Source organism: Aedes aegypti, chromosome 3 (genome assembly GCF_002204515.2).
Source record: "Aedes aegypti strain LVP_AGWG chromosome 3, AaegL5.0 Primary Assembly, whole genome shotgun sequence".
Lineage (NCBI taxonomy): Eukaryota > Metazoa > Arthropoda > Insecta > Diptera > Culicidae > Aedes > Aedes aegypti.
Window position 1 is genome coordinate 299604446 of NC_035109.1, and position 72089 is coordinate 299676534.

Sequence of the window (72089 nt, forward strand, 5' to 3'; positions counted from 1 at the left end):
ATTTGAAAAATCAAAAAGTTTGATACCGGTTACCGGTTCCAAAGTGGCCAAATGGGTTCTGAACTGTGCAGCTCAGTCATAGAATGCAATCATTTGAAAAATCATAAGGATTGATGTGTCGCATGACAGTATTCACTGATTTTTAATAATTAACCCCGGAACCGGTTCCTCGGAACACGGATACCGATTCCAAAGTGGCCAAATGGGTTCTGAACTGTGCAGCTCAGTCATAGAATGCAATCATTTGAAAAATCATAAAGATTGATGTGTCGCATGACAGTGTTCACTGATTTTTAATAAATAACCCCGGAACCGGTTCCTCGGAACACGGATACCGGTTCCAAAGTGGCCAAATGGGTTCTGAACTGTGCAGCTCAGTCATAGAATGCAATCATTTGAAAAATCATAAGGATTGATGTGTCGCATGACAGTGTTCACTGATTTTTAATAAATAACCCCGGAACCGGTTCCTCGGCACACGGATACCGGTTCCAAAGTGGCCAAATGGATTCTGAACTGTGCAGCTCAGTCATAGAATGCAATCATTTGAAAAATCATAAAGATTGATGTGTCGCATGACAGTGTTCACTGATTTTTAATAATTAACCCCGGAACCGGTTCCTCGGAACACGGATACCGGTTCCAAAGTGGCCAAATGGGTTCTGAACTATGCAGCTCAGTAATAGAATGCAATTATTTGAAAATTCATGAAGTTTGATGTGTCGCATGATAGTATTAACTCGCTTCCAAAAATGGCCCCGAAACCGGTTCCCCGGAACATCCGGAAATTGTGATCCGCGGCATGCAATGACCATGATGGCCTTGTAGACATCCGTCCTCATCGTTATAGAGCTAATCTTTGTAAAAAATCAGCTGATTTCATATTGCAAATTCACTTTTTCGAAAGTGGCCATTTCGAAACACCCATTTTGATTCCGGAATAACTCCGGAACCAGGTGACCAATCCTTAAATTCTGTCCAAGCCCTCAAACTAGAAAGATATGCGCTTCTTGTGTCAAAATTTGGTTTAAAAATATCAAAAAACAAAAAAGTTACAGCCCAAAACGTGTTTTTTCCAACACTCGTTTAGGGGGGTTGGTAATGGAAGGGTTAACATTTTGTTGACGACGTATTACATTTCCATTTTCGTGGCAGTTCAGAAATTTTACAGTTGAAATCAATCCACCTGCATATAATAGAAAACCACGCTTTCAATTAAATTAACCTAACTTAACTAAGATATATAACGTATTTATCATGGCAATAGAAGATTGGAACGACTTTTGCCTAGAATTATTAATAATTTCATTTGATATTTGTTTCAATGTTTCAACATTGGATATTCTATGTAACTCATCAGTACTATACCAAATAGAGAGCTTCAGAATCATCTTCAAAATTGTATTTTTTTTTTTCCTGGTATTACAACAGCTAGCCCATATTGGTACAGCATACAAAATGGCTGGCCTGTAAATTTGTTTGAAGATCAAAAGCTTGTACTTACGACAAAGTTTTGATTTTCTGTTAATAAATGGAAACAGAAATTTATGTAGTATTAACACTTGGCTTGTGTGTGATTTTTTAAAGTTAAACTTTTATCTATCATGAGTCCTAGATACTTAAATTCGTCTGACCAATTTATTGGAGCCTTTCTCATCGTGACAACATGTCTACTTAAAGATTTCAAGTGAAGAGTTTTTGGATTGTGTGGGAATATTAGTTGAGTTTTGAAAGCATTTGGAGAAATCTTCCATTTCTGCAAGTATGAAGAAAAAATATCCATTTTTTTGCAATCTACTACAGATGACACGCAGGCTTCGTCCTCTGGTTGAAAGGCCTATGTCATCCGCAAACAAAGATTTTTGATATCCCTAAGGTAACTGAGATAAGTCAGATGTGAAAATATTGTATAGTTAAGCAAATGATCGTTAAGGCATGAGAATTGGAGAATTCCAGCTACGAAAAACGTTGCCGTGCATCTTCTAGCTACGGTTCTCAACGATTCGCTGGCTATCAGTGGGGCACTGAGTGGGGTTCTGGAAATTTCTTCCAGGTTTCTGGAAATGTTCTCATGTCACACGGAAATCGATCATAATTCTTGCTTTAACACTATTTAGATCACTTTTGTTGAAGTGAACTTAATAAAATTCTTGAGAAGGCCCTTTCCGAAGAATGCCAGATTGGGTTCTCTTTTTCATAATGATTAGGTACTTGGACTCTAAATCTAAGTAAATCATTGAATTTTTTTATCTCTCCACGTGACTTATAGTCACTGTGCTTCTTTCCTTCAATATTTTCGAGAAGAAGTTCGCGATCTTTAAGAGTTTCCGGCAAAACACTGCAGTCTCCTTCCTGTGCGATTTGGAAGGAAACCTTGATTACATAAATGGAGTTCAAGAGCTCCTCTTACCATTTATGAGTACAAGGTTTACTGAAGAAGAATCTCATGAATGGTAGATCCACACACACTTCGTAGTTTTCAATTTTTAAGGTGAATTGGGACAAAATTATTCTTGCTCCATGTAATCTCACAATAGCTTGCAATTTTCTTTACGGAAAATTTTGGCAAATATATTTTCTCTCATTTGTGTAGTACAATCAATATTTTTTTGTTATCTGTTTGTTCTAGATGTGTAAACAACAATAAAAATAGAGATATTTTGTAATTTTTATTTAATTTCCACGTACAACAAGAATGTTTATAAAATTATTTGAAAGTGTCTTCAATCATCAAAATCATATATGAAATTATATTCTATTTGATCTTAAAGAAACATTCGTAAATTCGAGTGAAATTGATCACCACGTCACACAATTTTATTCTTATCAATAGAGCACCAATATCAATGTAACCTGTAGTAAATGAACATTGTTTATCTTAACTATTGTTAAATTTTCTGTTGAGGAGTTTTTGATGTTAAAGGATGTTTATGTCTATGATAATAATGTAAAAATGCAGAATTATTTTTAGGGTGGTTTTGAAAGACATACATAATCTTCTATTTGTAAAAAAAATATTCACAAATGTTGTCAGCCTGGAAGTTTGTGAATGTGCTTAAAATGTAGCATTAGCGTAGTTACGGTATACATCGTAGATTGAATACTAGCAACATTCATGTTTCTCTTTGGTAATCTCATCCTGATTGCTTTCAGGAACAAGACCGGGGAATAAACATTGATCCAATCTTGAACAAGAATGCCAAAACCATGAACATCGCTATTCCCGGCCACGCCCATCTTTGCCGTAACTTGGGATAGGGGAAAGAAGTGTTGATATAGCACTTACTTAATGAGAGGCCACCGACTCAGCGTGCTACGGAGGTGGATGTTGGAATAGGTGTATGGTCAGGATTCGCCTGAAAAGCTGGCGATAGATCGAGGGCAATTGTTGTTTATGTTTTTCAATTTTAATCTTTTGAATGCCGGCAATCAAAATAGAAGATATTTTTTCTACTTACTTTGTATATTATATCGTTTCGAATAGTACTATGAACCGGAACAAAAAAAGAAAAAGTTGCGAGAATAAGTTGAGTTGAATAAGAAGTAAAGTAATTTTCTGTTATGCGATTTTCAAGCAAAACCGATCCCTCTAGGGTCATTGGAAAAAACGCCATTAGGACAACAAAAACGTGGCACTACTAAAAATTCAAAACAAAACGCGAAGCAAGGTAGTCTTTATTTTATAAAATGCGGAGTAAATTTGCATTCTTAAATTTTGTTACGCAGAGTATATGTTCTATATTTTTAAGGGGCCTTCCTTAGCCGAGTGATTAGAGTCCGCGGCTACAAAGCAAAGCCATGCTGAAGGTGTCTGGGTTTAATTCCCGGTCGGTCCAGGATCTTTTCGTAAAGAAAATTTCCTTGACTTCCCTGGGCATAGAGTATCATCGTGCCTGCCACACGATATACGAATGCGAAAATGGCAACTTTGGCAAAGAAAGCTCTCAGTTATTAGCTGTGGAAGTGATCATAAGAACACTAAGCTGAGAAGCCGGCTCTATCCCAGTAGGGACATTAATGCCAAGAAGAAGAAGAAGAAGAAGATGTTCTATGTTTTGACGAGCAAAACCTGAGCCAATCAAGAGTGGATTAGGAAGACAGAATCGGGAACATAAGGAGTGGAAATATGTCACGAAACTATGAAACACACATTTTGATAAAACTTCTATGGCAAAAACCATCTCCGCGGAAAAATAAAAGTATAACGTATACGTGAAAATAAAAAACAAACAAAAGCGGAATACTCGTTTATTTTCGAACCCGAACCGACGATAGACAAATTTCCAAGAGAAAAAACAAATCGCTATCGTAGCAGTTATTACAATTTAACTATATTGTTTAAGGAAATTCAAAGAGTATCATGGAACAAACTCACCGGATCACCAAACCAGGTATCAGTTGTTAAAGTTCCGGTTCCATTGGAGGCATTCGCAAGCGTGCCAATGCGTGGTTGCATCACTAAAAGTTGCATCGTTTGGAAAACCACAGCACATTCCTCTATGAAAATTGATCTATCACTGATCACTAACTAACCCCTTGCTCTAGATACCAAAATTCTTAACGATATTAGTTTGCAGTTAGTTCACACTCATTTATGACACTAATCTTCCGAATTTGTACTTAAATAAGATGTTCTAGCTAAATACTTTAAGTCTGCAAATTGATGCAAGCGAAAAAAAAATAATAATAATAATCTTTGTGAATGTGCTTAAAATATATCCCCAAAACTGATTTTATTATTTAATTTCGTATCTCTTCGCTCCTTTTGTAGAAATAAATGAATTTCTGTAAGATATTTTAAAAATAACTACATTTAAGGGTTTTCTGCAATATTCTTGTAATTTAGTTATTTGTGGTGGTAGGTCATTTGACATAAAGCCGTTTGGCATAAAGCCGTTTGGCATAAGGTCGTTTGGCATAAGGGTCATTTGGCATAAAGTCATTTGGCATAATGGTCGTTTGGCATAATAGTCGTTTGGCATAATGAGTGTGAAACCAAGAATTTCTAAAGATGACATTCATTTTTACGTTTCTATTGAATATTTCAGATGACATTATACTTGTTTTGGACTCAATAGATACAAAAAAAAACGCTTCATTCAACAATCATATGCTTTTGAATAAACTAAATCATATTAGGAAAGTTATTGCCAATAGTATGTATTTTATTATTTATCCAGAAATTACCCTTCTTTCAAATATTAATTCTACTTTTGAGTTTCGCTATTGGATTTTTTTTTTTGCGCTGAAGATTTTGATATATTTAGCACAAATTTACCCTTCTTTCAAACATTCTATGTTTTTTTTTCTGGATATGATGTAACCATAACTATAGGTATAAAGACTGTTGATTTAAAATTTATATAAATGTCACCTTCTTTTATACTTAGAACAGCCTATATGGAGCTATATTTTTTAGATATTTTTTTTTGTTTCCAACTGACAAAAGGGCGGCAATCGATAACATTGATTAGCTCAAGTTATTGGCGAAAAGAGATATCGATTACTGCAGTTACTTCGATGGGTTGTGATACTTTTCTCCGAACATCATTTCCCTGAACGCCAGTTCCCCGAATACCAGTTCCCTGAATAACCCATTTCCCCGATTAGCCCACTTCCCCGAAAAGTTTTTGGCACTCATAATTGTGGTAACTTTATACATTTGAGGGTGGTGAGCAAACTGGCCATCTGTTATGCACCCTTCTTTATTTAATTGGCAGTTCTTTCGAGTTTTACCGTCCTCAGCATTTTTGCTAACATGTGTACAGCCGAGAATGTCAAAATACCTCCTTCTTTTGATTGCTTATCATTCTTTCTCGTTCACTATCAAGCCACTGAAGACTATAAAGGGCACCTATTTAAACTGCACCTTTTTTCGGGGAAACCGATCATTCGGGGAACTGGCATTCGGAAACTGATATTCGGAGAAACAACATTCGGGAAAAATAGCACAATCGCTTCGATGATGCTGAATGCAACTTCTGATGTCTTTTTGTTATATTATGCCACAATAATTTTTGGCGTTCAATCTTCTTCTTATTCATAAATTTTGCCTTCTTTTAAAAATAGGCTGGTCTTTATATTTATACTGTTTTAAATTTTGTTATTTAATAAATCTAAATGTTAACCATTTTTATATTTTGCTGTTTTAGCAATTCTTGCAAGAATGATAATTACTTTAGAACCTGCCAATACACACATGATCTTCTTTCGAAATATGCTGGATTTTTTTTTTTCAATCACAAATTTTCCCTTCTTTCGATAACAGACGGTATTCTTGGCGTACATTTCCCAAATCAAAATTTATATTGAATCGTCCAAAAGTTTTGCCACACATATTTTCTTTTAAAAATATGGGATGAAGTGGGAAGATTTTTTTTTTGCAATAGAGCTTTAAACATTTTCAACGAAAAATAATCTGCTCTCGTATATAGACTATTTTTTGCATTATGCTGCAATAAAAGATCTTTAATATTTTGCAAATACATTTTCCCTTCTTTTATCAAGTAATTTTCATCAAGTGTTACGTTCATACTGGGACAGAGCTTGATCTGCAACGAAATATTTCATGAGCATTCCCTTTATTAATAACTGCGAACTTTCTTTGCTAATTTACTGTTTTCAAATATGTATATCGCAACAAGCTCAAAGATACTCTATTTTCTGGGATGTAGAGAAAATTATTATTCCGAAAAGATCTTCCACCAGACCCGTCACGAGTTTTATTTAGTTATGCTCTCTAATGACACAACAATTTTTGACATTCATAGCTTGGAAAACCTGTAAACGAACACCACATTTATTGAAAACCTACCAAAAATTTTTGGTGGTGTGGATCTCGCTAAAAACTTAAAAAATGCCAATATTCATTCTAAGTCAATCATTATGCCGAACGACTATTATGCCAAACGACTTTATGCCAAACGGCTTTATGCCAAACGACTTTATGCCAAACGGGGTACAATCGTTATTTGTTATTTCTATAAATATTGATTTTTTAATAATTCAGAAATCCTATTCGGACTTACGGAGCCTAAATTAAGGCTCGAACCTGAACGTAAACCCAAACATGTGCAAAGTGAACATCGGTTTGAAAACCGGTCCATTTGAACCTCGATTGCCACCGCGGTTCAAATGTTGGAGCAAATCATCGGTTGCTGCAAAACGGGCAGACAGAAAACGGTGAAATCCACGCTTATCAATTTCTACTTATTGTCTTGTTGTATGATATAGTAAAAAGTATAGTGGTTTTTTTCATTAAATTACCGCTAAATGTTTCCTAAAATATTGATCTTAGTTGATCTACTTAAATAAAACATTTATTTTCAAGCCTCAAGGGTCTTGCGGATTTCAATCGTTCTCTATCAAAGCATATATTGTAGCATTACTTGAAACTAAGTTTAAACCGAAGTACACATGTACCGGGTTTTGCGTGGTACACTGGTACAGAGACCAGTGATGCATTTGAACGCGTTCAGTTTGCGTTCCAGTTCAATTCGTTGAACGGAGTGATCAAGTAGGCTTGCTCATTGTTCAGCTTAGCTTTAGCTTAGACTGACTACACATATCAATGGTTGCTATTCCGTGATTGACCGAAGTCAGTGAAAATGCACAAAGAATCAACTAGAAGTTCAGCTGGGATTGGCCATAATCTTCTTCAGTGTGCATAATTCAGTGCCTCTATTTATACAAGGTCAATAACGGCGCCGGCCACGTCCTTGCAGTCAGGTGGGATTGAGGGAAGAAATGTTAGTGTGTAACCTTTGCTATTTGGAGACCGTGTTTGCCTCTGCATCTCCACAAAGGTTACTGGGAGGGTTGTTTGTTAATGGGGAGGATCGTTGGGTCAAAGGATTCACTTTGATAAGCGATTAGACCATGATAAACAATGATTTGTGAGATATATCAATGCTTATACGTAAATATAATTGTTCATATAATTTCTATGTAGATGAAAATTATGCCGACACTTGAGGTGACGAACCATTCAAAGTTTGTTGAACAAATACCTAAATGTAACATTCCTACAGCTGTCAGTACGAAAGCATGTGTTATTATATTTTACTCATTTGAAAAGAAACAAAAGACTCAATTGGTTGGGACATCATAGAACACTCTTATTCTTATGCCGACACTTACAGTGGCGAACCATCCAAAGATTGTTGAATAAAGTGAACCTTTCGCAAGTCTACACTTGTAGTGTCGAACCATTCAAAGTTTTTTTAATTACAAAAATAAAAGTATATAAGGGCTGTTCTGAAAAAAAAAATGTTAAACATAAATAAATCATGAATCAGAGTTTGTGTCGACACTCACAGTGACGAACCATCCATAGTTTGTTGAAACATCATATTTACATCCCACCATTGTAACGATTCAATGTGCAGTCATACATATTTTATAGATTAGAAATAGTAGCATGAAACGAGCTCACCAATTGATCCGTTATCCTTGACTGAGCAGCCACTTTCAGCTTCACTCGTTTGCTCGGCTAGCACTCAGAAAAAAAAAATAAAAAAATAGGCGCGCGACCCGAAAAAAAAACACGGACGACAGCTCGGGCTTTCTTGACGCACTGCCCAGGAGCAAGGGTCAAGGTCGTCGAAAGATCAAAATGAACGAACCGATCGCGGCACTTTTTAACTTACTCCAACCGAACTCCCCGATCACGCCACTTTTTCACTTACGAGATTGACGCGCGACATGTTTGATCCTGCCCTCGTCGCTCGCTCCGGCAAAAGCAAGCGTCAAGGTCGAAAGATCAAACAGAACTCCTCAAGTAGGCTTGCTCATTGTTCAGTTCAAAAATTTGAACTCTGGTGAGCAGAAAATTGAACGCAGATTGTTCTGACAGAATTCACGTCATCTTACCGTGATAAAGTTGTTTAGAAGGTGCTCAAAGTGAGACATAATATATTTATTTATAACTAAATTTAGTTTTACAATTGATTCAAGAAATATTTTCCTGATAAAATCCTAATCACTGTCAGAGACGCAGCGCGTTTGCGGTTCAACACAAGTTGCAGGTGCAAACCAACGTTTAACATCGATTCTGTTCATGGGGAGACTGCTCTAAAGATTCCCTCTGGAGCCAGAGTCAGAGTACGAACACATTTGTGTGCGATAGTTTTGAATCCGATTATAAAACTATACTTTAAACTATATAATCCTCACGCTCGTCCCCCTATAAGATCGCTGTTGGAATCCGGTATGTAGCTACATGCTTAATTTTCATTGAGTAATTTTTACCTCTTCAAAAATCCTTCCCCTAATTTCTCCCATCTAGTGTTTTTCATTCGTATCTCATCAAATAAGTTAAAGAATTAGTTCAATAATATGACGATAGCTAAAATCTCCCAATGAGCCTCTGGAGCCGGTCTTCTGATACCTGGGTATCCCAGTCATTTCGCAAAACAAAACTGTATATTACTGGGCTATTACCAGGGAAGGCAATGTATCTATGTGAAATTGCTGAATCCTTGACATGCCACTGCCAACTCAACTATTGCATTGCAAACATTCAGTGTGTGGACTCATTTGTATGTGATAGCTGTGAATTCTATTATGTAAACGCGTGTTACCTGATATTTAACTGATATTCACGACATTTTATACGTGCATATACGTATAAGCATCGCATAACGCAAAAGTTGATTCCATTATACGTCCATTCTGATTGTCAGAGGAATCGTCTAGACATTGTGTTGTTCTAAATTTTTTTTAACGATTCGAAGTTTAAAACCTAAAACCATTTTTTTGAAAGGGAACAGAACTGAAGTTTAACTCCAAAATCTCAATACAGGTATGTTCCGTTTTTACCACGTTCCGATTTTGTCACGCTCCGATGTTGTCACGTTTCGATTTCGTCAACAAATTATTCCGTTTTTATCAACACAAAAAAAATATTTTTTTTTATTTTCAAAATGTTTAGAATATAAACTAAATATTTGTCTTGAAGCAATTTAAATGCTTTTCAATAGCCTCAGAGTTGTATTTTCGACATGATGTTAATGTTGAACACCTACGATATATGGCAGGTGTCAAGTCATATACGATTCAATAAGGTTTGACTCCTTCTTATCCACTAATCAACTGGAGTTTTCAAACTTTGCATGTTCTATTGGACAAGATTGACCCATCATTCAACAATCGAGAGTTGCTTTGGCCACGTCCTAGCAACAACTGGAATTTGTGATTAGTTGAATACGTATACTTACGAGAGTTGCAGAGACCCCTCCTTTTTCTTATAAAACATGGTATCAAAGAATTTTCTTTGTAAGTTCGATGGACAGCCCCAATAATTATGTAAGTTAACAGGGTCCTAAAATATTTAAAGAAATCTTGTTTTTATTTAATGACACGAAAAAGCATGTACAGCAAGGGTTGTGACAAAAAAAACAAATGTTTTGAACTCAAACAAACGAAAAGCATAAAAAAATGAGTTAACATGTGTTTTTGTCCTAAACTTAAGCGTATGGAACTAAAATTGGGACAGGGCTTTAGGACCCTATTTTGACAGTTTTTCGACCGTATGAAAATTAAAAATAATTTATATGGCACGTAAGATATCTCAAACCTCCCTCCCCTCATAACCCCTCACGTTTAATGAATTCTTGTTTTCATTTAGTAATACGAAAGAGCATGTTCTCGCAACTACTTTAGCCATTTTTCCAGCTCAAATAACGGCTATAACATATTTAAACCTCAATTTTAAAAATGGTTCCAAATATGAACCTTGACATTTTTCATCATGTTTGACGTTCACTTTGTCGACAAAAATGTTACAGGGCTTATAAGTTTAACACTGCACGAAAAAAAAAACAATTTAGAGTTTTTTTTTAGTTGACTTTACCCAAAATTAAGTATATCGATTATTCTGGGGATTTTTTTTTTATTTCCGTACGGGTTTGGGCCGAAAGGTCTCAGATTTTCTTGAAACTTTTTCCACAGGCAGGGCTCATCAATATATGAATAAAAAAAAATTAAGAAAAATTCAGGGCTGCCTATTTTCCCGGAAAACTCAGTTTGATTTTTTTTTTGTTTTCCCCTGACACTACTTACTTTGAAAAATCATAACTCAAGAACGAAGCATCATAGAAACAAAGTTTTTTTTTATGAAAATGAAAGCAAATTTTCTCAGGAATAAAAAAAAAATTAACTGGAAAAAGTTTTCCACAAAATTTTCCACCGTTGAGAAATGAGAAAAATTCAGGGTTGCCTATTTTTCCGGAAAACTCAGTTGGAAATTTTTTGTTTTCCCCTGACACTACTTTGAAAATGGGGACGGACCTGGTGTAGTGGTTAGAACACACGCCTCTCACGTCGAAGACCTGGGATCGAATCCCATCCCCGAGATAGTCACTAAAAAAATCAGTGACGACTTCCTTCGGAAGGGAAGTAAAGCCGTTGGTCCCGAGATGAACTAGCCCAGGGCTAAAAATCTCGTTAATAAAGATAGAAAAAAAAAATACTTTGAAAAATCATAACTCAAGAACGAAGCATCATAGAAACAAAATTTTTTTTTAATGAAAATGAAAGCAAATTTTCTCAGGAATAAAAAAAATATTAACTGGAAAAAGTTTTCCACAAAATTTTCCACCGTTGAGAAAATTCGTAAAGAAAAGCCGGAAAAACTATGCTCCAACTCGTGAAAAATTTTCAAAAAAATATTTTTGAGAAGATAATTTCATAAGCTTTAATCGCTGAAATTTTTGAAATATACTTTTTTCGTTTTTGAGTTATGGCCAATTTTGTAAAAAATGGGCAATTGTGCCATTTTGAGCCTTTTCTTTGAAAAATCATAACTCAAGAAAGAAGCATCGTAGAAACAATTTTTTTTTATGAAAATGAAAGCAAATTTTCTCAGGAATAAAAAAAAAATAACTGGAAATGGAAATGGAAACTGGAAATTCTAACCGAGAAAATTTATTACAAAATCATATTGATTGATAGGAGTGTGCAATCAACTTTCGTTATGAACCTATAAGAATGGACAATCTTAATGCTCCTCACAGCTCCTAAACATCAATACTTAGCTTAGCTTAGCTTAGCTTAGACTGACTACACATATCAATGGTTGCTATTCCGTGATTGACCGAAGTCAGTGAAAATGCACAAAGAATCAACTAGAAGTTCGGCTGGGATTGGCCATAATCTTCTTCAGTGTGCATAATTCAGTGCCTCTATTTATACAGGGTCAATAACGGCGCCGGCCACGTCCTTGCAGTCAGGTGGGATTGGGGGAAGGAATGTTAGTGTGTAACCTTTGCTTTTTGGAGACCGTGTTTGCCTCTGCATCTCCACAAAGGTTACTGGGAGGGATGTTTGTTAATGGGGAGGATCGTTGGGTCATAGGATTCACTTTGATAAGCGATTAGACCATGATAAACAATGATTTGTGAGATATATACATGCTTATACGTAAATATAATATTTTCATTTGATATGAACAATTTCTATGTAGAGGAAAATTATGCCGACACTTGAGGTGACGAACCATTCAAAGTTTGTTGAACAAATACCTAAATGTAACATTCCTACAGCTGTCAGGACGAAAGCATGTGTTATTATATTTTACTCATTTGAAAAGAAACAAAAAACTCGATTGGTTGGGACATCATAGAACACTCTTATTATTATGCCGACACTTACAGTGGCGAACCATCCAAAGTTTGTTGAATAAAGTAAACCTTTCGCAACTCTACACTTGTAGTGTCGAACCATTCAAAGTTTTTTTTAATTACAAAAATAAAGGTATATAAGAGGTGTTCTGAAAAAAAAAAGTTAAACATAAATAAATCATGAATCAGAGTTTGTGTCGACACTCACAGTGACGAACCATCCATAGTTTGTTGAAAAATCATATTTACATCCCACCATTGTAACGATTGAATGTGCAGTCATACATATTTTATAGATTAGAAATAGTAGCATGAAACGAGCTCACCAATTGATCCGTTATCCTTGACTGAGCAGCCACAATCCACTTTCGGCTTCACTTGTTTGCTCGGCTATAAAAAGCACTCAGGAAAAAAAATAAGCGCGCGACCCAAAAAGAATAAAAAAAAAAACTGTTCGGGCTTTCTTGACGCACTGCCCAGGAGCAAGCGTCAAGGTCGAAGGATCAAACAGAACTAACCGATCGCGGCACTTTTTCAGTTACTCCAACCGAACTCACCGATCACGCCACTTTTTCACTTACTAGACCAACGCGCGACATGTTTGATCCTGCCCTCGTCGCTCGCCCCGGCAAAAGCAAGTGTCAAGGTCGAAAGATCAAACAGACCTAACCGATCGCGGCACTTTTTCACTTTCTTCAACCGAACTCACCGATCACGCCACTTTTTCACTTACGAGACCGACGCGCGACATGTTTGATCCTGCCTCACAGCTCCTAAACATCAATACTGTACATTTATATGATGAAAATGTATATTATTCTAACAAAACAGCAATTTTCTTTTCAAATTTGTAAAATATTTTGTCTAAGAAAATTATTCCGTTTTTGTCACGGTTCCGTTTTTATCAACTGAAAATTGCCGATCATGTTGATAAAAACGGAACATACCTGTATCACGATAAATAAATCACAAACAATGAACTACTAAGAATTTTTTAAGACTTCTACTAATAAGCCCGTAAATATACCTTACACTTCAATTACCGTATTACTGTTGTATTTTGTCCGGATTGAATACTCCGCTTCCCACTGTGTGCATAAATATCGAAAGGATATAAATCCTTTATCCAAATGAACAACCTGGCGTCGGAACTGTGGGTAGGCCTGTTTTTTTTTTTCTGATACTATCATCGTGATTCCGTTGGAGCTTTACCGCAAATTTTGACTACGTTTGTCGAGCAGTGGAAAATTATCCCTAAGGTTTAAAGAGGTAAAATTGATGTTGAGGACACTAAATTTAAAGCTGGAATAGCTTCAATTTCAAAATAACTAGGTATTATTATCTCACAATTTAGTTCAAAACTAATTGTAAGAAACATCTGAGAAAGCTGAATTGTTGCGTATTTATTGTAAAATTCTCCTCTTGAAGCATAGAGAAACTCCAGTTTGGATTATAAAGCTCAACACAACTGAATCAATGACGATGGCGACAGTTATGGTTAAGAGGAAAATACGATTGAATGGAACGTCGATTACTTTGCACCAAATTTTCGCTATAGATTGTGGCCTGATTGAGTATTTTTGTTATAATTGCTTTAGAGCCGCCAACCGCCCAATATGGCCAAAATCTGCATCCCGAGCTGGACATGTGAGAAGATGCGACAGATAATGTTACCTGATGCATCGCATGAGTTATTCCTTCTGGGCATTCGAGAGCACACATATCACATCACACTACAAATCCAGCAAGCGTAGCAAAATAATCTTGCTTTATCATGCTCCATTTCCCCTGGGGCGACGAATCAATTCTACACTTCTGCTGCTGGCTGCCTTGAACGCATAGAAAACCCCGCGACGCCGCGACAATGACATGACAACCACACACTTTTCCGTGCTTCGCGGAGGGTATAATGGTCCAAAATGCTACGTTAAGAATTAGTGTCGTCTTCTCGTAATAAAATCCACATTTTAAGGCCATTCGAAATTCTAACTTTAACTGCTAGCTACCACCATGAAAAAAAATTCCAAATTTGAGCTATTTAAAGGTTTTGAATCGTGTTGAAAAATGGGCTAAAATGCTATTTAAAACGGAGAACTTATAGTCGGCAACCATGCTTCTCCATGAGTTTGCTATGTTGCATGGGAACGCTTATTTTTTAATGAACAAGAATGGAATGATGTTTGTATATCACGAAACGGTTTGAGAACGGGCTACCGGAATTTTTAAAATTGTTCCATAGTTATATTTCTAAAATACTCTTATATGTGTGTATATATAAAAATCTCAGGGCATTAAACAAAAAGGCCAGTAAAAACGGGATTGAACGGAACTGTAATTTTGCACGAGACGTTTCATGGCGTTTTTCAACAGCCTATTTGATGGCAAGACAAAGTTTGTCGGTTATAACATCATTAAACAGGTTAAGGTTTATACAAAAATGTGAAACATTTTTGAATTTCATCGAGAAATTTAAGGGACGCTTGTAGCGGAAACTCTTGGATAAACATATTTTAATATCGTTAGCAAATTTAATCGTTCTAGAAATGATTGAATGAGTTAAGTCATTTTACCCCACCAGTTGCGTATTGTGCCATGTTGCCCTTCCTATCTAACACACGAAACCACAGGAGAAAAATATCGCCTGTCAAAAGAGGAAAATTATTTTTCGCCGAAGAACTTCACGCTATGCGGTTCGCTTACTCACTATATAACATCAGGTTATACCAACCTAGGTATTTCCTTTCATTCAGGAGCGCTTTATCCCAACTCATCATCATCCGCGATAGGACGAGGTTCGATTTGATGGAACACCATCCCGGCTCTTCCGCCTTGGCGGTGCGCTGTCAGAAACACATTTTAACATTCCAACGTGCGAACGGAAGCTTTTTTCTATTTTCTCCAACTAAAAAAAGCATGACAGCAGGGAACAACGTTGGGCTGATGTGACGATTCGCGTTGTACATATGTGATGTGTCAGTGCTAGTAGTAGTTCTCTTTCTAAAGGCTTTCTCAATGCAAATCTTTAAAAAATCTCTATTTTAACGTGAGGTTTCTATTTCAACCCAAATGATCTCTTCTCTTTTTTTCTTTTTCTCCTTGTCAAATTCTAATGGTTTCAACCTTCTTTTACGTGACTATTTCACAGATTCTTCAGGAATTTCTTCTCAGATTCAGGAATTATTATAACTATTATTACTAAGCTCTCCTTTGCATGCTTTCAAGGACTCATCAAGAGATCCCTTGGTAAGTGATGCGATTCATGTAACCTCTGTTTAAAAAGTTATCTATCAATGCGTCAACATTGTAAACATCGAACTATTCAAAGGTTTGAATCTCTAAATTTGGTAAAACATGAATAAGCGCTTATGTCAACACTTAAAGTGACGAACCATTCATAGTTTGTCCAACAAATAAATAAAAAAATACATGTTATGATCCAAATGTGTTATTACAAGCAGCGTCAACACTTAGAATCAGGAATATAAAATAACTCAGATGGCGCGCAAATGAAGTGCTAACTGAAGCACTGTGCTTCGCAAAGCACTGGACAAACAAACGAAGCCAGCGAAAAAACACTCCGAGCGCGCGAAAATGAATCGGACTGCTCGGGTCGAGGCCCTATCTCAATGTTTGTGCCAAACGCTTGAGCTTATATTAGAAATACATGTTTACTCAACTTTCTAATATTTTGTGTTAGTTTAAGGTGAAGATGAATCGAAGCCAAACTTCAAATTTTCAAGAGCACGGATCTGGAGAACTTAACATCCGTTTAAGCTGAAAACTTAATCGTTTGGTCACTAGGTGATGACCAATCGATTAGGTTTTCAGCTCAAACGGATGTTTGGTTCTCCAGACTCGTGCTCTTGAAAATTTGAACTTTGGCTTCGATTGATCTTCACCTTTAGTCCAAATTCTTTCGTTTTCTGAGTTTATGTCACATCCCTAGATTTTAACTCAAATTTTGGGTGAAGTATATTTTCTTTTAGAAGTGAATTTTCTGTCACGTTTACCTCGGTTCCGCGTTTTGAAATTTTTTGGAATTCAGCTTGTGCTTTGAAACAATTCTTTGCGTAATAAAATTTGTGAAATAAAAATCGGTAGTTAAAAAGCTACATTAGTGCAAAAAATGTGAATCGGCAAAAGTGGAATAAATGTGCATCTGACGTGTGATCGATCGTGAGCGTTTTCTGGCATGAGCGAAAGGGGATGGAAGCGCAGTAGATGGAAGCTTTCATGGCGATGACACCTCCACCGTGGCCTTCGATCAACTGAGTGAGATTGTTCTGATTATTATTTTTATTATTTCAAGTTTACATATTAAAAACAAAAAGGGGAACGTAGTCCAAAATGCAACTTTGAGGATTTGTGGCGCTTTCGCGTGTGTTCGTTGTTATTCACTATCAATTTACATACATAAATTGATGTTTTACGGGATGGGGATCAGAGTAACTTTTGTTTTCGTTTCAGAGAGCGAGTAAGGGCGCTTAAGCCCAGGCTTCAGAGCCAGGACATACGGGAGAAATACCTGTGTCCCATCCTAGGAAAAGGACAAACAAGAATGGAGTGCGCATTAACTTTCTTAGCAACGCCACTCCCAACGATTTTGCCTATCTCCCTAAATGGAACGGTTGGTACGGTTGTCCCCGTTTCTTCCTTCACAATATTTCAAAATCTCTTGTCTATCATGTTATTCATTCGTGAATAATCTGATCGTCGGAAATTTTTGAATTACCTTCAAATCCCAAGTGTGCACAGTGGGCCTGGCCATTTTAATATTTGTATCAAATCATTGATATGCTGCAAATATTAATGCTGACAAGAAAGTACTGGAAGAAATTTCAGTATTTCCAGGATGCTTTTCAATATTGGCTGTGCAAGTACTTAGAATAGAATAGAATAGAATAGAAGTATATTTTCTTTTAGAAGTGTCAGATAGGAACAACCCCAGTATTAAAAAGCAAATCACCAGTGGTTTTTATTTGGCGATGTGAATATCAAACATAATCTGAAGTGTTAAGGCTAAAATTTCAACAATTATTTTTTTATTATTTTAAATTGACGTTTCATTATGAATTAGCAGTCAATTTTAGTGGTAACTATTGCCCAAGTTGAGCCCCATTGCAAGTACATGCTGTTTCGTGCTATCAAATAACAGGATTCCGTAAAAAACAGGACCCTACTTTTTCGCCAATTTTTACAATTATCCTGCCCGAAATTTTCAAATTAATTTTTTCATGAATTCATCCACATTTACTTCAAGAAATGTTCCAAAAATTCCTCCAATAATTATCCGAAGAAATATATTTGACACTCTTCCAGGTGTATATTCTTCAATAAATTCAACCAAGAATTCCCCTTAAAGATTCTCCAGAAATTTCTCCATCATTTCATTCAAAAGTTAGTCATACAGTTCTTTCAAACATTTTCTCGGGTGTTCTCTCAAGTTTTATCTTCATGACTTCTTCAAAAGTTCATTTAAAGTTCCACACCAGCTAATAATAAAGTAATTATTCTACAATCATTCCTGCCCAAATTTTGTTCATAGATTCAATCCGGAAATTTTCAAGGAGTTCCTGCAGAATAATATCCAGAGATCTCATTGTTTTTTTTTTTCAATTATCTCAGAAATGTATCTACGATATCCTTCAAGATTTCCTTAAGAGTCCAGGAGTTCTTTACCGTTAAATGTTACTTCTGAAGGACTCTGAAGAGGAATCTCTGTAATGATTTCTGAAGATATTGTTAGAGAAATATATGATTGAAATATTTAAAAAATATATAACAGCAAGTTCATAAGAGATACTAGAAAAAAAAATCTGGATAAGTTACGGGTTGATTTCTTGAATATGTTCTGAACGGGAATATGGGTGGAAGTCTTGAGAAAACGATGGTAAAATCATTGGATAATTTCATGGAGGAACTTTCTTGAACAATTTCTGCAAAAATCTTTAGAGGAATTCTAGATGAGGTAATTTCTGTGGTTATCTTTAGAAAAAAATCCAGGTTTAATGCATGAAGGTATCTAAAATGAAACTCCTGGGGTGATTTCATAGGAAATTTGTAAAAATACAAAAAAAATACTCCTGATGAAACTTTGGAGTAATGTATGAAGCAAACTTTGAGCAAATACCTAGTTAAATTCCTGAAGAAATTTATGAAAAAAATATACAGTAATATGAATAGTAGGAAAGAAGCATTAACTTTCGTCCTACAATAATACTGTGCGTATTTAAGGATTTAAATACAAAGTAGACAAAGTAGGCAAAATCGTATGAATGGATTGAAAATACTTGTACTAATACTTGTCATGATGTCAGGAGAAATTCCCAAAAAAAATATCTAGAAAATATTTAAAATTCTCTGATGAATAAAAATCGTATCCCATTAGTTTTTTGTTTTTTTTTTTTGTTCTCTTGGTTCCCATTTTAATCCTTTTTGATTTTGCTTTTTTTTGGTTCAAACTTTAAACATGGTTTACAAAATCATGAAATTTAATATATCGCGAATTGGGTTTAAGGTTCTTCAAATTAGTTACAAATTCCTTTAAAGAAGATATCCGGCATATGAAAAAAAATATGCAGAAATTCTTGAACGTTGCTCTCTTTGCAATATCGCAAGCTAGGTTTCAGTGCCTCCAAAACAGTGGACACTTTCCAAGGGAAACTGGATATCACCTGGATATGACCAAGTGAGCCAAAAGCTTGAACGCAATCTGTTGTGTGAACATACGATTTACATGGTTGAAGACCTTTGTTCAGGTGTTTAGGGTATTGATATAAAAATCCTTGTTGATATAATAGATCCTATGGTCTGTTTTCTCGGTTCATTCGAGAGACACAGACAAACTGAGGCACAAGAAGAAAACGTTAGTGTTGCACATAGACACCAGTGATGTATGCAATCACGGTGGTCGAAATGTTTTCGATGATATCCGGCAGCGCTTCCCTTTCACAACACAAGCAATCAAACGAATGTCGGAAAGAAAAATGTCAATTGAATGCCTTTGCCCACGATAGCTTCGCTAGGAAACGTTACGGTTTTGTTTCTTTCTGTCATTTTTCGTAACAGGCGCTGCTTGCACTGTATATGTACCACATTTGATATAATCAGCTAGATTAAACTATTCATATTGTTTGTAATCCGATAGGGATCCAGATCCTATATAACTGGCACTTTTGATTCACAGTGGTTAATTTTAAAGCTGCTATATATTTGGCCACAACATGAGCCGCATTGAAGTGCTTCTAATGGCTAAGTTTCAGACAATTCGGCCGAGTAAAATCACCCATGCCAAAGTGAATCATGGAAGTGCTCAAATAACTGCACCATGGATAATATGCAAAACTTATAATATATGCAAATGTTATCGTGTCACATTCAATTCACAATGTTTCACCTAAAAGACGATCACAACCTAGTGGCCCAGTCCACAAAAGCTAACTACACCAATTGAGACTTTCTATTGAACTTCCACAAATTTACGTTCCAAATCAAACCACCAAATCTCGATTACTATTTCAAATCGACGTAGGTAACTTTCATACGGTTTTGAAAAAAATAATTAAGAAGTTTCAATACCTGCCTTCTAAAACTGTATCAAAAAAATCACCTTTTTAACATTTTTTCGTCGTGTACATCGCTTAAATTTTGCATACATTCAGCTCGCGATCTAAAACTAACTAGTAGTTTCTATTGTTTCCCACAAAAAAATATAACAAAATGATAAGCCGTTTCATTCAGTTACTTGCGACGTTTTGCAATCGACTCAAGTATTGTTTTGTTTTGATTCGTGGTTAAGTCACTTTGTCTCTCCATACAACGGAGTGGTGAAGGTAGCGGACCGGTTGCGAAAGTTGAAAATCTTACTTACGCCTTTTTGTAAATCCGGAAATTAAAAAAAAAAATCAAAAAGTTGAAAAATCGAGTTGGTTTAGAGCGGACCGTGTAGAATTCCGACTGCGAAACACGTAGGATCGATAAAGTAAGTTTGTTTACTCTTCTGACTTGAGACTGTTTGAATAAGTTTTCGAGAAATATGTAAAGAAGTATTGAATGGATTTCAGTGAAAGCGCCGCGAAAAGATTCTTCGGATTGCACATTTCGCATTACCCCCATTGCTGGAGATGTTTTTTGTTCCCATTCATCATCATACAACTCTCGCACAATGATGATTATAATTCGTCCTCAATGTTTCCTAAACAGGCAAGAAGCTATCTCGTGCTCTGCAAATGACGATAAGCCTTCATGTGCGAATAGCATCATTTTTCTTTTGTTTGCGACAGGTCGCACTGTGAATGGCTGTCAGCAGCAATCTAGAATGTCGTATCATCACTTGAAATAAGGCGTGGGTTTCGAGTATTACACATATAGGATATGCTGGCATTACGTTGGAGAGTTTCAGATGTTCTCAATCAAAGAAGAAACAAAGCATCCGATTTCTGCAATATATGAACTTGGATAGGGACATTCTTGTTCGTCCGGGAATAGATGGCGTAAGAAAAAAATGATTTTACGTGGGATTGAGATCTTCATTGCCATTTTCGAGAATTTGTGCACTGAGTAACTCTGTCCATCCCAAAATTGATTCCGGCCGAGTAGATCAAAGAATAAACGATGTACTCTACTTCTGGGGAACCGCTGCGGAAAATTCCATTATTCAATTTGCGCAAATAAAAGTGTCATCAGAAATACTTCAGCCCATTAAGATTGACTCCGAAACAACTTGTGAGCGGCAAACATCAACCCCTTTCTTTGGGTTCTACATCTCGCATCACCACCCCGGAGCGGAACAACACTCGGCGAAGCAGCCAGTAAAAATCACACGCGTCATCCCCATAGGACAGGAGATGAACATAATTGTCAGCCGGGGCAGGACAGAGTACGGAGAATGCGGGGTTCAACAGACCGACCGACCGACCGACCCTTATCAAGCAATTTAGATCGAACCCAGACTCGTCAAGTCTCGAGACCCGATCAGAATTACATGACAAGATTATAACACATTTCTATCAAAAGCAGTTGAGAATACCAGAAATCAATAAAATTTTGTTATCAAGATGGCTTTGTTCTGAAATTGTTATGTTTTTAATAACACATTTATAACAACATTTGTTATATTTTTGACACTGCATTTATGTGTTTGTTGTAAATACATCCAAAATTTTGAACAGTATCACAACTTGTAATAATTTTGTTGTTTTGTAACATCTTTGAAACACATTCTGTAATAATTTTGTATTAATTATAAGAAGATTTGATATGTACATGTTTTACTTATTGCAAACGTTGTTAAAATTTCAGTTATTTTAACTACTAGCGGTACATGTTTTATAACAACCGGTCATATAAAAAATCGTACAAAAAATAGATTTTGTAATGATATTGATTCTTCCGTCAGGTCGGGCCACTATTGGGATGCGGGTGAAAAAGGTCAGACCAAATCAGCAAGCGAAGGTGGAGGAGGGCGCGAGAACAATAACGCTTCCTTTCAATTTGCAAAAGCGTGAAACTGCACTATGAGCTGTTTTCATACTGTCTGGTGGCCAAAATTAGTTATGTCGCGTTTTTTATGTTTATGAAATATGTGACAAAAGTTTTATGTTCGTTTTTAGATTTCTATTATGAATTAATGCACTTTGAGTAATGTATTACATTAATGTCATAGATATTACCGCAAGACTTACTAATGCCACAACGCGCTATCTATAAATGTCAATTGTTGAGCAACAATGCATATGATCCCATTTTTTTCTGTCAACGGTTCTAGACCAAATAAATGAAACATTGAATGCTATTCAAGGGTTCGAATACATGATATTCCTGTACCAAAAAAGCAATATAAAGAAAAAAGAACACTGTTAATGATGGAGTTTCGGAAGCTGTGATTATTATCACAAATAGGATTTCGTTCTACTTCGTCGCAAGCGCTATTATTCGTCGTATCAATCTTAAAATATTCGAACTTACCTACAATACAGATTAATTTTCCACATAATTAAGTAATTATGTGAAAGCTGTTTTAATTCGTCCACTTGTACACAAAAAATGCAATAAAACTGCTGTTTTGCGATGGATAACTTTAGTTCAATTATCCATTTTTTCACCGAAATCATTTTCCGATTTTTGGCCACCTGATTGCTCACAGTGAACTTTGGAGCGGGAGAGGTTCCCCAACTCGCAAGGCTCTTGCTCGGTTTCGGTGTGAGATAAAACGTGATCTGGACAGGAGAAAAATTCTTCCACGAGCAACACGTCGTGCTGCTGCTGCTACTAATAATGGTTGTTCGGTTGGAATATTCTGAATTGGTAATTAACTCGGTTCAGGCGTGGATGATTTGCTTTTCGTTCACCTTGGAATTAATTCTGCATGACATAATTTCCAGCAAGGTAAGGCAAACCAAAGACGCCGTATGTTCCACGAAGAAACGGATACATTGTTTAATGTCTTCATTTCGGTTTATTTTTAGATCGGTGTCCAAATATTGGATCTCGTCAAGTTTATAAATATCGATTATTAATAATATCATGTACATAAAAGGCGTGTGTCTTGGCTTGGAGTTTTGCATACGATTATCGTGCGACCGGGACTACGATACTTCATTATGATTTCAAAAGAAGTAAAAATAGAATGAGATACTAATGATCACTTCAAATCAGTATTAAATTCTGACCTGGATTATTCCTCCAGCTCAGCACATTTTGTTTTTTGTTTTAGAATCTGAGCAAACACTTAAAAGATTTTAATTTAATTTTGTTAACACATGAAAAATCAGGATTCGAGGGGGATCCTGTTCAGGATTCGGGGAGAATCCTGTTCAGGATTCGAGGGAAATACTGTTCAGGATTCAAGGAGAAACCTGTTCAGAATTCGATCCTGTGCAGGATTCAAGGAGAATCCTGTTCACGATTCGAGGGGAATCCTGTTCACGATTCGAGGGGAATCCTGTTCAGGATTCAAGGGGAATCCTGTCCAGGATTCGAGGAGAATCCTGTTCAGAATTTGAGGGGAATCCTGTTCAGGATTCAAGGAGAATCCTGTTCAGGATTCAAGGAGAATCCTGTTCAGGATTCAAGGAGAATTCTGTTCAGGATTCAAGAAGAATCCTGTTCAGGATTCAAGGAGAATCCTGTTCAGGATTCAAGGAGAATCCTGTTCAGGATTCAAGGAGAATCCTGTTCAGGATTCAAGGAGAATCCTGTTCAGGATTCAAGGAGAATCCTGTTCAGGATTCGAAGAGAATCCTGTTCAGGATTCGAAGAGAATCCTGTTCAGGATTCGAAGAGAATTCTGTTCAGGATTCAAGGAGAATCCTGTTCAGGATTCGAAGACAATCCTGTTCAGGATTCGAAGACAATCCTGTTCAGGATTCGAAGACAATCCTGTTCAGGATTCGAAGACAATCCTGTTCAGGATTCGAAGACAATCCTGTTCAGGATTCGAAGAGAACCTGTCAGGATTCGAAGAAAATCCTGTTCAGGATTCTAGAGGAACCCTGTTCAGGATTCTAGAGGAATCCTGTTCAGGATTCTAGAGGAATCCTGTTCAGGATTCTAGAGGAATCCTGTTCAGGATTCTAGAGGAATCCTGTTCAGGATTCTAGAGGAATCCTGTTCAGGATTCTAGAGGAATCCTGTTCAGGATTCTAGAGGAATCCTGTTCAGGATTCTAGATGAATCCTGTTCAAGATTCTAGAGGAATCCAGTTCAGGATTCTAGAGGAATCCAGTTCAGGATTCTAGAGGAATTCTGTTCAGGATTCTAGAGGAATCTTGTTCAGGATTCTAGAGGAATCCTGTTCAGGATTCTACAGGAATCCTGAACAGGATTCTACAGAAATCCTGAACAGGATTCTACAGGAATCCTGTTCAGGATTCTACAGGAATCCTGTTCAGGATTCTACAGGAATCCTGTTCAGGATTCTTCAGGAATCCTGTTCAGGATTCTTCAGGAATCCTGTTCAGGATTCTACAGGAATCCTGTTCAGGATTCTACAGGAATCCTGTTCAGGATTCTACAGGAATCCTGTTCAGGATTCTACAGGAATCCTGTTCAGGATTCTACAGGAATCCTGTTCAGGATTCTACAGGAATCCTATTCAGGATTCTACAGGAATCCTGTTCAGGATTCTACAGGAATCCTGTTCAGGATTCTTCAGGAATTCTGTTCAGGATTCTTCAGGAATCCTGTTCAGGATTCTACAGGAATCCTGATCAGCTATGTTCGCTATGGAGAGCTTTTGTCGCTATTGTACTAATCGTTATAACGAGTTTCGACTGTATTTGCTAGAAACGGTTTCAGGTTAAACAACAAGCCAAAACCCTTGCCCCATGCCACACTGAACTCCATTAAAAGGGTTAACTCGCCTAGCTTTCTGAACCAGCAAGCAACCTTAGCTAGTTTTTTTAAGCGAGGACAGCAGAAAAAAACTCAATGCTAATCGAGTTTTCGTATCTCCAACATCAGCACTTCTGTTCCGAAGTGAAGATCGGGCTTCTACCTCTGGCTGGGGAAAATTTCAAATAAAAACTTCTCCAGCCTTTCCATGATTATGCTTCTGCTCTCAATGGTCCGTTGCGCTTGCAGGGAAAGACACGAACCTTCAGCAGTTGTGGCCAAAGTAGCATCTCCCCATCAACGTATAGTGTTGGACAATATATTTGAAACTTGTTTCAATTTTCCATACAAAATGGTCAACTTTGGAGGGTCAGGTGTCATTTATGTATAGACCGATTTGATTGAAATTATCACAGCACGTCAGACATGACTTGAATTTCAACATATATTTTTGAACAATTTTTCTAATAACGAGTTTAAAAGTAATAACAATTTGACTAAGGTGAATTTTTTGGCAAAAAATTAAGAACTGTTTATCTGAAAATATGAAAGCCCTACAAAAAACTGTCTTGAGCAAGCTTCTTCATTTCGTCTAAATCTGCAACTTTTTTTAATTGAAGTTTTTAAATTATGTCAATTATTGAGATTTGTAAAAAAAAAATCACTTTTGTCACTTCAATTTTGCTTTTCGAAAGTGCTCAACTTTTACATGCTCTAGTTTTTTTTTTCCTTTTAGTGCAATCGTGTTTATTTTTTTTTTGTTCACTCAACTACAAATATATTCAATTTTGTAATAAATAACTTCAAATTTTTAGAAAAGACGTGCAGGGACTTAGAAAAGATTGAAATTTCGTGATTACAAAATTGAACATATTTGTAGTTCTGTGGAAAAAATAGTCAGTTTGATTGCTTGAAATGGAAAAAGTCTAGAGTGTGCCAAAGTTGAGCATTTTGTATTTTAATCGACATGCGCTGATATTATTCAGAACAGCACTGTATGTCTAAAGGACTGTTACCAGTAATTCAAATAGGTTAATAAATAACTCAGATTTACCCCCAGAAATTGACCATATTTAACGGAAAATCGAAAAAGTTGCAAATGTGTTGTCTAATACTATAGATGCAGACTCGCACACAGCCCCATTCAATTTGACGATGATGATGGGGAGAGCGTTGAACAGAAGATAACCTTTGCACGTTTTCTGTGCTGGAGAGGTGGCCCAACATACTATAATATTCTGAAAACGTTATCGCCCGTTCGTTCATCCCGATTTCTTGCATCCCTGGATGCGTGCGTATTAGGGTGTGGCTTGATTTTCGAATGTTCTTGAAACCAACGGATCGTTTACATATTACTAAGAATATTAAAATTAAGGGGGCCTTCCTTAGCCGAGTAGTTCAAGTCCGCGACTTCAAAGCAAAGCCATGCTGAAGGTGTCTAGGCTCGATTTCCGGTTGGTCCACGATCTTTTCGTAATGGAAATTTCCTAGACTTCCCTGGGCATAGAGTATCATCGTACCTGCCACACGATATACAAATGCGAAAATGGAAACTTTGGCAAAGAAACTCTCAGTTATAAACTGTGGAAGTGCTAAGCAGAGAAACATGCTCTGCCTTAGTAAGGATGTAATGCCAAGAAGAAGGAAGAAGGAAACATCAATGTTTGAGTCAAAAAATAAGTAGAGCAAGCGCTCACTTCTATAAAATTTGAATTCGAAATAACGTTTTGAGAACTTTTGAAAAACAAACGCACCCTATATTTTATTGATTAAGGCACAGCGTTGTTCAATCTGCTCTAGATGTGATGAATTGGTGAAAAATTGACGAACGCATCAACAACTCATACCCAACACATTGGGAACCTATTCCAAGCGAGCGTTTGCAGTTCTTATCAGAGCTCGACTTCAGATCATTTGTTTCTGCATGAAGCGCTATCAACTCACCTAGAAAATCCGAATCATACGCCGGAGCACCAGTCGTGCTGGAGAGACTTCTCTTGCCAATGGACAGCACCGCTTCCTCTTCCGCTGCTGCATCAGGACTCCTCCTGGCCGATTCTTCTTCATTCTTGCTTCGGATTCCATAATTAACGACACCATCACTAACAGAACTTTTTTCTTCTCCATCACTATCACGACCACCACCGTCGTCGACGGCGAGCACGCTGCCGCTGAACACGGGCGGCGTGCTAGCACCAACACCACCTGCACCCGGCACCGATTTTTCAATGACATCCGCGGTCGTTGGCTGCAGCGTCGCGACGACAAACAACACCAATCCCAACACTAGCATCATCGTTGCACTTTTTTCACGATACGACGGCGATAGGCCGATTCTATTGCGCTCTCGGCTGCCACTCACAACTGCCGTCGTCGTCTTCTGCTGCATCTGTTGATGCTGCTCCCTTTGGCAGCTATTTTTATTTTCATTCATCGTCACCAGCACCGGCACCGGCAATTCTTCTCGCGGGCACCTATGTCGTAATATTTCACTTCTTGCTGAACAGCGGAACAGACATTCAAAAAACAGCAACAGCCACGATGGGTTTCTGCAAGTAAACGAAAACAAGCGTTGTTAGAAAGGGTGTTCTTGAAAATTTGAGGGCTGTTGGGTTAATAAATATAAAAAATGCTACTGTTAGAATTCAGACAAATTTGATTAAATAATCAACTTATTCAAAATATGTAATTATTCAAAAGGTTTTTCAGCAAGATGATTGTCAAGAAATGTTTGTATTGGTTTCTTAAAAGTAACCAAAAAAAAAACTTTTATATTTTTCGAAACAGCTTTAGTTTGACCTTCCTAGCCAGCTGAGTTCGATGATATCACAATATGGCTTTAGAGGTCCAGGATCAACCTTGTTCTTAATCATAATCTATACATCTGAGAATTCTTAGAGGAAACTTCCAGGAAAAACTCTCTCTGCTTTTCTTGTATTAATATCTCAAAGAATTATCCAAAGCATTCCTCCAAGGAACTCCACTAAATTATTTCATTATTCATTATTACAAGATTTCTGTAGGGATGCCTCCACACATTCAAATTTATTCACCTAACTTTGGTAGAACGGACTACCAAGAATACAAAAGCTGAGAATGCAGCGTTTTAAAACACTCAAAATACCGTATATACAAAACTATAGGCGGACTACCGTGATATAAATAAGGTGGGAACTAAATTTTGAAGGGCTCTACCCCATTTTGCACAATTCCATTTGGCGTAATTCCGTGTGACATAATGCCATTTGGTATAATGGTCATATGGCATAATGGTCATTTGGCATAACGGCCATTTGGCATAATTTGAAGAACACATTTCAAAATATTGTCATTGGATGCGTTTATGACCTGCTTCAACCCCTCTATCTTTAGCTTTATCTTTTAGCGCAAGAAAAAAATTCAAATCACTATAACCTTTTTGTTTCTCGGTATTTTTGCACCATTTTTTCACAAGTTCTCAAAAAACTCTTCTCGTATTAGAATATGTGGCAATATTGATCATTGGTCGTCTGGATCCAGAGATATTCCGAAATTCCTTGGGGGACCGACGCGTAGCCACAACCCACGTATATATCTTAGGCTACAGAATTTTTAACCTATTCGGATATTCACTCTTCGGAATGAGAGTATGTTGTGAAAAAATTAAGTAATTTGTTGCAGCCGTCTTTGAGTAATGGGCTGCAAATCTCGTTAATAAAGATAATAATAATAATAATAACTTTGAGTAATGAGTATTTATGTTGCTGGTACCACGCTGGTCAAATAAAGATCTTGAAAACTTCAAAAAACTCCATATCGTAATTTTCATATATCTCTTAGAATACTTAACCAATTTGTCAGATTTTTTTAGAGTAGCTCCTTATTACCTTGCATTGTATAGCCCACAAATTTATTTTTTTGATAAATTAACGTAAAACAAAATGACCGCCTAAGACATTTTGTATGGAAAATATTGGTTCTCCAAAGAACATTGGAATATCTTCAAAACCGTTAAAACCAGATCACCAATCATCAATATCGACAAAGATTCTCAAACTAGAAGAGTTTTTTGAGAACTTGTGAAAAAATTATGCAAAAACACCGATAAACAAAAAAGTTATCGTGATTTGATTTTTTTTTTTCTAGCGATAAAAAATGAAGCTGCTGGTAGAGGGGTTAATCAAATTTATGTCATCTCTACCTCTAGACCAGTGTTTCCCAAAGTGGGCGAATTCGCCCCCCTGAGGGCGACTTCAAGGCACACGGGTCGATTGTTTTTAAAACGGAAAATGGGGAGCGAAAAGACTAGAAAGGGGGCGAAAATGGGAGAAACTGGAAACAACAATTCACAGCATTTGGGAAAGCCACTCAATTTGATAGAGGATTTGGAGGAGAAAATGAGAGTGTTAAGCATTCCATTTTTTGAGTGTAAGTGTTAATCATTAATCATTTTTCAAGTGTAAGTGTTCACTGTGAATTACAATCTGGTAACAGATTTTTTTCCAAAAGACATTCAGATTCACAGGAATTTTCTGTAGCATTGAAAAAGTTTTTGAAGTGAATATTATGTGATAATTATTAGAAATTTTCAAAAAATGTTTCGAAAATCTAAAACAAAAATTATTTGATAAATAATTTAGTTGGAGAACTTCAGAATTGGGAATCTTATGTTATAATTATGATATTCGGGTTCAATTTTTTTTTGACATTTTGTTACAATCATTTTAATCATCATTATAGCACAAACTGTTTTATGAACAAATTTTAGAAACATATTGGACAGCAAAAATCAGGTAGCGACCTTGAACTTATCAATTACCAAAAACGGTTGAGGCCTTCAGAACTTCAGGAAATTAATCTGAATTTCTATGAATTATATTTTTTTATGTTAGTATTATATTTAGTGAAATTTAAGAAAATATGTCGGATAGATTTGTCGATACAAGAATATAAATGAATATGATAGTAATATATTGATCACAATTTTAGCAAAATGTACCGTTTAATACAAATATGTCATGAATGTAAGGACGGACCTGGTGTAGTGGTTAGAACACACGCCTCTCACTCGAATCCCATCCCTGACATAGTCACTCATGACGTAAAAGTTGCAGTGACGACTTCCTTCGGAAGGGAAGTAAAGCCGTTGGTCCCGAGATGAAACTACACGGGTAGAAATCAGAATCCACAAACAAGATTATGACTCATGATATCATAATTCCAGCGTGTTTTCATCTTATGAAAATACACCATGACTTGGACTCATGATATCATGAGCCAGATTGCCGTAACGCAACACACGCGTTAGGTTTTTGCTGGTTGCTCGGAATCATGATTCAAATGCCAAAAAAACTGAGTCACACATCCGTTTATGATCGACAAAATAAAAATAAATAAAAACAACATACACTGAGAATCGAACCACGAACCTTTCGATTAAGTGTCCTGTATCATACCACACTACCACTGTATCATGTTGAAATCGAGGTGATCGAAACGAATGAGTTGAAGCAAAGCGCACCGCTTAGTATTTTCATCCTGGATGTTACGCTTATGAAGAATCATGATTATGACTCCAGGAACCATGATTTACTTACTTACTTATTTGGCTTTACATCAATTATCTTGATAAAGCCTCGCCAACAATATTTCGCCAATTCCCTCGGTTCATGGCCGCTTCTCTCCATCCTCGACTGTGACCCACGCTCTCCAGGTCCTGGTGTACCTGGTCAATCCACCTAGCTCGCTGCGCCCCACGCCTTCTTGTTCCGACCGGATTCGTGGCGAACACCATCTTTACAGGGTTGTTGTCCGGCATTCTTGCAACATGCCCTGCCCAGCGTATCCTTCCAGCTTTAGCTACCTTCACGATACTGGGTTCGCCGTAGAGTTGAGCGAGCTCGTGGTTCATCCTTCGCCGCCACACGCCGTTGTCCTGCACGCCGCCGAAGATCGTCCTTAGCACTCGACGTTCGAAAACCCCAAGAGCTTGCAAGTCCTCCTCGAGCATAGTCCACGCCTCATGCCCATAGAGGACTACCGGTCTTATGAGCGTTTTGTACATCGTGCATTTGGTGCGGGGGTGAATCTTTCTTGACCGCAGTTTCTTCTGGAGCCCATAGTAGGCACGACTTCCGCTGATGATGCGCCTCCGTATTTCCCGACTAACATTGTTGTCAGCCGTCAACAAGGATCCGAGGTAGACGAACTCGTCCACCACCTCGAAGGTATCCCCGTCTATCGTAACACTGCTTCCTAGGCGGGCCCTGTCGCGCTCAGTTCCGCCAACCAGCATGTACTTTGTTTTCGACGCATTCACCATTAGCCCGACTCTTGTTGCTTCGCGTTTCAGGCGGGTGAACAAATCTGCCACCGTTTAAAATTTTCTCCCAATAATATCCATGTCGTCCGCGAAGCAAACAAATTGTCCGGATCTCGTGAAAATCGTGCCTCGACTGTTAAGTCCGGCTCTCCGCATGACACCTTCAAGCGCAATATTGAACAACAGGCACGAAAGTCCGTCGCCCTGTCGTAGTCCCCGCCGAGACTCGAACGAACTGGAGTGTTCGCCCGAGATCTTCACGCAGTTTTGCACACCGTCCATCGTTGCTCTGATAAATCTTGTGAGCTTCCCGGGAAAGCTGTTCTCGTCCATGATTTTCCATAGCTCTATGCGGTCGATACTATCGTATGCCGCCTTGAAATCGATGAACAAATGGTGTGTAGGGACCTGGTACTCACGGCATTTCTGGAGGATTTGCCGCACGGAAAAGATCTGGTCCGTTGTCGAGCGGCCGTCGATGAAACCTGCTTGATAACTTCCCACGAACTCGTTTGCTATAGGTGATAGACGACGGAAGAGAATCTGGGATAGCACTTTATAGGCGGCGTTTAGGATGGTGATTGCACGATAATTTTCACACTCCAGTTTGTCGCCCTTTTTGTAGATAGGGCATATAACGCCTTGCTTCCACTCCTCCGGTAGCTGTTCCGTTTCCCAGATTCTGACTATCAGCCGATGCAGACAAGCGGCCAACCTGTCCGGGCCCATCTTGATGAGTTCGGCTCCGATACCATCCTTGCCAGCGGCTTTGTTGTTCTTGAGCTGTTGAATGGCATCCTTAACTTCCCCCATCGTGGGAGCTGGTTGATTTCCGCTGTCCGCTGTGCTGACGTAGCCATCGCCTTCGCTTTCCTGACCTTCTGTGCCTGTGTTCTCTGCGCCATTCAGGTGTTCATCGTAGTGCTGCTTCCACCTTTCGATCACCTCGCGTCCGTCCGTCAAGATGCTCCCATCCTTATCCCGGCACATCTCAGCTCGCGGCACGAAGCCTTTGCGGGATGTGTTGAGCTTCTGATAGAACTTCCGCGTTTCTTGAGAACGGTACAGCAACTCCATCTCTTGGCATTCCACCTCTTCCAGGCGGCGCTTTTTGTCCCGGAATAGGCGGGTTTGCTGTTTCCGCTTCAGTCTGTATCGTTCCACGTTTTGCCGCGTACCATGCTGCAGCATTGCAGCCCGCGCTGCATTCTTCTCCTCTAAAACCTCTTGGCACTCCTCGTCAAACCAATCGTTTCTTGAGCTCCGTTCCACATATCCGACAACGCTTTCGGCAGCGTCGTTAATGGCTGCTTTGACTGTCCTCCAGCAGTCCTCAAGAGGGGCCCTATCGAGCTCGCCTTCATCCGGCAACGCTGCCTCAAGATGCTGCGCGTACGCATTGGCGACATCCGGTTGTTTCAGCCGCTCGAGATTGTACCGGGGCGGGCGTCGGTACCGTACATTGTTGATGACGGATAGTTTTGGGCGCAGTTTCACCATCAACAGGTAGTGGTCGGAGTCAATGTTGGCGCCACGATAGGTTCTGACGTCGGTTATGTCGGAGAAGTGCCGTCCATCGATCAAAACGTGGTCGATTTGCGATTCTGTCTGCTGAGGTGATCTCCAGGTGTACCGATACGGGAGGCTGTGCTGGAAATAGGTGCTACGAATGGCCATGTTCTTGGAGGCGGCAAAATCTATCAGTCGTAGGCCGTTCTCGTTCGTCAGCCGGTGGGCGCTGAACTTTCCAATCGTCGGTCTGAACTCCTCCTCCTGGCCAACCTGAGCGTTCAAATCTCCTATGATGATCTTGACGTCGTGGCTTGGGCAGCGGTCGTACTCGCGTTCGAGCTGCGCGTAAAATGCGTCCTTGTCATCATCAGTGCTTCCGGAGTGTGGGCTATGCACGTTGATTATGCTAAAGTTAAAGAATCGGCCTTTGATTCTTAACTTGCACATTCGTTCATTGATCGGCCACCACCCGATCACGCGCCTCTGCATATCACCCATCACTATAAAAGCTGTTCCCAGCTCGCGTGTGTTGCCGCAGCTCTGGTAGATGGTATGATTACCTCTAAACGTTCGCACCAATGCTCCTGTCCAGCACACCTCCTGCAGCGCTACGATGTCGAAACCGCGGGTCTTCAGTACATCGGAGAGTATGCGAGTACTTCCAATGAAGTTGAGAGATTTGCAGTTCCACGTACCGAGTTTCCAATCGCTAGTCCATTTTCGTCGCTGTGGTCTTTGCCGATTGTTCCGGTCCGTATTCTCTCGTTGACGTTCCTGTGCTGATGTGGAACCATGATTTGTGATCCTGATATTATGACCTAACCAATTTATGAATTTCATGATTTGGTGATCAGATTTTTATCCGTGTACAGAAAAAAATAAAATATTTCATGAACACATCAGGGGGGCGATTCCAAAAATATATCGGCTTCAAGGGGGTGAAAGTTAAAAAAGTTTGGGAAACACTGCTCTAGACAATACAATTGATACACGCCTGAGTACTGACCGGCGCTTTCCAAGTCATACTTGATGCTATGAGCACTTACTTGGGCTTATTCTACGAGAAGGGTGAGGTGAGAGATGTCGGTCGCCTATAGCGAGGTGACAATACTCGACTCGAATTAAGCGACTCATCGTGCAAATCAAATGGGGACTCACCTCACTCGAGTCGAGCAGTGTGTCTTCACTAGACCAAGAATTTTCTCCTCATGTCACTCGTAGAATAAGCCTAACTTATTCGTATGGCTTCATTAACGAGAGTAATTTGAGATGTATACTATTTGACGCCGAGAGACCTTCCTTAGCCGAGTGGTTAGAGTCCGCGGCTACAAAGCAAAACCATGCTGAAGGTGTTAGGGTTCGATTCCCGGTCGGATCTTTTCGTAATGGAAATTTCCTTGACTTCCCAGGGCATAGAGTATCATCTACCTGTCACACGATATACGAATGCGAAAATGGCAATATAGGCAAAGAAAGCTCTCAGTTAATAAGCTGAGAAGCAGGCTTTGTCCCAGTGGGGACGTTAATGCCAAGAAAAAGAAGCTATTCCATTTCATTTTTCTTGATAAAATTACACGCTTTTCTACTCGTCTAACAAAACAGGTTGAAGAGTAAATAAGTTCCTCTTCTACTAAATTTGGGCGTATGAATCAGAAAATGTGGTCAATATGCTTACAACTAGTGTACTTGACCATTTATTGCAATATTGAACTATGGTATTTAGCATTATACGCCGAAGTAAGCACGTTTTTCAATAATAAACAGTTCTATGATTGAAAAACGATCCTTGTGATGCTGTATGATTCCAAAAATGAGTTCAGTTCGTCACAGTTAAGCTTACAAAACATTTCCAGGGTGTCTACTCATTTGCAGAATTGAAGTCCCCTGACCGTATTTACGATGAGATTGATGTGCAGCTATTACAGTTCATATTTTGCTATGTGGTTATTTCAGGGATCCATCCTTTCGTATTCCATCCAGCAACCATGATTACAGAAATGAACTACTAGGAGATTTTTATTCTCGAAACAGTGTCCAAGAAAGATTACCACTGCTAACAATATTTTCTTACGCAAACTTCTGAGAAAATCCGTTCAGCTATTTTTGAATTCCTATTCCTAGAAATTCCAAGAAGTTCCTTTAGAGTTCCCAAACTTAGGTGTTGTGACATTTATAATTCCGGTCCAAGCATATTTTCTCTTAATTTTTTTTGTGTTTTGTTTTTAATTTGTGGCACATATTTATATTTTAACTTAAATTTTGGATGAACTATATTTTTGTTTTATATTTCTACATACATGTCTGGTGTAAGACATTCTCTACCATATGATTACAACAGAAGTGTAACAGATTTTAGTAATTAGTTAGCACGTATGCTAGGTTGGCGGTGGTGTGTGTAATCGTTGCTATGTATCCTTTGATTGTTTTGTCTTACCGCATTTGAAGGACACTTAGTGAAGATTTGCACCTCAATAATAGCCTATTTTTAGTACATTAGTTAAAACAATAGTTCAATGATTGTAATAAAAAAGACGAAAAACATGTAACGAATTTGAAAGAAAATTAAATTATTAACCCATTACGCGTGATAAAGATGGATAAATTATGGGTGGAATAATGAAAAAAATCCACGTGCTCGGCAAGGATTCGAACCCAGGTTTCTTGTATGCTAGATGAGCGCTTTACCAAAAAAGCTACCGAGCCACTTGGTGACCCAATAAGAAGTTACAAGTGATTACAAGTTTCGAATTCAAAACCCCACAGATAACGCAGATCCTTTTCATTACCCATATCCATCCATCTCATGTATAATACACACGCGCGCAGAGCGAGTGCGATTTTTTTTTCTTCATAAATTCATCCATAATCATCCATAATATCTTTACCACGCGTAATGAGTTAATTAATTTAAAAACAATGCGAATTGGATTACCGAACAGCTCAATATAAGCGCCAATTTGAAAGTAGTTTTACTCAACATGTACGGCGAGAATGATGTGCCGCGAAAACGACGCGATAGTATGTGATAGTTTCCTTATTTAAAATTCCCATGTTTGGAAGTTTGTATCTAAGCTTCTGCTGGTCAAACTTGGCTGAAATGACAATCTACAAAAAACCTGATATAAATTCCACCATTTTTTGAAAAGTTTCAGAGGGTCGTTCAGAGACGTAAGTAAGTAATGAAGATATTTTAATTTAATTTTAAAATGGTATGTTGTGAGTGTTTGGTTTGCTTTCTATAGTTTCTCACTTACATAAGATAGCTATTCAAGTTTGCCGAACTTACCAGCCACCTACAACCATTGGTTGCTGAATGACACCTGGTTATCCCACACAATGTTACTCCGCTGATCAATGACACCCCGTTTCACAGTATTAACTTTAGTCACCGACTGCGTATGTCAATATTATTAGACGAAATCTCGCATAACTTATGATCTCGCCCTAAAAGCCATCGGTAACCGAGTGAGTAGCTCGTCATTTTTAAGCATGAATGGACCAAAATTAAAACTATCACCATTGGGAGATAGAAGAGAATCAATCAATTCGTTTGCTTAGAAAACAACAAGCTAATCACTTGGTGAATGTTGTTGATCTCATTATCTTCTCATCTATTATGGTTTATGACACAATGATGCACAATAAGACGAGTATTATTGATATAGGTGATGTAAAATGTTGTATGATATACAAGACTTAATGTAAATTGAATGAGTTGCATAATAGATCAATGAGACAACGTACGTTACGTCATTATGACACCAAAAAGCGTTATATGATAAATCCAAAAATTATAAATGGCAAATAATAATTACATGTTCCAATCGTCCAGATTTTTCCGAGAACAGCCTTCAAGGTGAGTTTTTTTTTCTTCGCTACTACCCCTTCCACTTCCTTTTATGGGACACGTTCACTTTTATGATTGCGCGCACGTCCTCTTCACTATGCGGCACAAAAATATCTCTTCTTCGTTCTCTTGCGATTTGATCTTCCGTGAACCTTATTCTTCTAGGTCACCTGAACCCACAGAACCAGATTCCTGTGGTGCGAGGCGAACACTCAAGAATCCGCACTCGAACGAGATCTGTCCGCAGGAGCCCACAATTTCGCGCATCAAAACAGCAACAATTTTTTTCTTCATTTCAAATTTTCCGTATTCTTATTCACACCAACACATATTGCAGATGTGGCGCAGCTATAGACACTGTTGGTACTGTAGCTGCTAACTGCCGGCGATAAGCACATACTATTTATCTCTTCTTTTATTGGTTTCACTTGTTTATCTTTTCCTTCGCGATGTCTTCACAGATTTTGAATCACAAATATCTCTACACTTCTACAGAATAACCTGGCGGCGTCAGCGAGGATACATGTGTAGCCACCACTTGGACAGAATATACGGAGATTTTCTCTGTTTTGCTTCGTTGCCGGTTGCGCTGGTCTTCCTTGACGATATATGTAGGTAAGGTATCTCTTCGACCACGTTCGCTTTTTCGCAGTATGAAGTAATAACAATAATCTAGAATCAGCGATCCGTCTGTTCGTTGGTGCGCTCCTGAGGTGATACCTGAATCGAATGTACAAAATGGAATTATTCGATTGCATTTGTTGAGGTATCGGGTTCTTCAGATTGATTGCCAATAACGTGAGTGGTTCAGGAGAGCGATAAATTCAATGTCTCTTATTGCTTGTCATGGTAGATTGAAAACTTGCTTAGCTCAGTCGCAGGGGGCACCAAACCTTAAATGAATTTCCTTGGATATGAGTGTGCAATTTGTAAAGACATAATAACAAGCACCATCCTAAGCAGAAAAGAAATATCATTTCGTATAGAGCTGATTGTGCAATTTATCTGTATTAGCAATGCATACACAATACTGACGCTCGCCATATAGAATTCTTATGCGAACTAAACGAACAAACGTTCTTGCCTTATTCAAAAACAATCGTAACGTAGTGTCAAAATCTTTGAATTCCTGGAGTTCAAGGATTCGTCAGAGACTCAAAGTTTTCTAAATTCTTAAAAGTTATGAATGCAAAATATCAGTTTTTATCTAAATTGTTCATGTTCTATAAGGTTTTGATTAAAATCCTTTGATTTTTCCAAGAAATTGCAGTCTTGAATCTCTTCCCTAATATTGTGCATTGTCAATTTGCGTAATCCGTCAATAGGATAGAAGAATCTTTTCATAGCTCTGGAAGTTAGATCACACCAAGTTCTTCTTCTTCTACTTCTTCTTCTTGGCATTACGTCCTCATTGGGACAGAGACTGCTTCTCAGCTTCTTATGAGCTCGTAAGAGCACTTCCACGGTTATTGAGCTTTCTTTGCCAAAGTTGCCATTTTTTGCATTCGTATATCGTGTTGCTGGTACTATGATACTCTATGCCCAGGGAAGTCTAGGAAATTTCCATTATGAAAAGATCCTGGACCGACCGGGACTAGAACCCAGACACCTTCAGCATGACTTTGCTTTATAGCCACGGACTCTAACCACTAAGGAAGCTAAGGAAGGCCCCAGTATTCGTTATGAAACCAGTAACGTACTGATCCAGTATACGTGGTTTAATCGTTTGCAGAGCATCGTTCTCGTTTTTTGACGACTTGTTAGCTCGTCTTTTCTAGATTTCTTTCAGAGCCTTTTCAGCAGACTGGACTCTCATCATCCTCAAGGCCTTCTGTTAACTTACGACAACTTTTACTGCGTATTTTGTACGTTCTGATTTGTTAATACACGTTGATTATGTCCTTTATGTACACATTAAGCATTCTTCTTGTCATCCATTAACCTTGTGTTTCCACTTAATAGAGCTTCTTGGCTATAGCCTATAATGTTGATTTTGGTTTGAACGTTGAACTTTGAAACCTTAGACCTCTTTGAAGTCCATGTTTTTCACCTTATGTACTTTCTGGGGTCTTTTTCTACGATACTGGCGATCATTGCAGTTTTTTGACTTTCGCAAATGTGTTTGCATTCTCACCTTCTGATTTTTCATATGAAGAATGAACATTATTTTTTGGAGAATTCTTTATATTGTTGCCATCAATCTGGGACAAAATTCAGATTCTCGATTCAGTCCCTTTTTGGGTTGCATTTGTGAAACTATAATTTAGCACCAGCCCTTCAAAGTTTATATGGGGCTTACTATGGGAAAACCTACATTTACAGTGAATAATCGCCAATTTTACGCTTAAGAACATTGCCGACGACTGCGAAGAAATCTGACACTTGTGGAACTTTTTCCATTTGCTATCTTAGTTATTTTTCACCACCTGGTTTCTTGATGACTGATTTTTTTTATTTAATCATTTATTCATGCGCCATGAGGCATTAAGGATGTTCTTTTGAATGTCTTTGACATATTCATGATCATTTCCTAATATTCTGACTTAACGATTAAGCTCGATTTTGTTGGAACAGAGCAACCAAAACAGATTCTACCAGTGGAACACCCGTCCTCTCACTCAACGCAACGGGACTTTCGCGTACAAAAGAAGAGGAAGTGATACCGTAATACTTTAACAATAATATATTTAAGAACTTAAACGCATATAAAACATAAGCAACTTGCCTACAGAGCGTAACAAAAACACTGTTGTGATCGCACAAACAAAAACTTCAGTGAGGGGTCGAACACTTCCTACTTTACACACGACTAGCTTCTGAGGGTCAGAAACTATTCTACTTCCAATACTCCTCCTTAGTGTCGATCCCTCTCATTATATAACAGCTCCTCCTAAATCAAAGCATAGTTAAATCTCCTCCTGAATCCAACGTTTCTTAAATCTATTATCTCGTTCAAATACTAAAGCAATTCACTCAGAATGCAAATTCAAACTAATTGATGTTTAATTCATCCTTGCCTCACGATGAACAACGAACCTTTTCTCTCACCAACCAGTACAACCTCGTCTCCTTTCATTATTCTGCATCCACTAGTTGTGAAACATACTGCAAATCCCTCATCGAGCATACAACTTACTGTTAAAACATTTGCTTGCATCTTTGGTACGTACAACACATCCTTAAGTTTTACTTCTGTTTTCCGTCCATTTCTATCAACTCCAATGAATCTACCTTTACCTCTGCCGTTCACATTTACCTTCCGTCCATCAGCTAGCATAACTTGATCTCTACAGCTCCTTGCTTGTTGTAGAAAACCCCTGTCTCCGGTCATGTGCCTCGTACATCCGCTGTCAATAATCCAACCATCGAAGTTTTCATTGTGCTGAGTTGAACTTGTAAAACAAACTGGTCTGCCATCATTTCCGCTAGCGCAGGAATCATTTCTTGATGCATCCTTTCTTCACGTCGCTGTCTTTCCAATTGAACTCGCCTAGCCGCTGCTAATTTCTCACAGTCTCGACGAATGTGTCCTTCCTCTTGGCAGTAGAAATATACACGTTTTATATAACTTCCGCCACTTCCGAGGCTCATACGTTGCATTGCCGCCCCAACTTTCATTGCTTGTTCACCATGCTCCTTTTCACTTTCACATCTCCGGCGCCACTCATCCAAAAGTTTTCCTTTGACGTATTCCATTTTCATATCGCGTTCAGGATGCCCTTCCAGTGCCGTTATCAACGGATTATACGAACATGGCAAACTGGACAGCATATTTACCACGATCCAATGTTCCTCCAGTTTTTCTCCCATACCGAGAAGCTTATGCACGAGTCCAGATACTTCGGCCAAATGCTTTGACATATCTCCTCCTTCAGTCAGTCGTATCGAGCATAGCTTACGCAAAACGTGGATTTTGTTTGTGAGAGATCCGCGGTCATGATACCCTTTTAGCATCGTCCACATCTCGTTGGCAGTTGTTGCATTTATAACATGGGACAATTGTCCATCGTCAAGAGCAAGTCCAATTGTCGCTCGCGCAGAACCATCTTTCTCGATCCACGTCGCAGTGGCGTTATCCGGTTTTGGCTCACTAACCACCGACCACAAACCTTCTTTCACCAACAGCAGTTCCATCCGGAACTTCCAGCTAGACCAGTTATTATTATTCAGTCGCTCCAACAACACTTTTGCTTCAGCCATTTCGAAATCTGGTCTAATTAACTCGCTTTCACCTAATAAAACTTCAGTTCACGAACTCAACAGTCTGAACAATCACTACCAAAAGTCCGAGCAAATATTTACACTTTCACTAGTAGTCAAAAACGAACTTCCTCTATCACTCCTTTCTTTTCGATCCAGGGGCCATAACCTGTTGGAACAGAACAACCAAAACAGATTCTACCAGTGGAACACCCGTCCTCTCACTCAACGCAACGGGACTTTCGCGTACAAAAGAAGAGGAAGTGATACCGTAATACTTTAACAATAATATATTTAAGAACTTAAACGCATATAAAACATAAGCAACTTGCCTACAGAGCGTAACAAAAACACTGTTGTGATCGCACAAACAAAAACTTCAGTGAGGGGTCGAACACTTCCTACTTTATACGACTAGCTTCTGAGGGTCAGACACTATTCTACTTCCAATAGATTTGTATAACTTGTAAGCTATCATTGCAGTAAGCCTTGTAAGCCTAAGTTCTACTTTTTTCATTACATCAACGTTTTTGAAGCAACAAAACTTAAAATTAAATTATATGTTTGAGAATTCTTTATATTGTTACCAGCCTTTTCAAGCAACTATTCTCCTCCGCCGTGAGCAGCGTAGCCGCATTCAGACGCAACGTGCAAGTTATGAAAGCAATCGTACCATTGCAACTTAAGCATCTTGAGATTCATGATGGAAGGTATTACCTCAAAATCAGTTGGGTTCTAGCAGAGCCGTAGCGTGGTCTCATGGCGCCCTTGGCGAACCGACATTTGAGCGCCCTTTGTTTGAAGCTCAAGTTGTTTTGTTTTTTGTTTTTTAATATTTTAAGAATACATTATATTACCTTAACACTCAAAATTCTAGCGCGACTTCTGTAAAAATGGTTCATCAAAATCCTCAATGGTCATGATAATGCTGTTTAATGAAACTTTGAATTGTCATGTCTACCTATCTTAAGTGATGTTAATTATTTTACCTTTTGACTTGGTACCTTTTATCTGTTCGTACCTACGGTATTTCTGAGCTATAAGTACTGGCTGCAGTTAGTGCAGAAGAGAGACTTCCCGAACTGTGGACTTATTAACATATTATTTTATTCTTTATTTACAGGATATAAAATGAATACAAACATTGGATTATTGGATAAGTAAAAGTCATACACAATTTACCAAATTTTATTCTTGGAAGGACTGTCTGATAGCCCGGAAGTTATGAAATTTTCTAATACATTTCCTGTTATATGGCTAGACATGAATCTGCAGAAACCACTGAGAACTATTGAAATATCAGTATAGTGTATATTCCCAAAGAAATGCTTGTAGACAATTGCTGACCCGTATATTTTTGCTTAAGTTTCTTAACTTCTTGTCGATGTTTTTTGAATGCATTCTATCAATACGACTGCAGAAAATTTTAAGAACATTCTTACGAGAAAAATAGTATTATGGCTTTTCATTTCTGTTCTCATTTCAATGTCAATTAATTCTCTAATAACCTGGTTCGGAATGTTGTGAGAATTGTGCTGAATATTCGATCTGATTCTTGAATAAGATGCCATTCGACCCAGGGTCATGTGAGGAAAACCTCCAAAACTGACAAGGTATTCTACTTAAAATGTTGTCAAAAACTCGCATGCTATTCTGTCAAAATCCCACATATAACTATGTGGAAATTTAAACCAAGATTTTGTAATGGACATCATGCTCTGGTTTGTGTGAGAATATGGGTTAATATTATGTGGAATCCTACTGCTTCAATCTGAATCAGCTCGGAATCCAATTATAGTCGAAATCTACCCCAATTACCGTTGAAAGGCACTTAACTGAAGATATAGTAGATTAACTGACCAAACTTTATTATTTTAAGCTCTCTTCTTGTGCACAAAATACTTAGATTAGAATTTCACTGTTGTTCGTGACTTCCTTTGAAAGATTTGTGCATTTAAAGTTTTGATTCAATATTTCATGTGAGCAACATTTTTTCAAATTCTTATTTTACACCATATTTTTTCTGATGCTACGTCTTAGCATGGAACGGAGCCTGCTTATCAGATAAATGATGGGTGTGACTCGTTCTGTGTTCTGTGGTTTATTGGAATGAGCAACCAAACAATCGAGGTAAAACAATCGATTTAGAAAAAGTCTGCACTGGAATATTTAAGCAGAGACTAGTTTTATTTCTACATGCTAAAAAAACTTTACGTCATGTTCAATAAAACTAAACTAAGTGGTAATCTTATGAGCACTTCCACAGTTTTTAATGAAAGCTCTACTTGCCAATTGACCATTTTTGCATTTGAATTTGATATCGGGTGGCAAGCACGAGTATACTCTTTGCCCAGAAGAACCGGGGTTTTGAACTAACAACCCTCATTATAGCTGCGCGTGTTTCACTATGACTATCTAGGTCCCACAATTTGCATTGTTATGTTTAGGGTTTTTTACCTGTCTCTTTGAGAAACGCCCTTACTAAATATGTCTCTTCTAAAATTGTACAAAGTATTGCCAATGTTTCTTCCAAAATTATACAAAGTCACACATTTTGGCGCCCCCTAAAGGCTGGCGCCCTTGGCGGGTGCCAACCTGGCCAATAGCACGCTACGGCACTGGGTTCTAGACTAGTCTAGTCTAGTCGTGTGTACTCATATACAGTCAGTAGAAGTAAGTGGGACGAAGGTGCCATATCACTATGGGGGACCCCCATACAACTAGGCGGTAAAAAATAGTTTTTTAGTTTTATTGCATTTTTTCATTTGTTTTTAATAAGGCTAAATTTGTAAAATAAGAGCATCACGGGACACCTCCACTACTTCTCCCCCCTTGCGTAATTTCAACGTTTTATATGAAATGGATGCGTTTCTATTCATTCTATGTAGAGTTTTCGGCATATTTGGTACAAAGGTGGAGAAGGGGGAGAGGTGTTGTGAGGATTGTCACAGCAAGCAATGGTTGATTGAATTGGGGATATCCAACAGAACCATCCGTTCTCCAAGATTTCAATAAAACTAAATCTGCAAAATCTAAACCATTGATATCTAGATACTTTTCAAGATCATTTTCAATAACTTTACAAATTCTTTGAGCTGTAAGTTCCATCAGTGCTTGTAATTTTGCTTTACATAATTTTCGATCCCGATTGTTCAATTGAATCTTGAGTGCACATATTCTTTGCGCATCTCTAATGACATCGTAAGGTGGATATCGTGATGGACTATCAAATTGCATCAATTCGTATTGGCTTTTACTCAATCCAAGTTCAATCATGAATCCAAATGCTTTGAATTGTTGAAAATCGGTTGACAATTACACTGACACAACTGAAAAAGTATCAGCATAATTTCTGTATGACAACGCATATAGTGATACTGTTAGGATCAATATGAAATATGCGGACTGAGTTTTATCACTTTGAAGTTGCGAACTGCAATGTCACCATGGCTGTCAAAACAAATGACGGGCTACATAGCCTTAATTGATTGTCCGACATTTCCCTGAAAACCATTTGCCGAAATGCAATTTCCTCGAATGACGTTTTCCCGAATGAACTATTTCTCCGAAAACTGTTTTCCCAAATGTACCATTTCCCCGAAAAAGTCGTACTGTAATTGACATACTGAAAGTTATTCATGATACTGCTGTCGAAAGGTATTTAACGTGCTAGCTGATGTTAGATTAGATACAAATTGATTAATTTAATATAATATCCAGGTGTTTTAACTTTTAAGTAACAGATGTTCAATATAATGTGCCTTCGTGCATTAGACTCAAAGCAAATTAGATTTTTAGTGATAGCCTGATAAAAAAGCGAGTACATGATAGGCAGTTTCATTGGAAGCGATATTTTTGGAGTAAAGATATTTGGCTTATGAACATTTGACCGAATGAACATTCGGCTTAGTTTTGCCTTCTTCTAATAATATGCTGTTCTTTATATTTACACTGTTTCAATATTTAGTGGCATATAGCACATAATATTTCAATTTGAATATTATTTTCTTTTAATAATAGGCTGTTCTTGCACTCTCTCTGTTTACATTATTCGCAAAAATGACTTATTCGGCCAAACGTCCTCATGTCATAGAGACTTTAAAAAGACAACATGCTTTTTTAATAGTTTTTTGACAATGAATATTAATTTTCCAGATAAAAATCTTTTTTTTATGTCTTTAACATTTTTGCCCGATCTTCACTTTTCCCAAAATGTTCCTAAATGAGTCATCTAGTCGAGAACGTCAAATACAGTGAGCATGTTGGTAATCAATACTGGAAATGCTAATAATCACTAATTAAATAGAAAAAAAGCTTGTTTACAAAAAAAAACAATTAAGGTGAAGGTGAATCGAAGCCAGACCTCAATGTTCAAGAGCACAAATCTGGAGAACCAAACATCCATTTAAGCTGAAAACTTAATCGACTGGTCAAAAAAAAAACGTGAGTGAAATTCGAATCTGCTTCAGCTGCGATCAGCTGGTTTTTTGTTTACCATGAGCTTTTGACGTTTCGCGAACGGAGTGACTGTTCGATCACAAAGAAAAATGTTAAGCTCTGTTTACTCTTCTGTTTCGGTTACATGCACACTTTTAGCTGTCAGTCCTATCGCGGAAAGTCCTCATGGATAGCCTTATATATTTCTCGCATAACTTATTATCTCGCCCTAAAAGACATTGGTAACCTAGTGTGTAGGTCGTTGTTTTTATGCAAATGTATCGACCAAAATAAAAACTATCACCACTGGGAGATAGAGGAGAAACTGGTCTTCATCGTATCGTTGATAAATAACGTGTCAATCCACTCGTATGCTTAATATTGGGTGTTTTAAAATTGTTTTGATTAAATTGATAATTCATAAGCATGATTTCGCAACGACATGTTACCCCAATTAGACTCAACGATTATCACAGTCCAATAAGGCTATCCATGAGGACTTTCCGCGATAGGACTGACAGCTAAAAGTGTGCATGTAACCGAAACAGAAGAGTAAACAGAGCATGCTAGTGTTACCAGAGCTTAACATTTGTGATAAGCCTTTTCATGTGACAGATCCGTCTATGCATTTGTTTACATCGGTGGAGGACTGGTGCTAACACGAGGCTGTCATTTCCATGGAAGAACTGTCAAAAAGCTTCCCGATCAGCTGATTTCAAACGTCTTGTGAATAGGCCTATTGAACTCCGTTCGCGAAACGTCAAAAGCTCATGGTAAACAAAAAACCAGCTGATCGCAGCTGTCTCATGGATTGCCTTATATAATTTATCGCAAAATTACGCACAGCAAGGTCCGTTTAATCGGGTAAGATAACTGACAAACTGTCAGAACGCTGAAAGAACCTATCTCATGACAGACCTTTCTTGTATACATTTGTGTTGCGAAATCGTGTGCGAGATTCGTCTGTGATAAAAAGAAATTTGGGGTGAATCTAAATGGGTGTAAATGTCGCAATAACAATTGTATACTCTTGGTACTTTCTTGGTTATCAATGGCTGCTAGGGCGAAATCATAAATTAAGCAAGATTTCATGATAAAGCTGAAAAAATGAGTTTATTTTATCTCTAACAGCGATATTTGTGGACTTCCCATTACAAACCGTTGACCTCTCAACAGCAGAAGATTATAGCTTTCCATATGTCCGCTCTTCCGACGTAAATGACTCTTCAACAGCTTTAATCTTAATTACAACTCATATTGGTTATTGGTAAACGATATCTAAACCCATTATTTATCAGTTCGAGTGATAATCGTCTTTTCAAACATCTTCTGAAGACACAACAACATTGCAATTGGACAGAACGAATTATGATTTGATGCATGTTTTCCTGGTTTAAATAACAAGTCATTCAGATGTTTTCCCTAGTGCTGCCTTCACCCCTCAGCCGCTCTAGGACTGTCGAACAACATAGCTACTACCCACCTCCATTAGCATGCTTTTTCTGAATGGGCTGTTTCGACTGTTGGGCACTTTTCGTTCTAAAAAACAGTTTCATTGCACTCAACATTCTTTTTCAAATGCAAGATACATCGATTCAATTCGCGTTAATGAAATACTTTCAGCTGTTTCCATTTTATTGAACTTCATAAAATTGATAAACTGCCTTCTCCATTCACTTCCCCCGAACGTTGACAAACGCTCCATTCATCGATGTGCATCGAAATACCTATACCGATGAAACGTTATCAGCATGTGCAAGCAAACAAGCCCAAATTGAATTGAATGCCTTTGTCATGTTACTCTGCAAACAACATTGGTAAAATTCGACCAACAATCAATCTGAAACGCGATGGCAGATGTATTTTTTATGCACGTGACAACATCAAACCCTATCTCCGCCTCACCTTCAGTCGTGTCAGCAGCGATTCTCCAAGTTCACGCCTTTGCACAGTTCGTCACTATCCGCACCTGGGTCTGCTTTCGCCGGTTTCGCAGTCGTCAGAATTTTAGACACACCATTCGTTTGATGGGAACAACAATCATAAAAAACACACCGCCAAGGCGCGTAGAAACTACACCGATACGCACATTGAAATTCAAATCATCACCATATCCCTATAGATTCATCACGAAACCGCGACACGACGGTACTGACCTGAGACACCTTACTGAGACGTCTCCATACACACTCATTCCATTTCCTGTTTTCGTTTCGAACTTCTCAAGACTGCGCTCTTCTTCGGTATAATTACGATTCCACCGACCGTCTCTCGCCGAATGATGGTCACAGAGACAATATCAATTTCTACACGGAACACTGTGAGACAACCGCTTGGTTAAATGGCGTGGTGGCGGTATAAGTAAAACCGCGGCGAAGACGATTGATACCAATCGTATATGTACTCTGCGTGTAACCAACAGAATATGTATTAGGTTATTTATCGTAAGCAATTGACTCTGAACGTCGGCCAGATGGACCGTACATGTTGGGATACTGATGCTGCTGCACAGAAGAATGGGTTTCAGAAGCAGATTCGAAAGTGAATTGGATTCTTTGTACGGTTTGCTACATATTTCTTGTCAAAATTTCACTTGATTTTTAAACGTGGTGAATGAAATCATTCATCATGCATGATTGTTATTCATACCGAATCAGAGGTAAAGATTTACTCATAAATTTGAACTAAAATATGCAGGATGAATTTAAATAAATTTCAGGATTCAGGGGCGAACTCGTCATGGGCGAAAAGGTATTATAATAAAGGTAATAATAATAATAAATTTGATTTATGAGCTTCTGCGAATCTCAGACAATTTTAATCTACCAGAATTATGTAAGCAATAAGCAATAAATAAATAAGTAAATTGATGAAATTTACATTTTCCTAATTTCATCCGAAAATTATCAAAAATTTTGATTAAAATCCATATGAAATCCACTTTCTATCACAATTTTCAAAAACCACTCCACTGTGCCTCATCAGTATCCTTTTCCCCTATACCCTGCTCAACCGACTTCGCAGATCAAAATTCTTGCACAACATTCACCTCACGACCTCCACCTTTAACCGGATCCAAAACCACACCAATCTCGGCGAAACCGCGAACCCAGAACTTGTCTGGTCACTTTTGCTTCGATCACTTTTAATTTTCTTCTTCCATGGTCGCCTCCCTCCAAGTCTTCTTCCCCCAAACAAGCAATAACAAATTCGTTCATACGCCAATGGGATGCTGTTTGGCTGATCCTCCTCAGCTGGTGCAAACACCTATAGTGGCCACTTCTTCTTCTTCTACTTCTTGCTCACCGTTGTCTTTGCTTCACACAATGTCCCTTTGGCAAAGCTGAAAAAATCCGTCCGGATCAAACGCGACGCACGTCCGACCGACACGAGTTCTCGACACAGAATGAGAGATTCTTGAACATCGAATTTCGAACTCTCTGCTCTGTAATACAATCACGGTTTTCTCGAGTCTCGAAAGTCATACCTTCACAATGCCGGGATTATACGTACAATGGTGTTGCATGGTGTTCATGCAATCGTGATAGTGTGCGCGTGCCATGCTTGTTTCATGGGCTCCAAATCGGCGATACGCTTCACTTGAACATTTGAACTAATTAATATTAAAAATATAATATAGCCTGTTTTTTTATTTTATATAATAAAATATAATAAACTAACTGTTTATTTGATTGTAACTATACAGTATATGGTTATATTATTGTTTAAGGTTAAATTTGGAAAACATAATGTTTAATTATAAAACAAACATTTGATTTTTAATTTAATTTTATTTTTTGTGTATTTTTTACTATAAAAAACGGTTTAGTCGATGATCACTATACAGTATATTGTTGCTTTATTGTTGAAAGTTACACTTGAAAAACAAATAGTTCAAATATCGTAATACAGACAATTGTTGTGGCACTTTTTATGCTTGTTTGTGTATTCTATGTTAAAAAAAACACATAAGTCAAAGGCATAGGCTCCTTTTACTTTCACAGTGAGCAAAATGGAGTCACAAATGCGTCATGGTTAAATATGTAGGCGAACGTATTCATTAACCCCTCTACCGGCAGCTTCATTTTTTTACCACAAAAAAATATTCAAACAGCACCATTTTTACAAAAGCCTTCAAAAAACTTCTATTTTTACAATCAAAATTAATCAAAATTAATTATTGACCATATGGTTTAGAAGATATTTAGATGTTCCTTGGGGGACCGACATTCTCCATACACAATTTCTTTGACCGCCATTTTGCTGTTAGTCTATTTATCAAAAAACTGAAATATGGGCTGTACAATGTCAGGATATAAGGAGCTTCTCTGAAACAAATCATACAAATCGGTTGAGTTGTCTCCAAGAAATCTGAAAATTACAAAATCATGTTTTTTGAAGTTTTCAAGATATTCATGCGCCCAGATTGGTACCAGAAACAAAAATGTTCGTTAGGGCCCATTCACAAATTTCATAACGCTGAAGGGGATGGGTGGGTGTCCTTAAGATATTACAGGTCATACAAAATTTGAAAATTATCCATACAAAATGCGTTATGAGAGGGTGGGTTGACCATTTTTGGCGTTATGAAATTTGTGAATAAACCCTTACTCAAAAACAGTTGAGCCAATTGGCTTCATTTTTCCACAGCAGACTTTCATTGAAGTATTGTTTCGAACAGCGAATAACTTATCATGAGAAAAATTCTGTAGCCTGAGATATTTACGTGAATTATGACAAAACGTCGGTCCCCCTAGATTTTTTTGAATATCTCCGGGAGCAGGTGCCTAATGATCAATATCGATACAGATTCCTAAAATAGAAGAGTTTATTTTTAGAACTTGTAAAAAACTGGTGCAAAAATATCGAAAATCAAAAAAGTTATCACTGTTTGAATATTTCTCTGTGGTTAAAAAAATGAAGCTGCCGGTAAAGGAGTTAATGCCTTGTAAAATTCCTGAAATGATCTATAGATTCGATAGGTAAAGGTCCCGGGCAGCCTGTCCAGTAGTGTGTAACAAAGTTTAGATTCTCACTCCTGTCCACTTTTTGGATTGCATTTAGGCCCCATAACAACTGTGCAAAATTTCTGCTCGATCGATGAAACTATATATTTGGCAAAGAAAAATCGCCAGAGGCCATGAAAATTCTGAATACAGACTTCGATAGGTATTTTTACGATGAAGAATATTGCCGAAGGCCTCGAAACAATCCGACACTTGTGAAAAAAGTAATTCAATGAAAACCTATTGGCAAGGCGACGTTGATTAACACGTAAATGAATAACAATAATAACACAATTGGGCAAAATTTCCAAATAGTGTATGCTTAAGAAATTTAGGGCCTTCCTTAGCCGAGGGGATAGAGTCCGCGGCTACAAAGCAATGTCATGCTGAAGGTGCCGGGGTCAATTCCCGGTCGGTCCAGGATCTTTTCGTAATGGAAATTTCCTTGACTTCCCTGGGCATAGAGTATCATAGTACCTGGCACACGTTGTACGAATGCGAAAATGGCAATTTAGGCAAAGAAAGCTCTCAGTTAATAACTGTGTAAATGCTCATAAGAACACTAAGCTTAGAAGCAGGCTTTGTCCCGGTGAGGACATAATGCCAAGAAGTAAAGCCTCTTGTAAATTCCTATAAAAATATTTAAAAGTTTTTTTTAAACAGGTATCTCTGAAAAAAGCTCCAAATATTATTTCAGTATATCCTACAGAAATTCATCACTGCTTAGCTCTAAGCATTTTTCGAAAACTAACCCCATCAACTGCACCATGAATCTAAGAATTTCTTACAGCATACAAATAATCGTACATAAATACCAGAATTTCTCAGGAGTTCTTTCTAAAACTTCTTCATGAATAATTTGAAAAAAAAAAATCCACCTGAATTTCATCCAGAGATTCCTACACAAATTTTCCCAAGAATGCTTTTAAAAGAAGTTTCTTAAACAATACAAAAAGCAATATTCTTAAAAGAAATCTTTTAAATTCTGCAAATGAATTTTTGATATTCTGAGAGGTATTCGTAAAATGATAGTAAAACCTGAAGGGAGTCAAAAAATCTGAAATGATTCTAATTGCATCCTTGTAAGAATTCCTGTTTGAATATTTGAAGGAATCCTGAAAAAATCATTTCTGATTAAATTCTTGAATTATTTTTCCGGAGGATTTCTTGATAGTTCCAGAATTTTCTATAAAAATGTTCGGGGTATTTTTTAGCAAACCGCAGGCTGTATTCCTAGATTTTTTTGGGAAATTGTCTGTTGGAATTCCAAAGAGCTGCCTAAAGATATTTCTGCCAAAATCGTTATATAATATTTGGAGTAATTACTAGAAAAATCCAGAAAGGAAAGCTCGGCAATTCATACACAAATTCGAATTATCAGTGGTATTCTACAAACATCTTTGAAGGAGCTTAATAGGGTTTTTCCTACAATAATAAAATTACTTCCAATAATCTTTTGTACAATTTTTTGGAGAATCCTACCTATAGGAATGCAATACCTGGAGATGTTCCTAGTAAAATTTTGATCTAATCTTTGAAAACTTCCTGTAGAAATCCCTCAATAATACTAGAACTTCCTGCAGTTCCTCAGAAAGATCATAAAGAATTGAGTTTGATGTGGATTGTGTAATAAAAATCAAAAGGAAAGCTAATGAAATTTTAGGAAGAATCTCTGAAAGAGTTCTTGGAGGTGTTCTCAGAATTATATCCCTGAACAAACTGTTTGATTAATCTTTGGAAAGTTTGGATTTCATCTAGGAATATCTTGAGGAATTAAAGAAAAAACTAGAATTATTTTACAAGGAATAAAATTTAAAAAAAATCCTAGTGTTATCCCTAGAAATATATAATTCCTAACACCGAACTCTGGGCTCATTTCCTGGCCGAGTTCCAAAGAAATACGTGAAAAACTTCTAATAATATGCATAAGAACTCCCGAAGGTGCACTTTCCCGTAAGTTCTTTGTCTGCTGGTAAGATCTTGAAGTAGTCTTATTGTTTTATGTAAGCCAAGATTTTTTTTAAAAGAAATTATTATAAGCAAATATTTTATAAGTTTGCATGCTGAAGGCAATTATCGTAGAAGAAAGATTTTTGACAGAAGTCTGGAAAAGGACTCTAAGAATTATTCAAAACGCTGTTCTTAATAAACATGAATGCTGAAATCAATCTTTGGAAAATTCAAACAATAGATTAAACCTCGTAGTAAACTAGTCCAATTTTCTTACGTCGGTCACTAACCACTAAGGATATTGGCCACCTAGAATACAACTATTGTCAACTATTTTCTATTTCTAGGTGGCCAGTACCTTTAAAATGATCTTGTTCAATCAAGTCTGAGCTGCTTTTCCAAAATTATAATGCTTTATACTCAAATTTGCTAGTTTAGAAGAAAAATAATATTGGCCCATTCGAGGCCGGTAGCCATAAGGTCCCATAAATAACCAAAAATTACCAAAACCAAAGCTGGTCAAATTGTCTAATTCAGTTTCTCACATGACTTCCGTAGTTAGATTGATATCAATTAGTTGGGTAAAAGTTGATTGAAAAGGAAGTTGGTGTATTTTTAATCTACATGATCCAGTGACCCACCGGAATAATTTCGACCCGATGGACAATTCAAAAAAATCCTATGAAGATGGAAAAGCTAGACATCCAGACGATTGCATTCGAACTAAACGTTGAGAATTACCAAAATGGCAGCAAATTGAACGTTTTTCCATTTGCTCGGCGGATACGGGTTAATAAGAACTTATCATCCTTCATTATCATGATTAGTATTTGTTGTGAGAAATATGAACATAAGGCTGATACAAATTTAATTTTGACTTTTCTTCCAGCCTCCACTAGAAAAATAATATTTTTTTTTTACGGAAACCTGAATTCAATGAAAATGATCAAGAAGAGACAAAAATTCTTGTAAAATCATTAATAGAATGTCTCCAAATCCAAACGTCCAAAATCTCTTAAGCCTTGATCCGTAAAATCATGGTTACTTTCATCGTGGAATAGATATCCGCAACTCAACCTGAATAACCCGGCATGTGGCTAAATCATCCAAAACATGTTTGTTAATCTTTCTTTTGTCTTGGTTTGCCAAATTATGAAGTTTGATACGTCACAAGCTAGGGAGCAACCGCCAATATGATAATTTCTTCTAAAAACCGGGAATCCAGAATAATCCTTAATGTTTTTTTGGTTCGGGATTTGTTATGAATGTTATACCAGCTAAGATTCTATAGTATAAGATACCAATATCCACTCGTAGCTACTACAAAATTGATTTTAAGTTTTGAAACTTAGTAAGTATTCGCAGTTATCATTCTTAAGAAAATTATATTAAAATCAAAAAAAAACATGTACGTAGCTGTTCGACTTATACTGGATTTTATAACACAAAACATTGAAAATCAAATTGAACAAATGTTGTCTATTACATCTGAACAACAAAATTAAAGACTTGAGCAATCATATAGCGTATTAAAATTTAGTTTTGAATGTTGTATGTTTAAATTTTGATAGGCGTACGAATATGGAATTGGATCAATTTTAGACACATATTCAATACTTTTCCATTAATCCAAAGATGAAAGGTAATGAAAACAACCATGACCTCATTATTGATAAGGTGTATCGAAGTCTATGAACAATTTAATAGTTGTTTACCAACTTGATGTGAAAACAGTTTTCTGTATAAATATGATATATTGCCTCTGTAATTTCAAATCAGCTAATATTGAAGCACTTTGACAGTTCTTCTATGCAGCCCCGTGTATGCAACGGTGCATCAATATCAAATTATAGTATTTGCATTCATACGCTAAATAATGCGATTAGAATGCTAAAATTGTCAATGGCGCTTACGTCGACCTTGCAAACATTGGAAGTACCTATATCATCATATATGATCACATTCCAGGGAGACCGGCTATCCGGAACAACCCGGCGTGTGACCAAGTCAAAAAAAAAATGCATGGACCATCTTTATTCAAACTTGATTTATAAATACATGAAGTGTATTTGAAATGGACAGTGGTAACTTCCTCGGCTGCCAAGGCATCTGGGTTCGATTCCCGGTCGGTTCAGGATCTTTTCGTAAAGGAAATTTCCTTTTCCCAGGCATAAAGTATACAAACGATAAACGATTACGATAATTTCAACTTTGACAAAGAAAGCTATCAGTCAGTAACTATGGAAGTGCTGAGAAGCAAACACTGCCCCTGTGGGAGGCGTAATGCTACCAAGAAGAACCTGTTTCACACTAAACTTCTATGTTGTGTTAGCAGTTAGCCTTAAGTGGACTGTAGGTTGGGACCTACTGCAGCATGCTACTCGTGTTTGGATTTGCCATCGATGTCAGCATCGCAATCTAACGGTTACTGGTGTGAGTACATAGTAGGAAGATCTCCGATGTGCGACGGACGAAACCATCAATGAGAATGGGAGAGACGTCGAATTCATTCAAGAGTAGCATTTGCGAACACATACCATCCAACGCCAACTGAAAACATTCCATTTGTTTACCGGCTTTTTACGTTCTGGCTTGCTCTCACGGTTTTTGGACTTTGGCGTCGCGACGCCCACACGCTAGAAAGGTTGCGCTAGTTTGTTTGCGTAGTTGAGGCCTTGTGTTTTGATTATTATTTTATCGAGACTCTCATCGCGAGTTCATTTTTCATGCCAAACGCTTCATCGAATTTTGATATCACCAACATATTTACGCGAGTCAATACGCGGGATTTTGGCTGTTTGCGGCTCGGAGATCTGGCGAGCACGTTGCCATTGCCGTTTGGTACCCTGTGATTGTCCTACGCGTTTACTATAAGTGTCAAACGATGGAAGATGATGTGGGATAATACTTTGTAGGCCGCATTCAGAATGGTGATCGCTCGAAAGTTTTCATAATCTAACTAGTCGCCTTTCTTGTAGATGGGGCATATTACCCCTTCATTCAATTCCTCCGGTAACTGTTCTGTTTCCCAGATTGTGCCTATCAGCCGGTGCAGACAAATGGCCAGCTTCTCCGGGCCCACCTTTATGAGTTCAGCTCCGATATCATCCTTAACAGCAGCTTTATTGTTATTTAGCTGGTGAATGGCATCCTTAACCTCCCTCAAAATGGGGGCTGGTTGGTTTCCATCCTCCGCAGTACTGACGAAGGCATTTCCTCCGTTGTCCCATCCTTCATTACTTGTGCCATTCAGGTGCTCGTCGAAGTGCTGCTTCCACCTTTCGATCACCTCACGCTCGTCCGTCAAGATGCTCTCATCCTTATCCAATAGAAATATTAGTAGTAGAACGCTAGAAGCGTTGTTCTCACAAAATTGATTTTAATAATTATTACCTTAAATTATGGGTTTTCATTGTTTGTTCAATACCGTCTTGTTGTTTTGGTTTTGAAAATTAATCTGACACTGAGGCCCGGTCAGTCTCATATGCGGCATTCATAGTCTCCATGCGGCATATGCCCTGCGTTTTTTCGAGGCTTTTGTACGTATCGAAGTGAATTAAACACCGACTCTTTGTTTATGAGGACTGTCTTCAATATTTCGAACTTTCTGTTGATAAATTAAACTGAAACCCGCGTTTTTTCGTGTTTGTTTAAACCGCATTGCAGTAATTTATGTCAGTTCGGTAGCCGGAAAATATCACTAAGAGCCAGTGATGCATTTTGAACTGAACGCGAGTCAAAAATGAACAGAGCGCGTTCAAATTTTGAACGAGAACGCAGTAAACATTGAACTCTCGAGCCAGAGCCTGTTGCTGCTCTCGAACGGCCCGTTCAGATCGCAATGCATTACAACGGTAATCAAAGCATGGGTTTAGGTTTATACCTGAATAACATTTCTTCATTTGATGATAAGTTCAATTCAATTATAATAAATAAAGTATTTCTAGCCTTGAGCACCTTCAAAATAACTTTGGCACGTTCAGATGCTGTGAAATGTGTCAAAACCTGGGAGGGAGGCACCGATACTACACATGAAATTGCATACAATTGTTTTCCAAATTGCAAGAAAACTCCAGTTTGCCAACGGCAATCAAGGCAGGCTTAGTGAAAATCGCTAGTTTTCATTTGTTGTGTACCTTCGATCTTTCTGGACAAACATTGAAAAAGGGCCACAGTTTTCTATGCGTGTTCAAATTTTTGAACTGAACAATGAGCAAGCCTACTTGATCACTCCGTTCTAAAAATTGAACTGGAACGCGAGCTGAACGCGTTCAAATGCATCACTGCTAAGAGCCAAGGTTGGTAAATGGCTGGGCATGGCGTACCATTGGTACCTCGCGTACCTGAAGGAATAAAATAGACCCCTCCGTGCGGTCCTTAGCCTCTTGCCCAGCAACTCCTATCCCTACCTCCTCGCGGTACTGGCCGGGGTACGAGTAACCTTATGGAAGATCGGGTAACCAACCCCCGGTGGGAACTTTGGTCGTATGCTGACAGGGAAGGGGGGGTTTGCTTTTGCTTTTGCGTCTGCAAACCTTGAGCGTCTGTACTCCATGTTAGGAGCGGCTCACAACAGCGTCTGTTCCCCATGTCAGGGGCGGCTGATCATCGTCCGAGTGCCAGAGAAGGACTATAAGCTAAACTGTGCACTATGGTCCTCCGAACATTTAGGGGGAATGGTCCTCCGGAAATCTAGGGGGTTGGTGTCAGGACCTGCAAGCCAGCCGTAAAAAAATCAAGCAACGAATAATCAACGAGAGAATACGAACCGGGACAATCGGCGAAGACCACAGCGACGTAAAAGGACTAGCGATTGGAAGCTCGGTACGTGGAACTGTAAATCTCTCAACTTCATCGGAAGCACACGCATACTCGCCGACGTGCTGAAGGACCGCGGATTCGGCATCGTGGCGTTGCAGGAAGTGTGTTGGAAGGGATCAATGGTGCGAACGTTTAGAGGTAACCATACCATCTACCAGAGCTGCGGCAATACACATGAGCTGGGAACAGCTTTTATAGTGATGGGTGAAATGCAGAGGCGCGTGATCGGGTGGTGGCCGATCAATGAGAGAATGTGCAAGTTGAGGATCAAAGGCCGGTTCTTCAACTTCAGCATAATAAACGTGCACAGCCCTCACTCCGGAAGCACTGATGATGATAAAGACGCTTTTTACGCGCAGCTTGAACGCGAGTACGACAGCTGCCCAAGCCACGACGTCAAAATCATCATAGGAGATCTAAACGCTCAGGTTGGCCAGGAGGAGGAATTCAGACCGACGATTGGAAAGTTCAGCGCCCACCGGCTGACGAACGAAAACGGCCTACGACTAATTGATTTTGCCGCCTCCAAGAATATGGCCATTCGTAGTACCTACTTCCAGCCTTCCATACCGATACACCTGGAGATCACCACAGCAGACAGAATCGCAAATCGACCACGTTCTGATTGATGGTCGGCACTTCTCCGACATTATCGACGTCAGGACCTATCGTGGCGCTAACATCGACTCTGACCACTATTTGGTGATGGTCAAACTGCGCCCAAAACTCTCCGTCGTTAACAACGTACGGTACCGACGACCGCCCCGGTATGACCTAGAGCGGCTCAAGCAACCGGATGTCACAGCGGCATACGCGCAGCACCTCGAGGCTGCATTACCGGAAGAGGGTGAGCTGGACGAAACCACTCTTGAGGACTGCTGGAGAACAGTAAAAGCAGCCATCAACGATGCAGCTGAGAGCAACGTCGGGTACGTGGGACGGAGTCGACGGAACGATTGGTTCGACGAGGAGTGTTAGGAGGTTTTGGAAGAGAAGAATGCAGCGCGGGCGGTCATGCTGCAGCAAGGGACCCGGCAGAACGTGGAACGCTATAAACGGAAACGGCAACAGCAGACCCGCCTCTTTCGGGAGAAAAAACGCCGCCTGGAGGAGACGGAGTGCGAGGAGATGGAACAGCTGTGCCGGTCTCAAGAAACGCGTAAGTTCTATCAGAAGCTCAACGCATCCCGCAACGGCTTCGTGCCGCGAGCCGAGATGTGCAGGGATAAGGATGGAAGCATTCTGACGGACGAGCGTGAGGTGAACGAAAGGTGGAAGCAGCACTTCGACGAGCACCTGAATGGTGCTGAGAGCACAGGCAATGAAGGTCGGGACAATGGAGGAAATGCCTTCGTCGGTACTGCGGAGGATGGAAACCAACCAGCCCCCACTTTGAGGGAGGTTAAGGATGCCATTCACCAGCTCAAGAACAATAAAGCTGCTGGTAAGCATGGTATCGGAACTGAACTCATAAAGATGGGCCCGGAGAGGCTGGCCATTTGTCTGCACCGGCTGATAGGCACAATCTGGGAAACAGAACAGCTACCGGAGGAGTGGAAGGAAGGGGTAATATGCCCCATATACAAGAAAGGCGACAAGTTAGATTGTGAGAACTTTCGGGCGATCACCATTCTAAATGCGGCCTACAAAGTATTATCCCAGATCATCTTCCGTCGTCTGTCACCTGTAGTAAACGAGTTCGTGGGAAGTTATCAAGCCGTCTTCGTTGACGGCCGATCGACAACGGACCAGATCTTTACTGTACGGCAAATCCTCCAAAAATGTCGTGAATACCAGGTCCCAACGCATCACCTTTTCATCGATTTCAAGGCGGCATACGACAGTATCGACCGCGTAGAGCTATGGAAAATCATGGACGAGAACAGCTTTCCCGGGAAGCTCACGAGACTGATAAGAGCGACGATGGAAGGTGTGCAAAATTGTGTGAAGGTTTCAGGCGAACACTCCAGTTCGTTTGGATCCCACCGGGGACTTCGACAAGGTGATGGACTTTCGTGCCTGTTGTTCAATATTGCGCTAGAAGGTGTTATGCGGAGAGCCGGGCTCAACAGCCGGGGTACGATTTTTACGAGATCCAGTCAATTTGTTTGCTTCGCGGATGATATGGACATCGTCGGCCGAACATTTGAAAAGGTGGCAGACCTGTACACCCGCCTGAAACGCGAGGCAGCAAAAGTTGGACTGGTGGTGAATGCGGCCAAGACAAAGTACATGCTAGCTGGTGGGGCCGAGCGCGACAGGGCTCGCCTAGGTAGCAGTGTTACGATAGACGGGGATACGTTCGAGGTGGTCGACGAGTTTGTCTACCTTGGATCCTTGCTGACGGCTGACAATAACGTTAGCCGTGAAATACGGAGGCGCATCATTAGTGGAATTCGGGCCTACTATGGCCTCCAGAAGAAGCTGCGGTCAAAAAAGATTCACGCCCGCACCAAATGTACCATGTACAAAACGCTCATAAGGCCGGTAGTCCTCTACGGGCATGAAACGTGGACGATGCTCGAGGAGGACCGGCAAGCACTTGGAGTCTTCGAACGTCGGGTGCTTAGGACGATCTTCGGCGGTGTGCAGGAGAACGGTGTGTGGCGGCGAAGGATGAACCACGAGCTCGCCCAACTCTACGGCGAACCCAGTATCCAGAAGGTGGCCAAAGCTGGAAGGATACGATGGGCAGGGCATGTTGCAAGAATGCCGGACAACAACCCTGCAAAGATGGTGTTCGCTTCGGATCCGGTTGGTACAAGAAGGCGTGGAGCGCAGCGAGCTAGGTGGGTTGATCAAGTGCGTATCGATTTGGCGAGCGTGGAGCAGAACCGAGGATGGAGAGATGCGGCCACGAACCGAGTATTGTGGCGTGAAATTGTTGATTCAGTGTTATCTGTGTAGATGTTAACTAAATAAATGAATGCTAAGAGCTAAGTGTAGCGTTAAGTGTCTCATATGCACGAGGAAAAATAAATCTCAAAAATACATTACAATGATTAAAATATTTTAAGCTTGTGCATTAGACTGATGCAAATTTTGAAGTTTTTGCTCCCCTATGCTTAAACGATGCCAATTATGATTAAAATGATCCTCCCAAAATTTGAAGTGATTCGGAAGAAATTTGATTGTGCACACGCTATCTGAAGTTTATATGGAGATTACTATGGAAAACGCCAATCTTTTGTGTTCAGCCCTCTAACACGCCATCATAATATTTTAGGTAAAAGTGAACACACTCATCCTATGTCAAAACTTCCCAGCTACAACTTTGCCGAAGACCACATTTCGATAGGAGGTAAGGATTATTTGTTATTATTGATAACAAAGTCCAAATCGTGCTGAGATGATCATTCAATTACTTTCAGAGCAACACTGCTTTTTTGCTGTAGAACATAGTAGCCTGGATTACTTTGATCTATGCTTCCCGCCAGGAGCACCGCTGTTGCCTGCCGAGCAGTTGGTGAAGCATGCTACATGCAAACCAACTTTATGATGAAGAATAACAATTTATCGTGAGGTCCAATCAAAAAGTGGTCTTTGGCAAAGTTGTAGCTGGGAAGTTTTCACATAAGATGAGTGTGTTCACTTTTACCTAAAATATTATGATGACGTGTTAGAGGGCTGAACACAAAAGATTGGCGTTTTCCATAGTAATCTCCATATAAACTTCAAATGGCGTGTGCACAGTCAAATTTCTTCCGAATCACTTCAAACTTTGGGAGAATGCTATTTGCCATAATTAAAATCGTTTAAGCATAGGGGAGCAAACATTTCAAAATTTGCATCACTCTATTGTGCATATTTTATACGATTTGTAAAATATAAAGATGATAAAATTCAATATGTATTAAACAATAATCTAAATAGAGTTTTCGTTTTTCTCCGTGTAGCTTTTTGCAGGTGATAGGATGTTTGATGATAGATGATAGGTGCTGTGATTGTGAGTATTCAATTACGTTATGGTTTCAAGGGAGATCTGTCATTTGGTTTGGAAGCTTTTTCAGAGTTTCGGATTTCAAAGTGAAATACTTTAAAAAATATTTGATTTGATTATGATGCTTGAATCACAGCGAAGTTTGAGTATGAGTGTAGTGAAAAATTATTAATAATTTGTCATGTATATGAATTTGTAAGTGTACTAGTTTTGTGTTATTATTGATCGGAAGAAGTTTTCAGAAATTAACTCATTTTGGACTTATTTTGGTGGTCCTGAAAAGGACCATTTGTCGTTCTGTGGTTCCTAGAACCAGTGTTTGGTGTTCCAGGAATAATCCAGTGATGTGCCAGATGATTGTTTGTTTGGTCGTCGCTTCCGTGTGTTGTTTGATAAGGTGATCGGTTTCAGTTCTGGCTCGAGCTGTAGTTCGCCAAACTCCTCCATTAAATGTTTGATAGCTTGGGTGCTTCGATCGTGAACATCGATAGAATCGGTCTATGGTAAGGAAAGTATAAACAATATCGACTGCAATCTGCACTTATATTTTTAATAAACGTTAAATCAATACAAGAACCACCAAATGTGGTCGCTTCATTTGCACGATTAGCCAACTTTAAATTAAAATGTTTATTCATGAAATCGACAAATTTAATATTTTGTGATCACTTGCCCATAATAACTTCTATCAGAAATAATTTTGAAAGGTCAGAACAGTCAATTCAGGTTCCTTTTGACCTCACTAGGAATATCGATTGGCAAAAATTTGCATCAGCGGTAACTTTTGGTATCGAATCATTCAACACTCTCCCACCGTTGGATGAGTATCGATTCCTAACAGAATTGATTTATAAAAGTGCATTAGAATCCCAAAAGCAACGAGTTCCAAGTGCATCCTTCAAAAGACGACTATCCACACCTGGTTGGGATGATGAATGCACTCAGTTGTATCGAGAAAAATTTAATGCCTTTAAAGCTTTTCGTAGATATGGTACCTCAGAACTTTATTTAGAGTACTCGAAGCTCGAAAAAAGACTGAAGAATCTTATTAAAGCGAAGAAGCGTAGCTATTGGCGACGTTTCATCGATGGCCTCTCACTGGAATTTTCTATGGCTCTTCTTTCATCAAACAACTCCTCTCCGGGACGCGATATGATTAAGTTCAATCTTCTTAAAAATCTCCCTGATATCGCTAAAAGACGGTTGCTTGACCTGTTCAATTTATTCATGGAGCACAACATTGTTCCACCTGAATGGAGACAGGTCAAAGTAATAGCTATTCAAAAGCCTGGGAAACCAGCGTCTGATCATAATTCGTACCGCCCGATTGCTATGTTATCATGTTTAAGGAAATTGTTAGAAAAAATGATCCTATCCCGACTCGATCACTGGGTCGAATCAAGCAATATTGTCAGTGCAGACATAATCAAGAACGAACACTAACTTCGCTCAACTATTTCACGCGACCAAAACGTCGCTGGTCGCTGGCGACCTTTTCATGGTAGTGCTCGAGCAAAACAGGCTATTTCAATGCATCGCTGGAGCACTAAACTGCAAAACGCTCAACAGTCCAGCGACGCGACAGTTGAGTGACGTTGCAGCGATTACTCGGATCCACAATATGCTTTCCAGTACTCAATTTGGCTTTCGCAAGGGCAAAGGAACAAACGATTGTCTAGCGTTGCTTTCATCAGATATTCAACTAGCCTTTGCTGACAAGGAGCAATTGGCTTCGGTTTTCTTGGATATTAAGGGCGCTTTTGATTCGGTTTCCATAGAAATATTGTCAGAAAACTTGCACAATTGGGTCCTAAAATGTTTAATGAAATCTTGTTTTTAATTAAAGACACGAAAGAGCATGTTACTGCAACTATTTTAGCAATTTTTCCCGCTCAAATAACGGCTACATAATATTTAAACTTTTACTTAAAAATTGGGTCCATAAATGAACCATGACACTTTTGATCATGTTTGACGTTCGCCTAATCGACAAAAACACCACAGGGCTTTTAGTTTTAACACTGGGGTTGTTCCTATCTGACATTTTAGAAGGTACACGGAAAGCAAAATGCACCAAAAATTTGAGTTTATGCCAAGGAATGTTATAAAATCTATAAAAATGTGTTTTGGACCTAAACAAAATAAAAACATTAAAAAATTGAGTAAACATGTGTTTTTAGCCTAAGTTTAAGCGTTTGGCATTAAAATTGGGACAGGCCTTTAGGACCCTATAGTGGACTACCTGGAATATTGAATAATTTCTTGTACAATCTGTTGTCAGAAAAACACATGAGCTTCACTCTCGGTCAACTGACAACTTCCAGAATTAGCTATATGGGCCTTCCCCAAGGCTCATGTTTAAGTCCCTTGCTTTATAATTTTTAAGTTAAAGATATTGACAACTGTTTGGAAGAACCATGCACGCTTAGACAACTTGCAGATGATGCTGTGGTCTCTATGAAGGGTCCACGAGCAGAAATCCTGCAAAGACCATTGCAAAATTCCCTTGATAATCTATCCACTTGGGCTAGAAATTTAGGGATCGAGTTTGCGCCGCAAAAAACTCAACTGGTTGTATTTTCAAGGAAGCGGAATCCAGCCCAACTAAAGCTTAAGCTTTTGGGAATAGACATCGACCAGTCTTTGACTTCAAAATACCTTGGGGTCTGGTTTGATTCAAAAGGCACTTGGTGAACCCATATTAGGTGTTTAACGGGAAAATGCCAACAAAGGATCAATTTTTTATGAACAATTACCGGAACATGGTGGGGTGCTCACCCGGAAGACCTCATAAAACTCTATAAAACAACCATTCTCTCTGTTCTAGAGTATGGCTCTTTCTGTTTTCTCTCAGCAGCAAAATGCCACCTGATTAAATTGGAACGAATTCAATATCGTTGTTTGCGTATCGCCTTAGGGTGTATGCACTCGACACATAATGCGAGCCTAGAGGTTCTGGCAGGGGTTTTACCGCTACAAAACCGATTCTGGGAGCTCTCGCTAAGAATACTTATCAAGTGTGGAGTGAGCAACACACTCGTCATCGAAAACTTCGAAGAATTGCTCAAACTGAATACTCAGTCAAAATTCATGAGAGTTTATCTCTACTACATGTCATCTGACATTAGCCTTCCATGTTATAACCCTCCACGTGTACGCTTCACCAATGACAGTTCCTCTGTTGAATATGATCTGTCCATGAAACAAGCTATTCAGTATTCATGGAATTCCAGATCAACTTCGATGTATAACTATTCCACGTATTTTCAACGGAAAGTTCCAGAATGTCGATTCCTACAGGAGATATTTCACTGACGGGTCACGTATAAATGGATCCACTGGCTTCGGTGTCTTCAATGAAAACTCTTCCGCCTTCCGAAAGCTTCAGGAACCTTGCACGGTTTATGTTGCTGAGCTGGCAGCAATCAACTTCGCTTTGGGAATGATCTCTAACATGCCCGCAGACCACTTCTTCATCTTCTCGGATAGTCTCAGTTCTATTGAGGCACTCCGATCGATGAAACCTGTAAGGCATGCATCTTACTTTCTTACAAAAATAAGAGAGCAGATGTGTGCACTGGTCGAAAGATCATATAAGATTACCTTTGTTTGGGTCCCCTCACTTTGCTTAATTTATGGCAATGAGAAGGCGGACTCTCTCGCAAAGATGGGCGCTGAGGAAGGTGAGATATATGATAGAAGAATTTCACACGATGAATTGTTTCATTTAGTACGTCAAAGTTCTCTTCACGGTTGGCAAAGCGACTAGCTAAATGACCAACTGGGACGGTGGTTACATTCCATAATCCCTAGAGTATCCTTGCGAGCGTGGTGGAAAGGTTGGGATGTAAGTCGAGATTTCATTCGCGTGATGTCAAGACTTATGTCCAACCATTACTCGCTAGACGCACATTTGCACAGGATTAACCTCGCGCTGAGCAATATATGTAATAGGTGTGGTTCCGGTTATGATGACATCGATCACGTAGTTTGGCAGTGCTCGGATATGGACGCCTCCAGAGCACAACTTTTGGATACCCTTGCGGCCCGAGGTAGACAACCCTATGTTTCAGTTAGAGATGTGTTGGGCTCCCGCGATCTCGTCTACATGTTGTCGATTTACGATTATCTTCGCTTGTGTTGTATAAAAGTTTAATTCTCTTGTGTTCTCTTCCCCAGTTTTTTTTTTTCTCTCTGTGTTTTGTCCCATTTGTGTTGGATTGATGTTCCTGGCCATCCGGCAATCGAAAACCTACATGAAGTTGGTATACGCCATGATACGCCAAACGAGTAACCATGAAATACCACTCGGGTGAGCTGCAAAGAACCCTGTAACCCAATCCCAATCTAGCCCTTCCTAAAAATATTTGTGACCACTAACCTCGAGTTGCCACGAGTACCCTGGCTCCATCCCTGACTAAACTTCGTACTTAAGAAGTTAAACAATTGTAAAAAAGTACAAAAATGAATCTCGGCTCCGTAAAGCGTTAAACGCGATTGAGCCTTAAATAAATGAAATGGTAAAAAAAAAAGAATTTGGTCTGTAGCAATATCCATTGCATGAGCATTTGGGCTCTGTACATTGATACTCATCAATGTGCAGGCAGGGCCGCTATGATCCAGTATTTCAAGCAGTTCGTCTCCAAGCGTCCGTAATCGATGATTGCCCAAGCGCTGCAGCTCGTTACTCAAGTCAACCATCTTGGGAGAATTGCTGCCTTTGGCGTGATGGTACTTGAAAGAATTGGTAGAGTTTGTCAAAAATAGTCCTTGCAGTGAAGTAACCCGCGACAAACCAACATATACCAATTGCTAATCCTGGCTTTTGTCATAGTCGCACACTACCTCGGGGAAAGTTCCACCTTGCGACTTTTGAACAGTAAAAGCACAGGCACTAACTACTGGAAACTGATGCGTTTGCATTTGATTATGCCGCTCAGTTTGATACTTAAATAATAATTTCTTCTTCTAATACGTTGGCATGAAATATTTTAAACTCTTATAAGTTTTTGCTGGCTTAACGAAATTCCTTGATTAGGGGTGCTAGAGAAAAGTTGCTTTTCACTCTCCGCTTGGATCGCATCTCAGCAGGCAACAGATCGGCTTGCTCTGACCGGGCGTGCTTCTCAGGCACAGACATCGATAGCGAAGGAACCCCCGTTTGTCTTGCTTCGCTCAAATCAAACTGACAGATCGAGAGAAGATGCCGTCCGAAGCCAAGGCCATCACCACTGCCGCCGCCAAGAAGAAGAGGAAGCAGTCCACAGGAGAATGAGATGGTTGTGGCCGCCATCACAGTCCTAAACTGTGACTGTGGCTGGCATCCGAGAAAATTCCAATTTCACTCCTGAATAGAGAAGAAAGACTCAATTTGATGACGGATCCTGCCCCTTTAATTGAAGGAGACAGGCACCAACAACTTCATCTGCAATGCTTAGAATGGTTAGCCTCTACTGCAACCATTGACCTGTCAGCCCCACATTTTTCTATGGTAATTCTTCTTCATTCTATTATACAACTTTGTCCCCTGTGGTAGGTCAGATCCGGATCGTAATACAATCCACAAACCGTAGCTGTCTACAAACCCTTGGTTTGATTCACGATAGTTATGTCAGTTGTCTTTGTGTGTAAAAAAACAGTAAAAAAATATACAGTGGCGATTCGCTCGTTGCGGGTCCGCTAAATGGAATATCTCGATGGTTGGATGTTTACTGGTTGGAAAAAATACAACTAAAAAGCACTCGAGTGTCAAGAGACGTCAAACTGACGTCTGAGTACCGTCGCATTGAAGTCTCCATATATAGAACAAATATGTATGTATGTGTGCGTTTGCTTTCCAGATGAGTTAGTCTGGAGCATTTTCACGAGCTCTCATTCGTTCCAACTAACGGGTCAGATTCGCTAGATGGGAGGCAGTTGTGTTCCAACCAAATAATCCCTGCTGTATTACGATTTCTTGAGAGATCATTTCCCGCGATCGCGAACGATTGAAAATCAATCGATATCGATCGCTATCGAAAATTACTCACAAACTGAGCGGGTTCAAGATGAGTAAACCTTGAAGCAGAGTCCATGAATGAAGAGTTGCGCAAAGAGTGAAACCAAATCTACCTATCTGACTGTCAAACCGTCTATCTATCGAGCAACCCAGCAAAACATATAGGGGCTGTTTTCGAAGACGAAGAGAAACAAGCATTCAAAGAAGTCTCTTCGCGCAACTCTGTGTATATAGACGCTGCTTGAAGGTATCATTAAATGAAATTTTCTCCTTTGCTTATTGGCGATCAAATGTGAGGTTAGGTTGCGAAATGTTTGCAAATTCAAATGTATATTTACTGTTAGCTTTACAAATAATAATCATAATTCGACAATCTAAAATTAATATTTTTTTATGTAACTTTTCAATTAATAATTGTCGGCGTCGCATTAAGTTAGGATTCGGTGGTGAGCCTGCCGAACTTTTCTTCCGACGTTGTTATCTGTCAAACAACATGTCATTATTTTCAGTGATGTCACTGGTCTTAAATGTAAATAAACTTGAGAATCGTTATCAATTATTATCGTTGTTGGTCTTCAACATGGAATGCATTAAGCATTGAGATTGTATTCTATTCTTGAATTTCGTGTTGGCACAGGAAAATGTAAGTATTTAACTCCTTATTTCATACATTCAATAAAGACATTGAATATTACCTATCCTCAGCATTCAATGGCTAACATTATCAACCAAAGCATCCGACAACGACAGGCAAATCCAAACACAGTTTATCATGCCCTATATGGACACTACTTCTTGGGCATCTCAAAGCAAGATTTGGCCAAAATATATGGAAAATCATTAGCAACCATTTATAATTGGTTCACCAAATATGAAAAGGATGGTTTGTTCCAGCGGAAGCAACGAAAACAAACCTATAAGAAATTTTCAAGTGATATGCGAGCGTGGCTAGTTGATCTGTATAAAAAAAGAGCCGCTGCTTTTCCGGGATGAAGCAAAGCATAAGTTCCAACTGCATTTCCACATCAATATTAGTGTTTCTTCTGTCTGCACAATTCTGCATGATTCAGGACTATCATGGAAGGTTATAGAGCAGTGATTCCCAAAGTGGGCGAATTCGCCCCCCTGGGGGCGATTTTCATGTCCAGGAGGGCGAAAATTTGTAAAATGAAATTTGGGGGGCGAAAAAACTAGAAAGGGGGCGAAGGTGTGAGAAACTGAAAACAACGATTTATTTCATTTGAAGAAGACACTCAATTTAATAAAGGATTGTGTTCAAATAATCTGATACTATTTGATTACAAGTAAACCCTTTCCCTCTACTTATTGTGCATCTTCCATTTTATAATCACAATAACATATATTGGACAAACAATGTGAATGACGAACTTTATTTGATATGCATTTAGTTTTTTGAAGCGTTTGTGTTCACTTGGTTTATGTATTTCCAACTGAAATTTTCTCTAATCTACATCTACAAGTGACAAATATGTGAAAATTATTAGATATTTTTAACAACGGTTTCGAAATCCAAAAGAAATAATCTGATGTTTTGTAACCCAAAATTTTAGGATTTTTTTAAACATTGCAGTGAAAAAGATATAGAACATGTGCTTTCAATGTTCCTATGTTTTTTAGTATTATATGTGGCATTTCAAAAAAAAACATTTATTACTCAGAATTTAAGCTTATTTTTGTAATTAACTCAACAGAAAATCACTTTCAACTAATAAAATTAATAGGTTTCGAAATACAGAAAGCAAGCCAAACCTTTTAAGTGCCGTGAAATCTGGGCCAGTAAGCCTGTAATTCACATAGGCTAGTTATATTTGCTATTATAAATTTCTGACAAGTACATCATAATTGTAGTTACTGAAATTCAAGAAAATATGTCGAATAGATTTGTTGATATAAGAAAATCAATGAATATGATAGTCGCCTGGCTTTGTCATGGACTCATACTTATAGTCAAGTTGATTTTTTGGTACATGAAATGCTTCGAAACCATATATGTTTGACATCTTTACACTAGTAATCTTGATTAATTAACCGAGCTTCGATACACTCATGGTAATATATCAATCAAAACTTTAGCAAAATAAAGTGTTCAATGCAAATATTTGAAAAGCATATCAGGGGGGCGATTTCAAAAATCAATAGGCCTTAAGGGGGCGAAAGTCAAAAAAGTTTGGGAATCACTGTTATAGAGCGACGAGCCATCCAGATCCGCAATGAAGAAATCGTACGGTTCATGCGAGAAATGTTAGCCATTTATTGGGACCTGTATAATCTAACTTTTTTGGACGAAGTCACATTTGATAATCGCGATATGCTTCGTGGTTCGTGGTCGTGGGGGTTGGGCAGAAAGTGGTCTACAGAGGCGTGTTTTGACGAAAGCCAAGGGAATCCTTCTTATGTTTCCTTGGAGAAGGGGGAATCCTCGATAGCTTTTGTACAGAAGGCACATTGAACAGAAAAAAATTCTTTGAGTGTTGCCGCGCTTTCGCCCTCCAACATCGCCAGGTTCAAAGCTATCCAGGATTTCACTCGGTCTGGATAATGGATGGTGCAAGGATACACTGTGACGCCAACATCATCAAGTATCTCCGGTCAATCGGAATCATTCCAATATTCCTTTCTGCGTACTGCTCTTTCTTGAACCCCATTGCAGTTATTTTCGGGAAAGTAAAGCAATACCTGAGAAGGATTCATCATCGTGAAGGCGATCCTGTTCGTTCAGATGTATGCGAAGCAGTCAATCATTTCAGATTATATTCATGCTACAAATTGTTCCAACACTGTGGTTATTTTCCTGGAGGGAAATTTTTGCCAGAAAAGGCTCTTGAACAGAATCGAAAGGAGTTTAACTTCGATATTGTTCCTGAATAAACATAATCCATGTAAAAATGAACCCACGTGTTAATCGAACTGCCATTCCTGTACCTGTATATGAATTAGCATTAATAACTAAAATTCCGAAATTGTATCAATAAATTCAAGATATTCACATAAAGATCTTTGAAACATTCTTTTAAAACTCTCTTTTTTTTCCTTAACAACAAACACTATTTCTCTTTATTGTATTGTGATTCTTATCTCGACAAAATAATTGTTCTCTGGAACTTTACGAATGGTCCACATCCTGGCAATCCGTTACCTTCTCGGCAACGGTCCACATCACTTTTCAGTTCCGCAAGTTCTTGCATCCAGCTATCGTTAACAGTGTGAGCAACCATCAATCCTCTGTGAGCTGCATGTAATCTAACAGGCTCTGGAACCGCAGTCCACCGAAAATATTTTGATAACTGAAGTGGGGGTGCTTCCTCTGCCTTCAGCTTTTCATGTGTGAGGGCTGGAGAAGAATGAATCACATTTTCCCAGAGTAGCCACGAGCTTTGGTGACCCTGAAGATGTGGAGGTGTCTCGCGAAGTGATTGAGCTAACGCGGCATCATCGCGCATAGAGTTGGCTCCAGCTCGGTCTTGTGACGATGGTGCAATCAGCTGACGCAATACCAGCTGATATTGGGCAGCCGTCTCCACTTTAAATGAATATGCATAAGCGTAAATCTTTATGCTTTTTTCTCTCCATGTGGTAAGAATTCTGGGAGTCACAGCTGAAGGCGCGTATGTATTCTTCTTGGTCTCGTCGTACAATGTTATAAACAGATCAATGTCGTCCGGATCTGGGTGCTGTTTCTCCAACCACTTTGGCACTTCATCGTCGAACACAATCTGACGTTGAATTTGAGAATTAGCTGCATTCCAGATGCATTGGAAAACATCATTAATCGAATCTCCTTCTACGTTGCGTTTAGCGAATTCCCTTGGCCGTAATTGACCGCGACACAAGCGTCGAAAGAAAACTCCCGTGAAAACAAAGAGATAGTCGGAGCTCTGTTTGGAAGATCCTTCCCCGGCATCACAACTAGTTTCACTTTCGACTGTGCTTTCGTCGGTTTGGAACGGATCCGTTTGGTCCTCATCTTGCATCAAATCCAAATATTCTTCATCCTCGAATCTGTCAAATTTTCAAATTAGGGTTTCACAATATAAGAAACGTAGAATTTTACTTACACGTCCGTCATATTGTTCAATTGGGTCCTAAAATGTTTAATGAAATCTTGTTTTTATTTAATAACACGAAAGAGCATGTTACTGTAACTACTTTCGCAATTTTTTCCCGCTCAAATAACGGCTATATCATGTTTAAACTTTAATTTAAAAATTTGGTCCATAAATGAACCTTCCCGAATAAAAAATACAATACAAAAATAATATAACGTATTGCAACAGTACCATTCAATATATTGGAAATACAATACAGTATATGTAAAATGACAATACAATTACAGTACAATATATTGTTTTGAACAGTTCACTGTATGGTATATGAGATTTTTGCAATATAATGTATGGGTGGTTAAGTATCGTAACAATACAAATATAGATATTTTCTCATACAAACATTTTGAAAATACAATACGATATAATGTTCATGTATTGTCTTGATTAGCAATTCGTGTATTGTTGTACAATACAAAAACAATTCAACGAACTGTATCATGGTTGCATTCGTCGTTACATCTTATGTCAAGTGACTTCTAAAAAATTACTTATTTTAACTTTTTGAATATTTTTCACCCAACATTTCTTGCTTTCTGAACTTGTTTTGTTTATTTCTTTCAGCAAAGCTTCATAGAAAAAAGCAACAGTTGTTTTACGCGAAAATAGGAATTTGGCCAAAATTGTAAGGTATAAAACCAATTAAAAACAATACAATGTTCTGTTACAATATATTATATTGTTTTTGAATTGTATATCCAAACAAGAATAATATTGCTTCGACATTCAATTACAATACGCTTTATTGTATCCAATACGTTATATTGTACATTAATGGTTTATTCCATTCACTGAATGATACGTTTTTATCCGGGTTGACACTTTTGATCATGTTTGACGTTCGCTTAGTCGACAAAAACACCACAGGGGTTTTAGTTCAACCACTGGGCTTGTTCCTATCTGACATTTCGTAAGGGACACGGAAAACAAAATACACCCAAAATTTGAATTTAAGCCAAAGGATGTGACAAAATCTAAAAAACATGTTTTTTGGGCTTAA

General features: G+C 38.6%; 1 long non-coding RNA gene across 4 annotated transcripts; it reads right to left on the reverse strand.

Annotated features, from left to right (window-relative positions):
• Positions 1–26903: 26903 nt before the first annotated feature.
• On the reverse strand, positions 26904–48655 carry LOC110678809. 4 transcript variants are annotated; one of them, XR_002501961.1, is made up of 4 exons: positions 48300–48655; positions 47156–47655; positions 36582–37333; positions 26904–27502 (listed from the first exon to the last, which is right to left on the reverse strand). It is a non-coding gene; the product is annotated as an uncharacterized LOC110678809 (long non-coding RNA). The 4 variants fall into 4 exon arrangements; XR_002501958.1 differs by having other exon boundaries at positions 48268–48655; XR_002501959.1 differs by having other exon boundaries at positions 48254–48655.
• Positions 48656–72089: the final 23434 nt, after the last annotated feature.